Source organism: Eublepharis macularius, chromosome 6 (assembly GCF_028583425.1).
Source record: "Eublepharis macularius isolate TG4126 chromosome 6, MPM_Emac_v1.0, whole genome shotgun sequence".
Classification (NCBI taxonomy): domain Eukaryota; kingdom Metazoa; phylum Chordata; class Lepidosauria; order Squamata; family Eublepharidae; genus Eublepharis; species Eublepharis macularius.
Window position 1 is genome coordinate 8,379,037 of NC_072795.1, and position 64,392 is coordinate 8,443,428.

Genomic DNA, 64,392 nt, shown 5'->3' on the forward strand with positions numbered 1-64,392 from the left:
TGGGGGTGAAATTACCCTCTCTCCCCTCCGAGCAAAACCATTGACAGAAGAGACTGAATCCCTGCCCTTCCCACTGCAAACTTCAGCTCTCTGACCCACATGGTAAGAATCCATTTTCTTGGGGTCAGAAAGGACTGCTGGGTAGAGGGTGCTGTGGCCAAGATCCACCTGTAACTTCTGCTGATACATCAATGGATCCAACCCAATATGCAGCTACAGACAGACCTGCTCTCAAGCGCCAAGGTGTACAAAACTCTAGAAAGAGAGGGCCACATTATATAAGCAAAAAACATTCCTTACCCATTATCCTTTTCTGTCAATCACTCACATGCACCCATGGCGATTAGGATCTTGCCAGCTTTATCTGAACATCTAAGAATTCTACACGAAGACTTAGCTGCACGTGCTAAAGTATCAACAGCGTATATACGAGGAGGATTACATTCCTAGTTTTCAAATTAGGCTGAAACCATGCCAAGACACTTGATTGCTTTGCCTGCTTAATGACAACGTATCTCCAGCTGGCATCTCTGCTGCACGGAGCAGTGGAATATAAAAAGAGGGAGTCAAGGTAGAACAAAGAGATCTCTGAGAGGAAGAGGAAGTCAGCCCAGAACAAAACTGTTCACCCAACATATCGCCGGCAGACAAATTTAAAACAATGATGGGGATACCAGATTTTCTGGTTGCGCTGGTGATCTGTTTGCTAATTACGCAGTATTTGAAGTCTCTGTGGAAGAGCCGTCAATATCCCTCCGGACCTATTCTACTCCCTTTCATTGGAAGCCTGTGGAAGGTTGGTTTGAAGCTTCGTCCGGATAGTCTCTTGAAGGTATTTTTTTTCTAATTGAAGACATATTAACAATATGGGGTGTGTGTGTCTGGAAACCCCACATTGAATAACTAGCATGGTGAAGCATTTTTGTGCTTGGAGAAACATTTTCCTAAATTGTTGGAAATCTGTTCTTATATATGATTATGGCAACGAGACTATTACATGCACAAAATTGGAAGAGTTCGACACTGCCTACAATGGAGGAATGTCTGACAAAGTTGTTGGAATTTGCAAGGATGGCAAAACTTACTTCACTGGTTAGAAAAAAGTCAATAAGTTTGTTTGTTGATGAATGGAACCCCCTAACAGACTTTTTACAAGAAATAGACAATAATGATTTGTGGGTTTATGAATTAAGAAATTTGGATGTTAGAAAAAAGAGAGTTTTTATTCATACTTAGAGTAAGTGTAAATTTGCAAACGATACCAGTATTTGTTGTGGAGCAAATCGGAAGCTTTCCCCCCCTGTTTATATAGAGTGATTCCACACACGTTGGATAACGCACTTCCAATCCTCTTTATAGATCATTTGGAATGGATTTTTTGTGTGCGGAACAAAAAATCCACCTCAAACAACTGATAAAGTGCATTGAAAGTGCATTATCCAACGTGTGCAGAGTCAGCAATAGTTTGTCTTTCTCTTTTTATGCTGTTTCTTTGTATGTTTTGCTATTCTTGTGTGTTGGTTAGTCGTTTTTATTTGTTTGATTAGTTTTTGTGCGATTGTAGTTTTTAGGTTTTTGTCTTTTTTATTATATAAAACTATTTAAAAAAGAGAGAAACATTTTTCACAGTGGTTATTCCTGCTGAGGCAGCATGTCCTCCAAAGGGAGCACAGAATTGTGGGAGTGGGTGTTGAAGGGGCCAGAAACGCAGGGCTGACACTGCTTTTCTCCCCCTGCTTGCTCTTGTAGTGTGTAGCATGGTGATCCCAAAATGGCACCGGAGGGAGCCCTGGTGCCCGCTAGTGCATTGTTTGGTGCCTGCTTGCTTCCCTGCCCCCCTCCTGTTAGCCCTGACATGGGAGGGCCCAGGGCTCAGTGGAAGAGCTTCTGCTTTGCATGTGGAAGACCCCAGGTCCAATCTCCAGTGAAAAGGATGAAGTAGGAGGTGATTTGAGACCTCCACGTGAGACCCTGGAGAGCTGCTGCCAGCCAGAGTAGACAATATTGACCACGACAGACAAATGATCTGATTCAGTATAAATCAGCATGATATGTGATCATGTGCGTGAAGCGTGGTACAATACTGCTCCACCAAGGATGGCATGAGTCTGCTTCAGGGATGGAAATGGCTCTTGATGGGGGAATAGGGGCAGATAGGAGTGAATTAGAACATAATTCCAATTTGCTCCTCAGGGAGACTTACTAGCTACACTAGTAAGGGGGAGTTAAACCATCGCCCCTATGTGAACACAGATGCTGTTGCCACACTCATCACTACTGCATGTATTTGCTCTGGTAGAACCGCTGTGTGGTAGAACAGCTGTACCATTTAATGCTTTTAAATGTTTTTAAATGTAGCATTTAATGCTTTTGGATGTTTTTAATGGTATGTGACATTTGTATTTTGTTATCCACCCTGAGCCTGCGAAAGCGGGGAGGGCGGAATATAAATATAATAAATTAAATTAAATTAAATTACTCTCAGGAACCTCACTTCGCTTAATAATAATAATAATAATAACATTCGATTTATATACCGCCCTTCAGGACAACTTAATGCCCACTCAGAGTGGTTTACAAAGTGTTATTATTACCCCACAACAATCACCCTGTGAGGTGGGTGGGGCTAAGAGAGCTCCAGAGAACTATGACTCGCCCAAGGTCACCCAGCTGGCTTTGTGGAGGAGTGGGGAATCAAACCCGGCTCTCCAGATTAGAGTCCCGTGCTCTTAACCCTGTGCTTGTAGGCGGTGGGTGGGTGGCCTTCGGGGTCCCTTTTCATCCTTATCACTCCACCTGGAAGAAAAGAGAGAAAGAAGAGAGATATCAATAATACGTGTTAACAACAGTTGGGATTACTCAACTTTACTCACTTGCTCTTCATTATCACGAGTAAGAAGGGAAGGGGGGACAGTGCTTCACTGCAGTCTTCTTCCTTCTTCCACTTGGAAAAGAGTTCTTTGGACTTTTTATTGTCTCCAGTGTTTTGGCAATTTCTTAGAGATTAAGAGTTTACATTCCAATAAGCCCAGAGACTTTGCGCTCATCACACTGAGAGACTATTTGGATTTATACAGTCTAGTATTCATGACATTGTATGAATGTAAGAGGTTTCTTATATGTCTCTAGACTGACTGGTTTTGTTTATTTTTGAAGGATAAATTGATATTTTTGTATTTAAGAGACTGTATTGGTGTGATATATTCCTCAGGGAGACTTGGCTCCCTCTGCACTGTTAGATCTGGTGCCTGGTGTTTCTTTTCTTCCCCTCTCTCTCCATCTGCCTATCTGCCTTTTTCTTTGCTTAGAAATTTTAGAGCATAATTACAGAGTGTACGCTGTCTGAAGAAGGGAGCTCTGACTCTTGAAAGCTTATTCCATGAAAATCTTGTTGGTCTCTACGATGCCACTGGACTCGAATCCAGTTGTTCTATTGCAGACCAACATGGTTACCATTTAAAAGGAGGAGAAGGGGGAGGGAAGGAAGAGATGAAGGGGAGAGGTTAGAGAAAGGGGCAAGAAAGATCGGAAAGCAGGAGTATGAGATCCTTATTTTGAATCAGTACGAATTAGAGCTGTGGTTCTTATCTTTAACCTGCCAACGTGTGACAAATATGCAAGATTGCCATCAAATATCCCCCAAAGCCACAAATAATTAGGACATCAAAAGAGCACCACAGACAAGGCTCTTAATTTTATTTATATAAAGCCAGTGTGGTGTAGTGGTTAGAGCTTTAGACAATAATCTAGGGGACCCAGATTTGAGTCGCTGCTCTGCTGTGGAAGCTCACTGGATGAACGTGGGCCAGTTACACATTCTCAGCCTAACTTACTGTCCAGGGTTGTTGTGAGGATAAAATGGAGGAGAAGAGAATGATGTCAGCTACTTTGGATCTCCATTAGGGAGAAAGGCAGGGTATAAATGAAATAAATAAGTCAACAAAAAGCCTATGCAAATGACATGACAAGTTCAGGTGTACAGAAGCACCAGTTTGATGTAGTGGTGGTTAAGAGCGGCAGGACTCTAATCGGGAGAGCCAGGTTGGATTCCCCACTCCTCCGCTTGAAGCCAGCTGGGTGACCTTGGGTCAGTCAATGCTCTCTCAGCCCCACCCTCCTCAAAGGGAGATTGTCGTAAGGATAATAATAACATGATTTGTTAACCGCTCTAAGTGTGGCATTAAGTTATCCTGAAGGGTGGTATATAAATCAAATGCTGTTGTTATTGTTATCAGGGGTCATTTCATAGAAAAAGAGCTGCAGGAACTACTGGGGGAGGAAAAGGAATCACGTGGGTGGGGCCACCACCCATGTGATATCTTTTCAGAGGTTCCGCTGGAACGGTGTTCCGTCGCATTCCCCCTCAAAATGAGCCCTGATTGTTATTATTATTATTACATTTGATGTGACCCTTGTGCTGGATGACCATTAGCTGACTCCTTAATTAACTAATGTTAATGCTAATATTCTCTGAGGAAAGTGGGTCTGAAGGAGGAAAGAGAGAACTGGTGAAAATGCACCCCCCCATTCCATCAGCGGAAGTCGTCTAGGACTTATCCATTAAAAAACACACCATCTGATTTTACACATGCCACTGAAAGCACAGTTCAGCCTTTAGCCCACTGTGATTGTGCATGCTGAACGACAGCTGTGTTGAATTTCTTTTTTTTTAAAAAAAGATTTAATTTAATTTGTTTGTTTATTCATTTATTATATTAGATTTTTAGTCTGCCCTCCCCGACAGGCGGGCTCAGGGCAGAGTACAACTTTTCAATTTACGTAAATATAGTTAAAAACAGATAAAACAGTATACAAATAACATTAAAACAACTTTATATAATACAGCTTCTCTTTAGATGGCGACGATAAAATACTGCTTTTCAAGCCCTGGCTCATATGTAGGGTGGTGGATAGATCTTTAGTGTGGCCAGTGGGGGCCTAACCTAGCCTCCACCATATGCCTGGTGGAACATCTCTGTCTTACAGGGCCGGCGGAAAGATAATAAATCCCACCGGGCCCTGGTTTCCTCAGACAGAGAGTTCCACCAGGTTGGTGCCCGGACCGAAAAGGCTCTGGCTCTGGTCGAGGCCAGGTGGGCCTCCCTTAAAAAGAAAAGATATAACAATAGAAAGTGCATAAAAACTGATACAAGCGCTGCATTTAAATTTAGATTAAGCTAATAGAAAGATATATTCAGAGTATGTAACGGCATCTCTAAATTATATAATAGCTCTTGTTCCCCCTCCGTTGCTTGTATGCTGTGTTGAATTTCTGAATTCATGGATGGCCATGCAGGACGGTTGGTTTATGAGCGAATTCTGTCTGTCTCGAACATTCCAATGCTTACATTCTGACTTCATGTTTTCTTCATTAATTCCATGGGTGTTTCTGAGGCAGACAATCCCTTCTTCATTCCAAGAAATATTGTAGAAACAGTAAAGACAAGCCGAGACATTCCTACAATTCATCAGGAACACTTGATTTGTTTCCCCCAAATCTCTGGAATGTTCAGAGCAAAAATTCAGAACACAAAATAAAAAAAGGATTTACCTGGATTCTCAGCTCACCGTTAGAACCAGTTCATTCCTGCGTCTTTGAGTTGATGATGCTTCAAATTCAAATTTATTATTATTACAGTCAAATAACCAGCAAGAAAAAGATCACATACACAAACCACAGTTCCTATCTACATAAAAATAAAGGGAGAACAGATTTAGTTAAAACTATTATCATACTCTGCGGATAATAAATCCTGAAAGATAAAACTATCTTCAATCTCTCCTTTTGTTAAAAACTTCCACTTGTTTATGATCAAAAAACAATATTTTGCTACTGTCAAGGATACAGGCTTCTTAGTATCTTCCAGCAAATATTTCAGTAGCACAGTATCTGCAGATTCCAAATGATTATCCAAAGATTTAAACTTGGAGAGTAATGGATTTACTAACTGCTGCCTCTCTTCGGAATACAACTTACGAGTTGATGATGCAGCTTTCTCTGCCTGGAAGCTCCTTCCAGGCAGAGAATTTGTATTGTAGGGAAGGGGTCTCAGATGCTTCGCTAATGAGTTAGGGACCATAGACTTCATCACTATACTGCCTTACATATTATCTGCTGCTTTAAATACGTACACCTGTGTACCACCAGTGCTCCATGTTGTCTAATGTTAGTCCTAGAATTGTTTATGATCTGCTTCAGTATCTTTTTCTACTCTACTGGATTCTTGCTAATACTATGTCTTTTAAACTTGTATCTATTTACCCTATGGTATTGTTTATGAAATGTCCTTGATACTGTATTGAAATGTACTTGATACTGATTGTACTAAACTCATACTGTGTAATCTGCCTTGAGTCTCAGTGAGAATAAATACTAATGCTAAGGTACATGACGACAATGAAAATGAAAAGACCATAGCAGCAGCAATTTATTTAAAGCATTGTTATGCTGCCTTTCCACTCAGTTTAGGATCCCCCAGGCAGCAAAATATCATGTTCATTAATTACACTTTAATTCAGAAAGATTTAATTCTACGTGTCTGGCTTTATGCTAATATTCAAATTTGCAGCTACCCTACCCTATTTTAGCAAGAGCCCCGTGGCGCAGAATGGTAAGCTGCAGTACTGCAGCCCAAGCTCTGCTCACGACCTGAGTTTGATCCTGGCGGAATCTGGGTTCAGGTAGCCAGCTCAAGGTTGACTCAGCCTTCCATCCTTCCGAGGTCGGTAAAATGAGTACCCAGTTTCCAGGGGGTAAAGCGTAGATAACTGGGGAAGGCAATGGCAAATCATCCCATAACAAGAAGCCTGCCAAGAAAACATTGTGATGCGACGTCCCCCCATGGGTCAGTAATGACTCGGTGCTTGCACAGGGGACTACCTTTACCTTTGTACCTATCCTATTTTATCTGTTTTCATTGAATGTCCTAACTGTTGATTATTTAATATTTTTGCTATATGTATATCCTAGCTCTGTGAACATTATATTGTATTCGCTTGCAATGGAATCCACCTTGGATCTCAGTGAGAAAGGCAGAGTATAAATCAACAACAACAACAATAAAATAATATGAAAATGATTAAAAACAACAAACAAACTAAACATGCACACACTTAAAACACATACACTATTAAAAGGCATGCACAGGATAAATAATAAGATAAATTCCTTTCTAAGGAAGACTGGTATTAGATTACTTAGCTAGGATACTAACCCCTGAACAAAACGGAAGATATCTGGTGTTCAGGCTACCCCACCTGGATAGTTAGGTGGGTAGCTGTGTTGATCTGCAGTAGAACAGTAGGATTTGAGTCGAGTGGCACTTTAGCGCTACTCCCTTCGGGAGCTCTGACTCTTTTTTTTTTTATTTTTTTCATAGCTACAAAACACTACACAAGACTATCACAAGGAAAGGGGAGAGGGAAGGGACAAAGGGGGTGGGAAAAGAAAAGGGGGGGAATGAACTACAAACACTAAACACTACACTTCAATGTTTCCCTTCATACTGTCATAATACAAAAATAGCTCCATAGATTAATGATGGAGTGGTTAATCATACAGAGAATAAACATTTCAAATTCTGATTAAACTTTCCTCCCCCTTCTAGGTCCCGGACGCAATTCTCTCTGTGCAACTGCTGTTGCGATGCTCTCCTCCCCCCCCCCTCCGGCTCCTCCTTTTCTTCGTTCTTGGTGCAGCAGAGTTCTGGGTTTTTATTCTCAAAATCCTTTAGTTGATCTTCTGATAATATCTTATAGGCCTGATCTTTATATCTGAACCATATTCCTTCCGGGAATAACCATTTGTACTTTATTCCATGGTCCCTCAGAAGTGCTGCAAACTTTTTATATTTAAAACGCCGTTTCCGGACTAGAAATGGAACGTCCTTCAAAATCTTGACTTTCAAACCCATAAAGTCCAAATCCGCATTGTATGAGTTATATAGGATGGTGTCCCGAATCTTTTTAGATGAAAAGTCAATAATGATCTCACGAGGCAACTGTCGCTTTGTTGCATATTTTGAAGAAGCCCGACGGACCTCCAAAATGGCGCTTTTGACCTCTTCTTTAGTCGTCCTCGCGGGTGTCGCCAGTAGTTCCGAGACCAAATCCCACAGATCCTCATTTTCCTCCTCTTTAACGTTTTGGAGACGCAAAATTGTCTGCGTTCGTTCCACCTGTAGCCCGATCAGCTGGTTCTCCACCAACTTCAGCTCCTTTTTTGTAGCCTTCACAAGTGACGCACTTTCCAGAGCAGACTTTTCTGCCCCCCCCGCTGCTGCCTTAATGGTTTTCACCTCGCTTTCAATTAAGCCCACCCTTTGATCAGTTTCGTTCAGCTTGTCAACAAAGGGTTTTATAGCTTCCACCACCGCCCTGCGTACCAACTCTTCGAGCGACTCCCCCTTCTGCAAGGTAGCCGAGATTGACTTACCGAGAGCGGGACTTTGCTTCTTTGCTGCCATTTGGGGGGGGGGGGGCGCCAACAAAATTCTGGAACTCAACGAAGGGGAAGAGCGAGTCTTCTTCAGATCAACCTCTCCTTCACAAACGCTTGTAGAACAGAAGGGATTCGCTTGTTTACAGGCTTCCGCCTGTTTCTTTTACTTGCCGTTTCTCGTTGCCCGGCGGCACTCGAGGCGCCGCGCACATCTGCCGGCCTCCATAGGGACAAACGGGCAATTCCCCCCCCGCATTGATTTCGGGGAGTTCTTCCCGCCGCGTCCCGGACCCTGGCTCCCTCCCTGGGAGTCCTGGGGGCTAATCCTTGCGGATCAGCCGCCCGGTCAGGGTGCCCGGTCGTTTCCTCCCGGACCAGCCGAGAGGAGCGTCCGGCATGGCTGAGAAAACGAAACCGAATCGGGAGCTCTGACTCTTGAAAGATTACACTCTGAAAATCTTCTGGGTCTCTGAGGTGCCACTTGACTCAAATCCTGCAAACCTAGAGGAAAAAGTAGGGAACAATAGCTAAAAGCAACGACGTGCTACAGAATCTGTGAATTATATGCCCGTATGAATAAACCTGCCATCTGAGAATACTCTTCATGCATCTAGCATGCACAAAAACTTAGGTGACAACGAATTAGTTGTTTTCAAAGGACCACAATACACTTCCTTTGTTTTGTTGTCGCAGACATTATGCAGCTCACCCTTCCAGATTTTGCCAAGTTTCCACTTTCCCTCAGCACGTACAGTATTATCCGGGAAGTTCTCTTTCAGATCTCTACGGCAGATCAAGTTCCAAAGTGCTGTCCAGAACGATCCCAACTTTTCACAGATCAAAACAAGAAGAGTCCTGTTACACATTGTTATTTTGACACTTGGTATGATTTCTCAAACCTCCCACACCCACTAGTATGGGCCTGGTTAACACATGCAGAAGAATAAGAATGTATTATGTTGAAGACATAATGTGCAGTTCTGAAGGTGCAGTTGGTGTATTCCAGTTCTAAATACTTATTTGCATTAACATATCAATGCAAATACAAAACTGGCTCTGAAGGAAGAAGGGAATCATGGTTGTTGTGGGTTTTTTTTTTAACATAAGGGAACATTCCAAAGTACGATCCACCGCTTGTAGAATGACGTGGTGCAATCCATTCTATTCGTCAGCATTATAACAGCCATTCCTACCTCACTTACTTGCACACGTGAATCAAGACCCAAATGGTGTGGAGTCCTCTAGTTTGCATGCTGAATGACAAGTTAATTTACATTGCAATTACCTGTCCTGCCATGGTATAAAATTAAGAGGGCATTAAACATTAGCGGTTACCCTAGGAAAAAACAAGTTAATTGTATTAGCACCAGCACCAGCCGTAGAATCTAGAACTGCAGGCTGTGAGCATCAGACATGCCATAAACTCTGTATAAAATAGAGGTAAAATGGAACTCACCTCTCCAAAGAGTTAACTTGTGGAGATCTTCAAAAATGAAGCTGAGGTCTCAAGATTGAGAGTTTCAGCAATGTGCACTGATTTTTTTTAAAATCAGAAATCCCTGAAATTTCCACCAAAGTCAACGGTAGACAGTGACAGGTAGAGAGGCACTAGAAAATCAGCACAGTTGGGGCGTATTGTGGAGACCCTCAAGTAGAAAGCCTCAGATATAGTAATACAAAAGGTTAAACTAAATAAGTGTATGCAAAAGTGGGCAACATACAAACAGGGTCCATTCAATGCAATGTACATGCAATATTTTTGGCAACCACTGGAGTTGGACCCTCTAGAATTCAACTTTCTTTTCTCTTGTACCCTAAAATGCCCCTGAAATTTAACTCTTGGGGCTCCCTGATCCTTTTGGCTACAGCAGCAGGGGGAAGATGAGGAAGTCCCATTCTGTGGGTGGAAATCCTTCATCTGCAGAAAAACTCCAGTGGATCCAAAAAACAGCTTCCATGAGATGCATCTCCCTGGATGTAACAGCTATAGATTGAGAGATACTACAGGCAGCCGGAAATTCCCCCCCCAGCCCACTCGTCCTTTGTTTTCTCATTCTATGGTATCACAAGAACTCTTGCCACACCAGTAAAGAATAAGGAAGTTGTTTCTCTGACGGGAAGGTGAAATGGGTGGAATGAAAATTAAAGTTTACATTTAAACAAGGCATTGGAGGAATTTCCTCTGTGTTGGTTGAAGAGGTCTCTGACAGGCTCTCCACATGTTGCAAATTTCCTGGGGACGCTCAAGTGCAGGATTTTATGCGTGGTTCTCAAATCACATGTAGAATGTTCTTGTTCGATGCACATGCATGCCATTTTCACGGGAGCTCCCTTTGTGTGATTGTATCTGCGAGTGAGTCCAGAGGGCAAAGCGCCAATTCAGCTCTGTTTTCACTGAGAGAACAAGTACTGTAGGTTCTTTTGACTTGCCAATTTGCGTTAAGGGAAATTCAAGTCATGGCTTGGGATGCTGAAAGATCAACATGGAAATACATTATCTGATCAGGACAAAATAAAAGAAAGATGGAAACAATACACCAAAGAACCGTACAAAAGAGATGGAAGGAAGACAGATACCTTCGACGAAGAACTTTTTTGATGAAGAATCTTTTGATGAAGAACCAGAAACCTTAGAAAGTGAATTAAAAGCTGCACTCAAAGCAATTGGGAAAAACAAAACACCTGGATGTCGTGGGCCAGGTCAGCTCAGGCAGGATAGTCTGAGTCCAGTCCAAGGTCGGTGCACGAGTTCAAAGGCAGGTGAGAGTTTCAAGTCCAAAGTCCAGAATCCAGAAGCCAAGCCAAGAGGTCCATAGGTCAGTTACCAGTCAGAGCAAGGGCTATCCAGAAGCAGGGTCAAGGCATGGTCCGGTGGTCACACGGCAAAGCAAGGGCAGAACAAGGTTCAGCAGAGCAGTCGCAGCAGGAACAGGATTCCGACGTGTTGCTTCCATGCCTCCTGATTGTCTGCGGCAGGGTTTTATAGGTAGGCTGGGCTGCCAGCCAGCTGCTGGGGAGCCATCCTGTGCTTACTTCTTCATTGCTCTCTACAAGCAGCTGCTGTCTAGCCAGGAGGTGTGCACTTTGCCGCCTCTCCTGCAGCTCCACCTGCTGCCTCTGTCTATGGCATTCCCTGGGGGAAGCTGGAGGTTTGGGCATCCTTGGCAGCGCTTCACCAGTGGTGGTAGAACTGGAGGGTGGTGGTGCTTCTGGCTCAGCTGCTGACTGAGGGCTTTGGATAACTGCTGGCTGGGCTTCACCAGTGGTGTTTGGGCTGCAGGGTGTTGGGGCTGCTGGCTCAGCTGCTGATGGCTTTGGATAACTGCTGGCTGGGCTTCACCAGTGGTGTTTGGGCTGCAGGGTGTTGGGGCTGCTGGCTCAGCTGCTGGCCGTGGACTCTGATCTGCCAGCAGCTACTCCTCCCAACTACTGGCTTCAGCTGCATCAGGACTAGCTTGGCTGGTTACACGAGGCTCCTCTTCCTCTGAGGAGTCCTCGCCCTCACTGAGCCCCATGACCCTGGAGTAGATGGAATACCAACAGAGCTATTTCAGGCTACAGAAATGGAGTCCATCAGTATCTTAACAAGAATCAGTCAACAAATATGGAAAACAAAACGATGGCCCACAGACTGGAAATGCTCAGTCTACATTTCAATTCCAAAAAACGGGGTGCCGAAGAGTGCCGCAACTATTGGACTATCACGTTAATTTCCCATGCAAGCAAAGTGATGCTCAAAATTCTACAGCAAAGACTCTTAGCATATATGGGACAAGGAATGCCAGATGTTCAAGCTGGATTCTGGAAAGTTAGAGGCATTAGAGATCACATTGCAAATTTATGATGCCTAATGGAACATACCAGGGAATTTCAGAAGAAAATCAGCCTGTGTTTTATAGATTGCAGCAAAGCTTTTGACTGTGCGGATCATGAAAAGCTACGGAGAGTCTTAAAAGAAATGGGAGTGCCACAACATCTGATTGTTTTGATGCGCAATCTGTACTCTGGAGAAGAGGCTACTGTCAGGACAGAATATGGGGAAACAGAATGGTTTCCAATTGGTAAAGATGTCAGGCAAGGATGCATATTATCTCCCTACCTGTTCAACCTCTATGCGTAAGGAAAACTGGATTAGATCTAGAAGAAGGTGGAGTGAAAATTTGTGGAAAGAGCATTCACAGTTTGAGATATGTAGATGACACCACATTACTGGTAGAAAACAGTGAAGACTTGAAATAACTAATGATGAAGGTTAAAGGAGAAAGTTCCAAAGCAGGATTACAGCTGAACATCATGAAGACAAAAGTAAGGACTACTGAGGAACTACACAATTTTAAAGTTGACAATGAAGAAACTGAAATTGTCCAAGATTTTCTATTCCTTGGCTCAATCATCAACCAAAAGGAAGACTGCAAAGAAGAAATTAGAAGAAGATTGAGACTTGGAAGAGCAGCTGTGAGGGAGCTAGAGAAGATCCTTAAAGATAAAAATGTCTCTCTGGGAACCAAGATCCAGATAATCCAAACTATGGTATTCCCCATTACTATTTATGGATGTGAAAGTTGGACAGTGAAGAAAGCTGACAGGAAGAAAATGGATTCATATGGTGCCGGAGGAGAGTTTTGCAAATACCATGGACAGCCAAAAAGCCAAATAAGTGGGTACTAGATCAAATCAAGCCTGAATTCTCCCTAGAAACTAAAATGACAAGACTGAGGCTATCATACTTTGGTCACATCATGAGAAGATTCTCTGGAGAAGCCAATAATGCTAGGAAAAGTGGAAGGCAGTAGGAAAAGAGGAAGATCTAAAATGAGATGGCTTGACTCAATAAAAGAAGCCACGTCCTCCAGTTTGCAGGATCAGAGCAAGTCTGTTAATGATAGGACATTTTGGAGGTCTGTCCACTGTCTGTCACTCATAGGGTCGCCATAGGTCGGAGGTGACTTGACAGCATATAACACACACACACACACACAAGGTGTGAGAAAATGTTAAGATCTGGATTTCAATAGATGGATGTGGGGGAAATTGGGACACTTTTAGCAGTTGAGGAGGAATGGATATTGAACACATGAATGTAATGATGACGAACAAATAGAAGTGTTACTGTGTGAGTGAGCGCATGGGAAGTTGGAGGGGGACATATGAAATGAAGTTTGCTTCAGTGTCCCTAGGTACTTAGTAACGTGTAGAGAGACTGTGTGTTTGACAGTTCCTTGTGCACGTTACACAGTTGAGAAGAGAATCTCTACAGTACTATCCCATCACTAGTGTCAATCCGGTAATCTTGGTAATGCAGACTCAAGGGACCACAAAAGGAATGCCAGGTTTTTGTTTGTAAGGATAGCCATCTTTGTTTCTGCATGGCTTCATTAAGATGAGAGTAATGAGAGTGCTAACGAAAGAGAATAAACAAACTGATTTTCAAGTCAAAACAAGGGCATCCATTTATAGATGCCGTGGCATAGCAATTCAAGCTGTGAGCCAGTCCTATCCAAAAATGTTACCTGAGCCATAAACTCATTTTAGATATGCCACTATTCTCTTTGCCCTGTTTGTAATATTGAGGGAAATAACTCTGTCTTAAATGACCTGGCAAGGATTGCTGTGATCAAGAATGGAAGTATTTCAAATCCCTAAGAAAAGTGCCCACCGAATATTAAGTTTTGTTACACTCCAAAAGTTAAATAAATGATTCGCCACTGGAGTATAGATTTACTGTAGCTGTCACGAACGGGCTTAGATGGATGTAATATGTGATGTGAAACATTCTTTAATTCATTTTATCTGCTTTGACCCACACTTGCAGATTGCAAAAAGTCACGGAGACGTTTTCACCCTGTGGATCGCGCACATCCCGGTGGTTGTGTTGTCTGGATTTGAAGCCGTGAAAGATGCGCTGGTTGGCAATTCTGAAGCACTCTCTGGGCGACCAATGTTCCCCTTTTTTAAAGTTCTGGGAAACGAAAAGGGTAAGCTTTGATCAAGGCTTCCCTCCCCCCCGCCTTTTCAGTCTTGTGATTTTGGGTGGGGATTGTCCCAATAGCATGGAATGTTGGTGAGTTTTTAGGCTCAATTAACGTGTTTTGTAAAAGACAGTCATATGTTTCACCACGCTTTAAATAATGAATTCACACACTTTGGGTAATAAATTTTCAGTGCACTTCCAATACACTTTAATAATAGTTTGCAACTCGATTTTCTGTGAAACAGGAACGTCCAGTTGGAAAGCTTCACTAAAGTGCATTGCAAGTACATTATCCAACGGTGCAGAAAGGAGCAGTTTCTTCTAATTAGGCCAGATAACAATAACAACAATGACATTTGATTTATATATCACCCTTCTGGACAACTTAATGCCCACTCACAGAGCGGTTTACAAAGTGTGTTATTATTATCCTCACAACAATCACCCTGTGAGGTGGGAGGGGCTGAGAGAGCTCTGAGAGAGCTGTGACTGACCCAAGGTCACCCAGCTGGCTACAAGTGGAGGAATCAAACCTGGCTTTCCAGATTAGAGTCCTGCTACTCTTAACCACTACACCAAACTGCTTTGAGGACTGGATCTAGTTTTGGGCATCCCCATATCGAATATGACACAGCTGCTTTTTGATTGCTGCAGGTATTATGTTCTCCAACGGTGAAACCTGGTGGCAGCAAAGACATTTTGGGCAAGCTATTCTGCAGAAGCTGGTGTTAGAGAAGAAAGATCTGGAGCATCAGATAGGAGAGGAAGGCCGTCAGCTCGTGGAGACCTTTGCACATGAAAAAGGTATGTAAGAGATTTAAGAGATGGGCAAATTGATTTGCAGCAGCCGAGCTTTCCCTGCTGGGCGTTTCTCAATAGCTACAGGAGATAATTTTGCAGAGCACTGATTTCTGTGGCTTCCAGAAATGAAACATCTATGACCAACCTGCCCCACGCTTTTCGATTGCTCAAGAGGTATATTGTTTTTAATATCTTCACTGCTGTTGGATACGGTTTTATGCAGGGCTTTTTTTCTGGGAAAAGAGGTGGTGGAACTCAGTGGGTTGCCAACACAGGGGGCAACTCTTGGCGGGAGGTGGTGCCCCTGGTACCACATGTGCACGCGCAAAGTGCACACATACTCCCAGGGCCGATGATGTCACTTTGGGTCAGCTGGAACAAGGGGGGAGTTTTTAAAAGTTTAAATCGCCCTTGGCAAAAATGGTCACATGGCTGGTAGCTTATGAAGTTTGCCCAGAAGTGAAACCATCGCTCTCACAATGCTGGCCACTCACCGTTTCCATGCCCCAACCCTCCTGCCAGTTGCCAGACCTGGCCTGGCAACCCTAGTCCTAATCCGGCATGGGTACAACATAGAAGGAAGGAGGACACACAAGTACTATTTTTTTTTAAAAAGGTAAAGGTAGTGCAAGCACCGAGTCATTAGTGACCCATAGGGGAACGTTGCATCACGACGTTTTCTTGGCAGACTTTTGTTACGGGGTGGTTTGCCATTGCCTTCCCCAGTCCTCTGGACTTTACCCCCAAGAAACTGGGTACTCATTTTACCGACCTTGGAAGGGTGGAAGGCTGAGTCAACCTTGAGCCGGCTATTTGAACCCGGCTTCCGCCAGGATCGAACTCAGGTCGTGAGCAGAGCTTGGACTGCGGTACTGCAGCTTACCCCTCTGCGCCACGGGGCTCTTACTATATTATTGTGACTGAATTCACTGGTTGAGTCTGGGTTCTCCATTATACCCACTGAGCTCCATTTTGAGGAAACAAACCATCTATCAGAGTCACTTTCGGAATCGCAGCCGCAACTTGAAAAAGATAGTTGTGAACCTGGAAATGATTTCAGGTGTCTGTCCCTTTGTGCACAGCCACTCATTTGCACAAGAGTATCCCCATACAATCCTCGACATAAGTATAGATTGGCAGGTGAAAATAAGTGCCCTTTGCACTCATGAACTGGTCCTAAGATGACACTGCAAAATATCTGTGGATATCACTATATGCCTGGAATGAGTGAGTGAAAGAATGGTGGGTTTATGACAGATAGCTATTATGTCCACAGGGGAGCCGATAGACCCTTCGCTGCATATTTTGCATTCAGTCTCCAAAATGATTTGCGCTGCTGCTTTTGGACACCCTTTTCCCATTGAGGACAAAGCCTTGCATGAGCTGACTGAACATATTAATACTATTACAAAATCCGGGTGCTCTGCTGGAGTTATGGTGAGTAGTCATTTATTCCCCGTTCTCTTCCCACAGGTCAACAATGCTGAATTATACTGAGCCGGGCTGATGACTGGGGGCGGCTAAGATTTCCCTTTGCTTGTTGAATTCTACCTGTATCACAAAGCATTAGAATCATTTCCCCCCAACTTTTTTTCAATTTATTATTGCAAGAATTTTTCAAGTGCATGTATAATGACAACTATGGAATGCAATCTTCAGATTGTGAGGTTTGGGGATAAAATATAAATCAACGCAGAGCATTCATACAGAAACTTACAAATGTTTGAACAAAGTGTGATGGCATTCAGTGCATAATATAGGCAGTGGCCGAGTATGAAGGACTCATAGAGGGATAACTAATGAAACCAGAATAACAAGGTGATACATTTGCGACAACCCTTTCTATACCATTTATTTTTTAATCTTTATTTTTTTTTAAAAAAAAATATATTGTATCTTACATTTCTTTCTGCGCTCCCGTCCCGAGACAAGTAACAACTAGACCCTTAAAAATTCTTACATCAAACCCAACAAGTGTGCAGGGGGAGGTAGTTGTGAATTTCCTGCATTATGCAGGGGGTTGGACTAGATGACCCTGGAGATACCTTCCAACTCTATGATTCTATTATTCTAGGATTCCAGGTGATAGCAGTTGATAGTTAAAAGCATTGGGCCACAATGTGGAAATGGCATGCCTTCAGTGCTGACTCAGAATTAGAGAGCCAGTTTGGTGTAGTGGTTAAAAGCAGCAGGACTGTAATCCGGAGAACCAGGTTTGATTCCTTGCTCCTCCACTTGAAGCCAGCTGGGTGACTGTGGGTCAGTCACAGCTCTCTCAGAGCTCTCTCAGCTTCACCCACCTCACAGGGTGATTGTCATGAGGATAATAACAACACACTCTGTAAACTGCTCTGAGTAGGTGTTAAGTTGTCCTGAAGGGAGGTATATAAATCGAGTGTTGTTATCGTTATTGTTATTACTATTCGATTGCCCAAGCATCAGCAATGCTTTCTTTTGTCTTTCCTGCAGTTATATAACATGTTTCCTTCACTTATGAAATATATCCCTGGACCTCATAAGAAAGCAATCTCCTCCTGTGAATTTATACGGTCCTTTATCCGGAAGGAGGTAGAAAACCATAAGAAGAATGGGCCTCCCCATGAGCGCCAAGGCTTTGTTGATTTCTATTTGGCTCAACTGAAAAAAGTAAGTTTCTGTTTTGTAATGTGTGTATCTAGCACCTTCGAGATGTCATGGAATCCATTGGAAACGGCAGTTTAGCTGTTTTTTATGGTCATAGTAGGATGGACGTTAATTTTAAAGGAAACTCCCAGAGGCCCAAACAGCCCATCGGAGAAAGAATTGTGGGCATTGCCAATAATATGCAAGTGGAAAATAAACTGATGTGATGCCATTATGTTATTATTTTCCTGCTTCCCACCACGCAGCAGCCAGTGATACAGAGATTGTGGGGAAACATTAACATATTATCATAGCACATGATTTTCAGCTGAGAAGAGGAGCTCCCTGTAATTCGTAGGTCTGAAAACTGTAATGAGCCTTGAGATTTGATGTGAATCTGAAGAACTGAGGCCTGAACAGGACTCAGCCAAGACTCATATCGTTGAGCTGCCTGGAGATTTATATGGATCTTGAGGTCATTCATTCAGCTGACCCCACACCTGCAAGTAGGGTTGCCAACTCTGAGTCAGGAAATTCCTGGAGATTTGGGGGCAGAACCCGAGGTGGGTGGAGTTTGGGGAGGGTACGGAGGTCAACAGGGATGAAACGCCGTAGAGTCCACCCTCCAAAGCTGCCATTTTTTCCCAGGGGAACTGAACTCTGTATTCTGGAGATCAGTTGTAGTTATGAGAGAACGCCAGCCCCACCTGAAGCTTAGCAGCCTGCCAAATGCTGACCATGTAGCCAACTGTGTGGTGAATATTGTGCATTGCTTAAATGCTGCGTGGTACAAATGATAAGGAAACACAAAGGAAAGTGCACCGCGTAGTGATAAACAACTAGAAAGATAGAAACCTGCAGCGGAAGGTCTAACTGAGCTACTTAACTTAACGAACAACTCACAACTCAAAAGTTACAACAGCAAATGCCCAAAATAAATATAAAAAATATTTATATCAACACAGCTAGGTATTGACATAGCCACAATATACAAAAAATTTACAAAGGCCATATAAATCAGTGAATAAAGAAGTCCAGTAAATAAATGTGTCTGGATATTCCAAAGTTCATGCACAATAAATATGGAGACGAAGCTCTCTTCTTTGTATTTCAGCAGGTAAATCCAGAACCTCAAGGAGGCAGGAAGCCAACTCCTGGGCTGGAGATCCCTCAGCAGAAAAGCCAGAACGCAGGGGAAGGAATACCTGGTATTTGGGTCTCCCACTTGGGAATAGAGAAGTTATTGATGCTCTTGGAAATCTATCTGTCAACGCGCTTGAAAAGCTTCACTGAAACAGGAATCCACTTTTCGTCCTGTTGAGCCATTGATAGCTGTGTTCCTTTCCCTGCGTTCTGGCTTTTCCACTGAGGGATCTCCAGCCCCGGAGTTGGCTTCCTGCCTCCTTGCGGTTCTGAATTTACCTGCTGAAATACAAAGAAGAAAGCTTCATCTCCATATTTATTGTGCGTGAACTTTGGAATATCCAGACACATTTATTTACTGGACTTCTTTATTCACTGATTTATATGACCTTTGTAAAAATTTTTGTGTATTATGGATATGTCAATACCTGTGTCGATATAAATATTTTTGATATTTATCTTGAGCATTTGCTGTTGTAACTTTTGAGTTGTGTGGTGTAAGTTAAGTAGGTCAGTTAGACCTTCTGTTGTAGGTTTCTATCTTTCTGGTACAAATGATAAGCTTTGATGATGTTGGCACTGAGTTCCCCAAACTACTTGCCACAATTTCTGACCTGTGCTGAAGCACTAGCCATTTGAAGATAAGTGCGTTTGTCACACTTTTAAATGTTTATCTCCCTCAAAATATTCCTCATCTCTGGAAAGCTAGTTTGTCAAGGGAAAAATCCTAGCCTAGCTTGCACACACACACACACACACACATATAATGGAATCTTCAGTTGTATGTTTCTCTCACTTATCATGTATATTGGTGCTATGCATTTCTCAATGTACCGATTTGTTCTTGGTCCACAAATCACAGAATTCTAGCTTTTCTGGAAACCTGGAAAGCAACGCAAATGTGCCATGCAGCAAATAAATGATGCTTTTAAAGCAGGGCTCATTTTGAGGGAGAATGTGCAGGAACGCAGTTCTGGCAGTTCCCCAAAGAGGTCACATGACAGGTGGCCCCACCCACCTGACTCTTGGCAATTTGGGGCCCGTTTCAGGCTGAATTGGTTCCAAAACAGCCTAGATCAGCCCTCTGATGGGTGGTGGATCACTGTCCTGCTCAGCAGCGGCCCAGTCCTGACCATTTTGGGCCCCTTTTCAGCCATTTTTAGCCCCTTTTTGCCATTTTGGGCCCAATTTCGGCCATGAATGGCCAGGATTGGGTCCAAAACAGCCAGGATAGCTGATGTCAGAGGGTGTGACATATGCAAATCAGTTATGCCGATGACACACTTCTGGTGATGTCAAGGAGCGTGGCATATGCTAATGAGTTATGCTAATGAGTTCCTCCAGCTCTTTTTCTACAAAATGACCCCTGTTTTAAAGTAATTCTTTCAGAAGGCAAGAGACAAGTGCTGCAACAGCTCTAGTTCAGTTGGCACTGGCTCAATGATTTTGCATGGTAATATGTTTCTAACTATAACCGACAGGAGAAAACGGACTTCACTTCTACATTTGATGAAGACAACCTGGTACAAAGTGTTGCCGACTTCTTCATTGCAGGTACAGACCCAACAGCCGCCACCCTGTCCTGGGCGCTGCTTTTTATGGTGGCCCATCCTGATATCCAAGGTGAGATATGCGTGTATGAAACGTGGAGTGATTCCACATATGTTGGATAATGCACTTCCAATGCTCTTTATAGATCATTTGGAACAGATTTTTTTCTGTGCGGAACAAAAAATCCACCTTAAACGATTGATAAAGTGCATTGAAAGTGCATTATCTAACGTGTGCGGACTCAGCCATGGAGGATGTTCTTTACTGCTGTGGAGAGGAACAAAATCCTGGGGATTTTAGTTGAAGGATATCCAGGGCTTTTTTTCAGCGGGAACACGGTGGAACGGAGTTCCGGCACCTCTTAAAAATGGTCACATGGCCGGTGGCCCTGCCCCCTGATCTCCAGACAGAGGGGAGTTTAGATTGCCCTCCGCGCCGCTTGGTGGCACGGAGGGCAATCTAAACTCCCCTCTGCCTGGAGATCAGGGGTTGGGGCCACCGGCCATGTGACCATTTTCACCAAGGGCAATTTAAACTTTAAAAAACTCCCCCCTTGTTCCAGCTGACCCAAAATGATGTCATTGTGCAGTTTTGAGTTCCATCACTGAGTTCCACCACCTCTTTTCCCAGACAAAAAGCCCTGAGGATATCGAACTGTATGATTCGTAGGTGATTCATAGTTGATGGCTGCAAGAGAATTCTTTCTTTGGAATGACTTTTGTGTCTCAGAGTGACCTCACTTTCCCTTTCCCTTTCATGGAGCCTCCGTAAGAAACAGACACTTCCAGGCTTGCTAGGGCTGATTCCGGAACCTGCAGAAGTGAGGCTATGGGTGAACTGGGGTGATCATGGAGCATGGGGTATGATAATGCTCAAACCATGGGCAACACCGTGTAATAACAGGGGTGTCACTCCTTTCTGATTTTTATTTAAACAATGTGATATTTACAAATAGACTCACGTGCTAACACACACATTTATGACCTTACAAACACATACCAATACACTTTCCCCTTACCGTAAATTATTGTACGTTCATCATAAAGGTAAAGGTAGTTCCCTGTGTGAGCACTGATGAGTCATTACTCACCCATGGGGGGACTTTGCATTGCGACGTTTCTTGGCAGACTTTTTACGGGGTGGTTTGCCATTGCCTTCCCCAGTCGTCTACACTTCACCCCCAGGAAACTGGGTACTCGTTTTACCGACCTCGGAAGGATGGAAGGCTGAGTCAACCTTGAGCCTGCTGTCTGAACCCAGCTTCCGCCAGGATCGAACTCAGGTCGTGAGCAGAGCTTGGGCTGCAGTACTGCTGCTTACCACTCTGCGCCACAGGGCTCTTTTTTCATCATACTTATATTAATAAAAGAAGAGCAATTCTGTTTGTAAAGATGTAGCAAGGGCAGAGTGCAGGATGTATGTAGTGTAAACAAAACCTGTTCTTTTGGGAGCAGGGAGGGGGTGGGGGAGTGCTGCCAGCTCATGGGCTTCTTTTGCTGATGGAAGTGGATCTCTGCCTCTCCCTCTTTCTGCATTGTTGAGATGGATCTGAGTTTGAGCATACAGATATGTTGCAGTCACATCCTATTTGCCCCACAGTGGGTTTATAATTCAGAGTACGTTTGTGTGTGGGGGAGCTATTAATGGACATTGATGTAGAGAGGAACAAAATCCTGAAGTTGAGGGGTATCAAAAGGTATGATTCGTAGCTGATGGCCACAAGAGAATTCTTTCTTCGTAATGGCTGCTGTAGCATAGTGGTTAAGTGGTTGGTTTGTGAATCAGCACTCTGCTGGTTCGAATCTCATGACTGCCATGAGCTCAGCGGGTGGCCTTGGGTAAGCCACTTCTCTCATCCCCAGCTCCCCAGCTGCACTGTGGGGATAACAGCGATACTGACAACGAATGGGGCACTAATCTGTCTAGCAGATTGGTATATAAGTGGAGTTATTATTACAGAGAGCTGCTTTAGCATAGTGGTTGAGCTGTGAATCAGCACTCTGCTGGTTCATATCCCACCACTGCCATGAGCTCAGCAGGTGCCCTTGGGTATGCCGCTTCTCTCAGCCCCAGCTCCCCAGCTGTATTGTGAAGATAATAATAACACTGACCTTGTTCTCCACTCTGAGTGAGGCACTAATTTGTCAGAAGAATGGAGTATAAGCACAGTTATTATTACTGTAGAACCTGAAAGAGCAGCAACTAAGCTCTGGGAAAGGATCGTAAGCCATGTTGTCCATTTGTCCAGGAATAACCAAGAGCCACAGAAGTCTTTTTAAGATGTTAGAATTGTGTGTACCAGGAACCTACTGATCACTTATAGATCCTCCCAATACATGCAATTACCATGTTAGATGAACAGGGGCAATGTGTATATTTACGATGCACATGTAGCTCTAGTACCTGAGGACTCACTATTAGACATGGGCACGAACAGCATTACGAACGGAAAAAACCCACGAACAGCCCGTTCGTCTGTTCGTGAACAAGCCGTTCGTGAGGCTCCATTCTAAACGAACAAGTGGTCGTTGCAAGCCTCATTCGTTGCTTTGTCAGCCTTTCATCAAGCCAGACAGTCTGGGGCCTTTTCCCCTGGCAATGGCAGGGACTGAACTCTGTCTGAACTCCTTCTGGCTTTCCTTCTGGCTTTAACCCTTCAAAGTACTTCCAGCAGAGAGTCCCATTTTTGCCACTGTGAAGAGAAAATGACAACAAAGGGAAGGACCCATGGATCATGCCTTTCTCGGGGTGCAATCTCTCTGAAACTTGGGTTTTTTCCGGAGGACAGTGAGGACTATGTCCCCTGCAAATTTGGTGGGTATTGGACATTGGGAAGATCAGTTTGTATTTCCCCTTGCCACCTGCCAGCTAATAGTTTAAAGGGATCTTTAAGGGGCCACAAACAATGAACATGTTTGTGAACAGGGTCATGTTCGTTACTGTTCATTGTTCATTGTTCGTGGATGGCCTCGTTGCTGCTAGGAGGCATTTTGAGTGGGCGGAACAGCTTCCCTCCTGACCATCACAGAACCTTAAGATCACAAGAGGATAGCAGAGAAGACACATCACATCATGTGCCGGAACAGTTCTCCTGGCTATGCCAATTTCATAGTTCCTCTCTTTCCAAATAAGGAGTACTGCACCAAAGAATAGCTGCAGCTGGTTGGTTACTGAGCTCCACTATTAAGACCAGTGAATACGGTTTGTAAATCTATGAACTAATAAAATGAAATCACCCCAAGGCACAAGGGTGGGAAGGTAAAGTGTGCAGGAAAGCTTAACATTTCTGAGCAACAATGGTTTCTTTGATTTAATTATGGAATCACCTACCTGATTGCATCTACACTCCTTTTTATTAAAGCACTTGACACCTTAGTGCCAAACAATAATTGCAATTCAACCTACTTCAGGCTCTGAAGTTTGTTAAAATGCCAACCTGTCAGCTGACAGGCAGGCACTGTTTGGCATGTGAACAAACTTCAGTGACGGCTCAAATACGTGCCATGCCCAAAACAGCTCGCTGCTGTGAAGGGGGAGAAGGAGCTTCCAGTTTTCCCCCTGCCCCAGTGGTGGAGGACTTTTTGCTCCTTTTCTCTGGTTCCCTAGGACAGATGGAGCCAGAGAAAAGGGACAAAAAGCCCCCCTCCCACTGTTCCACTGTAGCAAATGGGACAGAAGGGAAATTGGAAACCCTTTCTCCCTCCTCACAGCACTCCCTTGAGGTGCTGAGCAAACATGTGCTGTTTGAGGTGAGTTTCCCCAATATTCATCTAACAACCGTCCCGTTGCATACTTGCAACCTGCCACGTGTAGGCCGTATCGTGTATTCGAGCCCTGAAATAAAAAGAGAAGCTTGAGAGAAGTGTGCTGCTCAAACGCCTCTGGTCTTCCTCCTCAATCGCAATCCTTTGTGTTTCTTTTTCTCAGCGAAAGTCCAAGACGAGCTAGACAACGGTCTTGAATCCTTCAAAGTAGTCTGCTATGATGATCGGAAGAAATTGCCTTATACAAGGGCCGTGCTTAATGAGATCCAGCGCTTCAGCAACGTCAAGTTATTCGGGCTCCCCAAACTGAGTACAGAGAGTGTCAACATCGGTGGCAATTTAATTCCTAAGGTACAGGTTGATTGACACCCCTGCCCTCTTCTTTGCCTTGCAAGAGGCAGACTGTCGTAGATCTTCAACTAGAAATGGTCAGAAGTTAGGAAGTGCTTCCGTAAGTACCATCAAGAGTCGCAACAGCATGCTGCCCTTTTGGTTGTGCATTCTGGCCCCAGAGAATACTGTATTGGCTTTCATTCTTCTGGTGGGAATTACTTCTCCAATGCTTATCATGCATTCCTGAAGCTCTTGTAACATTTACCTATGGGTGCAGCAAAACTAAACAGGAGTCCAGTAGTACCTTAAAGACTATTTATTCCAGCTTAAGTTTCTGTGAGTCAGACCTCATTTCATCAGATTCATAGAGTGTTCATCCAAAGCAACCACATTTATACTTAAGAGTTCCAGCAACTGAAAAGGGTGGATTGGTGGGGAGAAGTTCCAAGGAGAGTCCGGTGTAAACAAGAATCACGCAAAGGGTAGATAATCCATTCAAAGTGGGTGGGAAGCACTCCCAACTCTTGACAGACAGGCCGGTAGGATTAGCACAAAATCTAATTAAGGAAAACATCATGGGAACCATGTTATGTAGATGCACTAGGGCAGAGATCATATAAAGATACAGATGAATTCATTAACATCCATAAAGCGGTGGTTCATGCCGAGACATTTACAGCTATAGTGGGGGAGGAAACAACATCCTTATTCAAGCCTGGAGGGAGGAAGTTTTAACTTCTCGATGAATCCTAATTCAGCACTTTCACTTTGGGTTCTCCTTTTGAAGTTCTCTGGAAGGAGAACAGTAACTTTTAGATTAGTACAACCCGGAAGATAAAAATCTTCCCATGCTTATTTCGGAATGTTACTGTTTTTAATGTCAGATTTGTGTCCAGTTATTCTTTTGCATAGGAGGACTGTCCTGTTGTCCAATGCAGAGCTCAGAAGGGTGCTGTTGACACACGATGACATATATTACACACGAGGATAAGAAAGTGGATTGGACCATAATGGCATGGCTGATGTTATGATGTTATATCTCCTGAGTAGATTTGGGAACATAGTTTGCATCTAGATTTGTTGCAGGGCTTTGTTCCATTAAGTGATCCATAGCTGTTGGTTTTAGACTGTGGGGGGGCTGTCTGTAAGCAAGGAAAAGCCCTGCCACGTAAGGCCTATGAGAGACAAATATTATCCAGGACAGATTGTAGATCATTGATGATGTGTTAGACTTGTTCGAGTTGTGAGCTGCAGTAGCATTCTGTTGTTATCTCCTTTGGATCTGTCTTTCAGCAACTTCGTTCTGGGTACCAATCTGGCTTTGTTGATGTTTCGTTACTTTACCGCGTGGGTAGTATAATACTAAGAATGCCTGTTGTGGGCCCTTCCCATGAGAGTTCCTGCCTGAGGGTTGCCTGGCTTGTGTATTTTTTGGCAATAGATACAAAGTGCCTGGCTGTGGTTTCTGGGATGTGTCCATAGATGTATATCTGTTCCTGTATGCAGGGCTCTTTTCCAGCTGGAACGTGGTGGAATGGAGTTCCGGCACCTCTTGAGAATGGTCACATGGCCAGTGGCCCCGCCCCCTGATCTCCAGACAGAGGGGAGTTTAGATTGCCCTCCATGCTGCTGATGGCAATTTAAACTTTAAAAAACTCCCCCCTTGTTCCAGCTGACCCAAAGTGACGTCATTGTGCGGTCCTGGAAACTGAGTTCCACCACCTCTTTTCCCAGAAAAAAAGGCCCTGCCTGTATGTGTACGGGTGGTGATTTCTTTGATTATTTCTGGTATTCTTCTGGGGGATCTGATAATTGTGGTTTGTAAAGTGTGGAATGGGAGAGTTGTCTTCAGGTCTTTTGTATGTAGTTCAACTTGTCCGTACTGAGAATTGTCCCTCCTATGTCAGCTTCTTTGATTGTGATATCAGGATTGTTTCTGAGGCTGCTTATTGTATCCCTTTGAATTTAAATTTCTCTGCCAGAGCCCCTTTTATTACACGGGTCTTTTTTTTAAATATATGCTTGGGTCAGCCACTGAGTCAGAGGCATACAAAAAACCCAACTATGTTTTTAAAGGTTTTGATCTAAAGCTTTGCATTCAAAATAGAAACAAGTGCAAAGGCACAAAAAGCTACAAGCTAGTAAGTCTTCTCATGGAAAGAAAGGCATTCCAAATAGGAGGTTTTAGCCCAAAAACAAAACCAGAAGAACTCCTGCAGGTTTAAGTTTGCTAGGCAAAAGAAAAGAACAGCTGCTTTTGCATATGTTGGATAATACGTTTTCAATGCACTCTGGCAACCATTTGCTAATGATTGCAATATGCATTGGCAGTGCATTGAGAGTGCATTATCCAACGTGTGTGGAAGCAGGCAACCTTATCGCACTGGAACCGAATTTATTTGTTAATGCAGTTTGCAGGCCTCTCAGTCGTTCCCTAGAACAAGCGATATGGTCCATGCTTCCCACCATGAAGGCACACCTCCCGCTTGGGCAATCCGATCCAAAGAAAATGCATGCAGATTTGGGGAGAAGGAGGTTTCTACGAGTTCCTTACAGTCAGGGTTGGTTCCCCTTTCCCTCTAATATGAACAAGGGCTGGTCCTGAGTCCTGAACTTCCCTGCAGCTTCAGGCAGGAAGAGAAGGACTAGTCCCACTCCATCAGAGGGGAAAACCCTCCATTAAGCACCTGCATTTAAGCAAATACAAAAAAGCCCACCTGGATGTACTCGCAAGGCCACCGCAGCATAAAACCTAACAAAACAGGGACAATTATAACAAGCATGTGGCCTCTCATGACTGCTGTGCACACCGAATACAAATGGGCTCACCATTCACTTCATTATCAGATAGTTTCAGGTGGGTTTAGGGTAGGGGGACCCCCCAATCCCACCCTTTCCCCCCGCACCCACTTACTTAGCCGGTGGGGGGGCGTGCTCCCTGGGGCGCCCCCTCCCTGGGTGGTGTGATACGCCCCTGGGCAGGGGGCGAGCTCCCGTGCCACTGGAGCAGGTGGCAGCGAGAGTGAGCAGCGGTGGCGGCAAGAGCAGGCCTGCTCTTGCTGGCACCTGCACTGCCTGCTCTCACCGCTGCCACCTCCGCCTGCTTTCTCTGGTGCTGCTGCCGCCCCTTTGCTCCCAATGAGAGCGGGCCACGGCCACAGCAAGAGCAGCCTGCGCCGGTGAGGAAAGAGTGCCCTTTGACCCAGGAGCACCCTTTGCCCCCCACGTGATGACATCACTCCCAGAAGTGATGTCATCGTGAGAGCCAGGAGCCTGTGAGGGTAAGTGGATTGTAATCCCCTGCTGGGAGAGTCTCTACAAGGGAATCCAGGTCCCTGGCAACCCTATTTAGGGTTGCCATGCCTCCTAACCCTCCTAGTGGGAGGGGGGAACCTGGCACTTATCTGTTGGATGCCCTCGTGCATGCGTGCTCCTGGCATGGCTTGATGATATCACTTCTGGAAGTGACATCATCATGCAGACCCTAGGAGTGCTCCTGGGCTTCATATGGGGCCCATATGGATGGAATCGGTTCGGAGTGAAGCCTGGGGCCTGAGCGATGACGTCACTCTTGGGAGTGTTATTGTTGCACTGTGTCCAGAGGACCATGCCCTGGGAGGCCCGTTACCGTACCTTTTCCCCCTACAGCTAGGTGAGTGGTGGCGGGGGAGAAGGCTAGGAACAGGGAATCCCCCACCAGGGGACTGGCAACCTAGGTGACTCGCTGTGTTAGTCTGCAGTAGAACAGCAAGATATTAGACGGAGGGAGCATGACTCTAAAAAGCCTAAGCCCTGGAAATTTTTTTCTCTTTAAGGTGCTACTGGTCTCGAATCTTGCTGTTCATTGTCAGGGAATACTCTCCTGTCCAATCCTATTTCCTGAGTTTTTTATTTTATCCATTTATTTTGAATTTTTTACTGTGCCTTTTTACCTAGAACGGAGCACACCAGTTGTGTGGAAGTGAAAGCATTTATGAGGAGCCTTGTGAGCACACTGGAGTCTCCCTGTTCATCACCAGAGCTATAAGTCACACACCTTGGGACAAAATCATAGCTGTGTTGTTTTTACAACCATAGGAGCATCTGCTGCTCCCTCTAATACCTGCCTGAGCCTCTTTTTCTCTTCTTTGCAGGAAACCCTGGTGGTCACAGATCTATGTTCGGTCCTTCTAGATCCCGCTAAATGGGAGACGCCGCAGAAATTCAACCCTAACCACTTCTTGGATAAGGATGGAAAATTTATCATCAGAGATGAGTTCTTGCCATTCGGGGCAGGTAAACGCACCGACATCTTGAAAACGTGCCCTGATTTTGCCAGCCAGTTTGACCAATATTCAACGGGTTGCTAAGGATAGAATGAGAAATTTCCCCAAACCAGTGGCAAGCTTTTTATTTAATTATTTATTTTATTTAAAATGTTTCTAGGCAATTTTCTCACCCAAATAGGGTCCCCTTAGCTGGCAAACAGCATTTAAATAAAGTATATTTAAAATAAACAATTCAGTAAGAACATATAAGCATACAAGCACATATAACAACAGAACCAGGGAGAAGGTTCGATAAGAGTTACTGAGTGGACAGAAGATAACAATAGAGGGAAACAAACTAATCCCCCTGATGAGGGAGTTCCAAAGTTTTGGTGCCATCACTGAGAAGGCCCTTTCTCAGGTTGCCAGTCCACCCATCTAGCCTCAGATTGTGGAACCACCTGAAGTAGGGGTTCAGATAATTTATTTTTTATTTTACTTCATTTATATTTTATTTATTTTTATTTTATTTATTTCAAATTTCTATTCCACCTTCCCCGCGAGCGGGCTCAGGGTGGATAACCACATATTAAAATACAATAAAAATTCATCTACATTAAAACATCATTAAAACAGCGCCGTATTTCTATTAATACGCATTTAAAACAGGATGGTGTACAGCCTTCACAGGGAGGGTTAAGACTTTATAACCCCTTTTTTCAGGCTGGTGGAGGCCCAGCCTCAGCCATATGCCTGGCGGAACAACTCTGTCTTGCAGGCCCGGCGGAAGGATAGTAGGTCCTGCTGGGCCCTGATTTCATCAGACAGAGCGTTCCACCAGGTGGGAGCCAGGACCGAAAAGGCCCTGGCTCTAGTCGCGGCTAGGCAGGCCTCCTTGGGGTCAGGGACCACCAACAGCTGTTTGTTCCCTGATCAGAGTGTCCTCTGGGGAATATATGAGGAGAGATGGTCTCATAGATACTCTGGTCCCAGTCCGCACAGGGCCTTATATTTTGCTTTTCTCCTCAGGGGGGATGTAAAGCAGCTTACATAGTTCTTCTCTCCTCCAATTAATCTTCATAGCAACCTTGTGAAGTAGGTTAGGTTGAGAGGGCGCTGGCCCAAGGTCACCCAACAAGCTTCCATGGCAGAACGACGATTTGAACCTGGGTCTCCAAGATCCTAGTCCAACACTCTAACCACTACACCACACTTCCTCCCTGTGAGACATTTTAGAATGTTACACTAGAAGATGAGCAGAGTGGCTGGATAGTTTCATATGTGAGAAGGTGGTCCTTCAGGTATGCTGGCCACAAGTTATATAGGTTATATAGGGTTTTAAAGGTCAATAAATGTGCTTGGAAGCTAATTGGCAGCCAATATAACAAGACTATTGTCCCTATAACCCACTCCAGTCAACAATCTGGCCACAGCATTTTGTATCAAATGTAGCTTCCAGGCAATCTTCAAGGGCAGCCCCAGGCAGAGCACATTGCAGTAATCTAATCTAGATGTTACCAGGGCATGCACCACAGTGGCAAGTCTTTTGAAAAGACTCCTTTACTGCCTACCTACTAAATTGCTTGTAGCAACTATGTAGTAAATGTTTATGAAGGGAAAACGCCACTGTTCACTAAAATTTTAGCATAATGAAGTAATCTCAAATTATCTGGTATACTGAGGCCATTTCCATATGGTTTACCTTGTTCTGGAAAACAGCTAAATCTCGCAAGAAATTGCGTGAGAAGACGCTGTTATCGCATTAAATCGTGTGAGAAGATGCTGTTATCACGTGAGAAGATGCTGTTATTGCACTAGAAGACGCGATAACAGTGTCTTCTCGCATGATTTCGCACAAGATTTTGCTGTTTTCCAGAACAAAGTAAGCTGTGTGGAAACCGCCTGAGACTAGTTTTTACCATGTTCAGCTCAGTTCCAGAAGATAGGACAAAGAGTCTTGTGGCTCCTCAAAGACCCCCAAATATCTTTTGCAACGGTATTGTACCATAAAACACTTCTGCCAAAAGCAGCAACTACAGTAAATAAGTAATGAAATGGTATTGTTGAAAATTACATGCAAGTTAGGGCTGCTTTGTGTGCTACAGATTAAGAGTATCCATCACGTGCAGTGTACATGATCACATTTGAAGTGACTTCATTACACTTCTGTTTCACAGTGCATACATGTGCCAAGTCTGACATTCCTGTGGCATGTACATGTGGATTTAATAGGGGTGTCTAGGCAAGTTTGGTGTAGTGGTTAAGAGCAACAGGACTCTAATCAAACCAGGTTTGATTCCCCACTCCTCCACTTGAAGCCAGCTGGGTGACCTTGGGTCAGTCACAGCTTCTCGGAGCTCTCTCAGCCCCACCCACCTCACAGGGTGATTGTTGTAAAGATAATAATAGCACACTTTGTAAACTGCTCTGAGTGGGTATTAAGTTGTCCTGAAGGGTGGTATATAAATTAAATGTTATTATTATTAATATTAATTCAGATGTAACTGTGCACCATATGTATCATGCAGTGTGCAGTCTTAATTGCAACATTTACAGTGGCCTCCAGGGGATTCGGGCTATGGGATACCTATTGCCTTTCTCTTTATTCTGTCTGCAGGGGAACGTGCATGTTTGGGGAAGCAATTCGCACGGACTCAGCTCTTCATTTTCTTCGCATGCCTCCTGAAAGTATTTACGTTCCGCTTGCCCGAGGGAGTGAAAGATGTGAACACAGAACCTGCAACAGGGTGTTTGGTACATCCCCATCCGTATAAGATCTGCGCAATACCGCGTTAGGCTGAAGCACATCAAAATCCACAGAAGACATGCTCGGAGGAGTTTATTTTGTCGCTGTGACCTTTCCCACTACCTCATTTTGTCTGCTTTTCCTTGCTTCACACCATGTATCATTCCTTCTATGGCATAGTTGTTCTAACAGGTGCTATAAAGATACCACACTCACAGACCTTGGAATCGGCATTGTTTTGGAGATGTGGGGAGAGACATCGCTATCATTCTGTGTCAGAGGGGGAGGCATGGCGGTGGGAGAGGGGTATTTATTTATTCACTTCAAAAATGTGTATCCCACTTTCCAAAAGTGCCATATGGAAAGCTGGCTTGTACAAGTAACAAAACGGCATCAGCAGTTCACAAAAGGTTTTTTGCGACACGATGGACTACTGTAACTCGGTCTATGTAGGGCTGCCCTTGGGCTCGATCCGGAGACTTCAACGGGTCCAGAACGCTGCTGCATGTGTCCTAACTGGAGCTTCGTGTAGGACACACATTACGCCTATCTTGCAGCAGATTCACTGGCTCCCAGATCTTAGTCCGACACGCTAACCACTACACCATACTGACAGACCCTACTTTGATCACAACCAGATTAGACTCAGCAACAATGCATGGGGCTACCCTTGAGAACTGTTCTGAAGCTTCAGCTGGGGCAAAATGTAGTCAGAAATGGCTGGCTGATGTACATTAAAGCATTCATTTCTTACCCGGTGTAAAAAAATATATCTAGGCTGCCAGTTTGCTTCTGGGCACAATTCAAAGGGATGGTTATTACCCCAAAGGGACTGGGATCTTGAAGGGCCACTTGCCTTGTATGGACCTGTATTAAGATCATATTCAAAGGATCAGTTATGTGTTGCCTGGAGCATGGCGAGTGTTTACCAGCCACAAGGCCCTGTCTTTTACGGAACCCCCTCCCTGCTGCAATTCCACTGGTTCTCCAATCAAGCCACCTGGCACATCACAGGGGCTTGGCTCAAACCGGGCCATTGTGGCAGAAGGAAAAAGTAATGAGTGATAAATAGTGCAATCCTATGCAGAGTTATTCCAGTCTGTGTCAACTGATTTCAACGGGTTTAGATTGGAGTGGCTCCGTTTAGGATTGAAAATAGCCTTGCAAACGAAGCGGAGCCTGAAGTTCTCCGAGCCAGATTAAGGCTTGTGTTTGTTGACCCTGGCTTTTGTTAAGTGATGTTGATCCTTGTTTTTGAAGGTTTTATTTTATCATATTTATATCCCGCCCTCCCTGTGGACAGGCTCAGGGCAGCTCACAACAATATAAGTCACAAAAATCCATAGCTAAAGACGTCAAACATGCCAATACAAATACGGTTTATCCTTATCTTTGCTGTGGGACATTGCTGGCTGAACAATCCAGCATTTATTGTTTCTGTTTGTATACATCTTAACATTTTGTTCATGTTATCGTTGTTGCTGCCTTATATGTACAGCTGTTTTAATAATCTGTTTGTTGCTGTTGCTTTAATGAATTGGTAACAAATATTGTTGCTGCTGCTACTTCAGCAGGAGATTGTGTGTGACCCTTTTCGCACTTACGGTTTAAACCGCCATTTATGAGCATTCACCCCGATCGCAGTGGCTTCGGCATTGCACCTGTTCATTTCACACTGTCCACTGCAATTTCGATTTGGTGCCTGTGCTTCATTTCAAAACCTCGGTGCAATTTTGGGCTTTCGGGGCCTTGCAATTCACGTCACACTTTTTTTAAAAAAATTCAGCATGCGTAGTAACGTTGCAATGTTGGAACCCTTCCCCCCTTTTTGCTGATTGGGCTGTCCCCTGCCCACCGGAGAGGCAATTGGTGGCAGAGTTCTGGGGGAAAACATGTACCACTCTCATTTTTTTTTAATCAAGCCAGGAAAGGGTTAAAATGCTGCCGATTAATCTCCTCCCAGGAAGCAGAGGCTTGTTTCCAAAGGGCTGTGCAAAATGCTTGGGTTTTTTCCCCCTCTTTGGCAAAGTCTGAAACATGCCTGGGAGGGAGGGAAAAGCAGCCATTTATTCCTTTCCTGGCTTTTATAGCCAGGGAGAAAGTGCAGGAACATTACAACGTTGCAACCCATTCTTGTCTTTAAAAAAAAAAAGAATGTGTGTGCATACCCTAAGGGAGGAAGGAGAAAGCAGCTATTTAACACTTTCCTTGATTTTAAAGCTAGCAGGGAATTAGCAGCAAGCTTAGGAATCGTTCCTGGCTTTTGAAAAAAAATAAAACAGCATGCATACCAGGAGGAAGGAAACCAATGAAGAAGCAGCCTTATGACCCTCACCTCGCTTTTCTAAAAAAAATGGTGGACAAGGAGTTCAGAGAGCTGAGGAGGGTGGGAGTGGTTAATTCTGCACAAACCAATCAGCTCCCTGGGAAAAGGAGAGGGGGGAGAAGAGAAGCAAAAAGGAGGCAAAAGTGTTCACATTAGCAAAATGCGGGCCAGCTGCCAGTCGGCAGCGAACTTAAAAAAACATCGGGGTATGTCCGCAGGGGGGAAAATCGGGGATACAGCGGACAAAAAGCGGGACTGCATCCCATGACTGCTTTTAAGTGTGAAAACCTTGCAAACATGGGATGTGGAACAGGTACAAACGCACTCTAAAAACCGAGTGCGAAATGTACCTGTGTGCTACTGTAGCTGGTATGGTTGTAATTTGCTTCCAGCTATTTGTTTTAAGCTGCCAAGAAAGCTAAGAACAGTCATGGCATGCAGTTAAATAACACCACCTGCTGCAGTGGAAAAGAGCAAGAGTCCAGCAGCACCTATAAGACTAACACAATTAATGGTAGGGCATGAGCTTTCGTGAGTCACAGCTCACTTCTTCAGATCTGAAGGACTGAGCTGTGACTCACGAAAGCTCATGCCCTACCACAAATTGTGTTAGTCTTATAGGTTCTACTGGGCTCTTGCTCTTTTCTAATGCTACAGATAGACTAACATGGCTACCCGTTTTGGTGCGTCACTTCATATTAAGCCTCTCATAGAGGAATAGGACATTTTGTCTTGAGCCTGTTGGCAACTCTATTTGGAGCCCCCGGCTCAGCTAATGGGGCAATGGACTTGTGTCCATTGCAGTGCCTCTGCCAGAGTGCCTACTGCTCTCACGCTTGGACTCAGATTCGCTTCAGAGGGTGGAAACACATAAAGAGGAGAGCAAGATCTCGATCCAATAACATCACATTCAGACACACTCCTGAGGAGAGTTAACGCTGGAGTGTGTCAGACTGTGGCTTATTAAAAGTTGCAATCCAGACTATCTCTTGCAATTAGACATGAGTCCATTGGTTTCAAAAGACTTTACTGAATATAAACAACCATTATAGTCCACTGGCCAAGATTCAATATCTTGGCTGGTACACGGATGTTGTTACGAATGAAGGTAAAGGTTAGGATACAGAATAGCATAGCCCAGCAAAGCCCATCCTCCCCCCACAGTTCTCAAAACAAACGGCTTGAAGCTGAGAGAATGAAACTTTCCCAAGGCTGGGAGGGCTGTAGTCAAAACATTCCTCTTCTTTGAGATAAGTGTTGCTGGACTGCTTGTCACCTGCAAAAGAAGAGCTTGAAACACTGACAGGATTAAAATGGAGTCTCTCTGGTTAGAACACATAAGAAACATATGTCAGACCTGACAGAGTGTAGCACAGTGGTTAAGTGGTTCGGCTGCAAATCAGCACTCTACTAGTTCGAATCCCACTACTGCCATGAGCTCAGTAGGTGGCCTTGGGGAAGCCCCTCCTCTCAGCCCCAGCTCCCCAACTGCATTGTGGGGATAATAATAATAATACTAACTTGTTCACTGCCCTGGGTGAAGCACTAATTTGTCTAGAAGAGTGGTATATAAGTGCTATCATCATCATCATCATCATCTTTCCCATTGAGCCTCAGCCCCCTTGCTTTCCCTCAGAACTCCCACGAAGTCCTCCATACCTCATAGGGTTGTTATGAGGAAAAGATGGAGGAGAACAATATAAACTGCTTTGGCCAGTTTGGTGTAGTGGTTAAGAGCACGGGACTCTAATCTGGAGAGCCGGGTTTGATTCCCCACTCCTCCACGAAGCCAGCTGGGTGACCTTGGGCGAGTCACAGTTCTCTGGAGCTCTCTCAGCCCAACCCCACCTCACAGGGTTATTGTTGTGGGGTAATAATAACACTTTGTAAACCGCTCTGAGTGGGCATTAAGTTGTCCTGAAGGGCGGTATATAAATCGAATGTTGTTGTTGTTGTTATTATTATTATTATTAAATGAAGTAAGTAAACGAATTGCAGGAAGCTATGGTAATCAGTGGAAATAAAATGCTACAGCTGTAGTAAGGGTTCCTAACAGCAGGTGGCAGCACACTGCCTTTGCCACTGCAGGAATCCTGCCAGGATAAACCTCAGTAAAGTGCCTGTAATGGCACAGAGGATGTATCCTTATCCCTTTGAGGATCTGTGCTGCCCCCTGCTGCTGAGGATCAAGATCACATGACAAAGGGAGCTTTGACTCTTGAAAACTCATACCTTGGGAATCTAGAGACTCTCTACATGAGACATCTGATACATGAAGAACACATCAGGAGTTGCAGTGTTTGCTGGGAAGGGTAGTTTAAAAAGACAGAGCTGGCAGCAGAGCAAAGGCTTTGCTGAAATTTTGTTTTACAAAAGATATATTGATGATTTATTTTTCATTATTGCAAACGAAACGGTAGTCCAGGATTTCTGTGGATGGATGAACAGTGTTAACAATAACACCCGATTCACGTGGACTTACAACAGTTCTTTTATTAATTATTTAGATGTAACAGTTTTCCGTACAGCAGAGGGCAGTGTGGGTGTATGTCTGTTTCATAAACCTACAGACAGGAATGCTTTTTGGCATTTCCAATCCTTTCACTCCCCCACATCTACGATGTAACTTACCTTTCAGTCAATTTCTTTGTTTCAGACAGAATCCCTCCTTGGTTAGGGATTTTTACACCAGTAGTGAACGTCTAATGAAGGAATTTTCCCTCAGGGGATACCCCGAACATATTGTTAACAACTGTAGAGGCTGAGGCCTCTGATGAAATAGACAGGATTTATTAAGGGCTTAGGTCAAACCTCAGGAGGAGAAACTTACTTTCGCATTAGATTACACCCTCTTAGTGAAATCTATCAGGCGTGTAATACTTAAATACTGGCCCTTGGTACGAGATCTCCTGGCTGTAAAAATCCCCCAGAATGGCTTTGCGTAGAACTAGGAGCTTTAGGGATTGCCTGATACACTCTGACCTGTGGGTAATAAGACAGAGTAGGGATTTCCTGAAGGGTCATTTTAAATGCGGCCATTGTTCCACGTGTGATTTGGTCATGCCTGTGCAGCAGACTACTGAACTGGGTTTACGTTGTGAGGCTTTCTCGAATTGTAATACTCAAAATGCGGTTTATGTTATTGTATGCCCATGTAAAAAAACTATATGTTGGTTACACAAGTAGAGCAATCAAGGTTCGTGTGCAAGAACATCGTTCAAGAATCCGACGTCCAGTGGAGGATGTTCCATTGCTGTCCCGTTTTCTGGAGTCAGGACATAAGGACGGACATTTTTTATATGCTGTATTACATGTCAGCAAGTTTAAAGAGGAAGCCTTCATACCGAGAGACCTATACAGAAAAGAAGCATGGTGGATTCATAAGCTGAAATCTGAAAGCCCCAATGGACTTAAAGTTAATGGTGATTTGTCAGCGTTTTTGTGAGGACTATTTCCGGGGTTGTACTGGCCCTTTAAGGACATTTGTTCAATTACTATATATTGGGTGTTGAGCTATGTTGGGTACACGCCTATGAGCGAATGGCCATTGTGCATTGAGACTGAGATGTGAAGATTTCTAATTCATTGTTTGTAAGTATAATTCTGGGCTATTTATGGATTTTAAACATTAATTAATATTCTGACATACTATTTATTATCTATTTCAGCTTCATAACTGCCATGAAGAAGGGGTAACAGAAACGGGATATTTCTCGCTTAGCAAACCCGTTGCAGTTACTAATGATATGTAAATTGTATGTACATGATTGTTCATGAATTATTGATTGTATGCTGATGAATTTTCATTCTGGATTATACTGTATTGAGGATTGATTGTTGTTTTGACTATCGTTTGGCAAGGAGGCACTGTCCCTTTAAGCTAGCACTTGCACTTTGAAAAGGTTTACTGGTACAATTGCACTTTAGAACCTATGGAATGTATGATGCTACTAGGTGGCTGCTGTGGACATTTTTTTGCCTTCTGTTGTTGATTGACTGTTCTTCATCGTACAAAGAAATTTTGTGTTGGTACAATCTGCTGTCATTGTGTCTTTAAGAATTGTAGTAGTAAGTTAGTCATGGCATTTTTTGTATTGATTGCTATACACTGGAGCTGTGTGAAGGGGCTGTGAAATGCCAGAAGGGAAACTTCAGCCCATTATGACCTCTCGAGGTCCAAGCCCAGCTCTAGAAGGCAGCTCCAGCCCATTTTCATTCCTCGCTGCCCTCTGGTTGCAATCCCGCACAGTTTTAGACTGGAGAGGTGAAATTGACAGAGCCTTTGGGGAGGCAAAGATGAAATTGACAAACCCTCTGAGGAGCGATCGCCATCTCTTTCTTTTAAAACTATGTTTCCCAACTAAAATTACATCTCCCTACACTTGATGAACACGTGCCAAGGTATCTTGTATAGAGAGATTCCTAGTTGGTTTTTAAGGTACTATTGGATCCTGATCTTGCTCTTTGACTGCTGATCAACATGACCACCCACCTGAAAATATCTTCATTGTTGAACCTCATTCCATTCCCAGTGATCTCTATGCATAATCCGTTCAGAGCCGTTTTACATATCACAGGTGAGGGGGAGGGATTTTTTTTAACACTGTCACGAGGAGGAAAAATAAAGCTCCCTGTTCTGAATGCAGGAAGATTATGTGGGAGAGCAAGTTTCAAGTCCAGGTCCACCTTAAAGCCCAACAAGATTCAGTCCCTTAAAGACAAAGGGAGCTTTGACTCTCGAAAGCTCATACTTTGAAAATCTTGTTGCTCTTTAAGGCGCTTGTGGATTCAAATCCTGCCACGACCATATTAGGGTACAGCCCAATGAAATGTAGAAGGACACGGAGGAAGGAATTAGGGGATAACAGTGTCTATCATGATGATTTCCTGGCAACACCCCTACTGAGAAGTTATTGGACCCAGAGGGAAACAAAAGCAGAGGAGTTGAAGATAAGGCTGTGCTTTGCCTGTCTCACAACAACCTGTGAGGTGGGTGGGCCTGAGAGAGCTCTGAAAGAGCTATGACTAGCCCAAGGGGGCTTCAAGCGAAGGAGTGGGGAATCAATCCTGGTATATTAGAGTCCTGCTGCTCTTAACCACTACACCAAACTGGTATAGGTTGCACACAGCGTACAACGGCTGCAGTCAATGGTTCTCAGTGGAACTTATGACAAAAAACTTTATTTTCCTGATTTTCTCCCCGCTGGATATGCAAAGTGGCTTACATCATCATACTGATCTCACCTATTTTATCTTCAACAACAATCCTATGAGGTAGGCTAGGCTGAGAGATAATGGCTGGCCTGTCACCCAGGGAGCTTCCAAGGCAAAGTAGGGATCTGAACCCAGGTCTCCCAAATCCTAATGTGATACACCAGTACACCTTGCTGGCTGTCATTGTAAGGGCAACAGTAAGTTAGAGAGAGAAGTACATAACACAACCTCTGGTAGTGTTGCCAACTGCCTGGAAAAAAGCCCTGTCCCTTTAATAGAGGTTTTAATGGGATATTATTTACCTCCATGCCATGAAAAGCTCCACCTTCCTATTTCCATACATCAGGCCTCTATTAAAGGGACAGAGACTTTTTCTCCAGGCCTCTTGGCAACTCAGAGCTTGAATCTGTTTTTTTGTTCCACTTTGTTGGCAACAGAGAAATTCCACCTTCCGGCCTGCGTTGTTTCTACTTAAGGCCACCCATTGGTGTTGTTTAGGGGTGGAAACCTTTTACATATTAGGCCTGGGGAGGAACTAGTAGGTTGCTTGGCAATTCACTGTGACTAATTTACGAAGCGCTTCAGAGATAAAATCAAGCGTATGGAATCCATCTTGGAGTGTACATTCATCACAGATGTAATCATTGTTATCAAGGCTTTTGTTTTTCATGTTCATATGGATACCTCTCTGTTTGTGCAACCTGAAGTCAAAATATCTGGAGACATTATTCATTCATGCCCATTCTGGCTAGGGAGATACACCAGAAAGGAAACCAGCCTGGGACAGGAAACTGGAAACTGAGATAAGTGTTACTCTAGTGTTTCTGTCTCTATCTTGGCTCCACATTTGAGATCTGAACCCTTCCCCAAACCACAAAACCATTTCTCATTGGTGGTAGCCAGTCAGTAGGCGTAGACACGGGCATCTTCTCATTTCAATTGTTTTTGAGACACAGAGTTGCTATGTCATGGGAAATTCCAGGAGATTTTTGGACAGTGCTCGGGGAGGGTGGCGTTTGGGCAGAGAACTCATCACAGATGTTAAATGTTAAATTTAAGTTTCCAATTTTCCCAGCCGCCTTATATCATTTATAGGCGTCTGTATGCATGGGTTCTGTATGCCATACTAGCCTTTTGGTCCTAAATATTTGTGCTGGTATAACTGGCTACTGTCCAAATATGTTCCACTCTGCCTTTAAAAACATTCTCTCAAAATCATCTTCAGATTTTTCTCGGTGGTAAGGAGAAAAATCACTCTGATAACCTGTAGGAGGACGCCTCTCTCCAACTGACCTCTTTTCTTTAATGTCTTTACAGGTTAACACCATTTTTTCCTAGTTTGTATGTTACATCATAGGAGTAATGGAAGTCCTAGAGCATCCACCCTCTGTAGCCAGTCTAGGATGTCTGATTTTCCTAGCTTTTATGGTATACCATAGAGAGCACCCTCTGAACTGCCATTTCCTCAAAGATAATTGATCACTGTAGTCTAGTGATCAGTACTCATGGGATAACAACAACAACAACATTAACATTATTATAATTTTTAACAATAATAACAACGGTAAATATCAAAACTGATTTATGATGACCCCAGGCAGGGGCTTTCAAGGCAAGTGAGAAGCTGGGATGGTTCGCCACTGTCTTCTTCTGTAACCACCATGTTTCTTGGCGGTATCCCATCCAAGTACTGACTTCAGCCAACCCTGCATAGCTTCCCAAATCTGACATGGTCAGGTTACACCATTCCACCTTCCCATTCCTAACAACTGCAACAACAACAACAACAAAAATAAGTTCACAACACATACTTAATTCTAAGTAATATAAGTGAAAGACAGTATTTTCTTACAATGAATTCTACTAATTTTAATATAAATTGGAGTGTCTCTGCAGTCCTTCTCAGGAGAAAGCTGAAGTCCCGAAGGGAAACTTTTTGCTCTTTGGATGTGGCCTTCAGTGGTCTGAATTCCAGTATAGCAGCTGACTATCAACAGCGAAATTGGGAATGAAATACAAATGGTTTGTCTCATGTGCTGTGGTTTATACAGCCGTATTTGAGTTGATCTGGAAGTTTTCTTTCACAGCCCGTTTTACATTCAAGTCGTTCCTATACACAACAGATTTACTGGGCGTTCTACTTGTGTGTGTTGATATTAACACAATTCTGATATTGACACAAGGAAAGGCACTTTGCACTTGCTCAGAGGTCAGTCATCTTTATTCTCAGTCATCAAGGTTGGAAGCAGATTCTGGGGCAATACATAAGGGGGATGTTAACGGCTCCATTGAACCCCCCTCCCCATCAAGATTTGGAAGACACAACTCACTCCTATCTAGATGTGCGTATTTGTGAAAAGGAAGTGCTGCGTTGATGTTGGAAGAGATGAAGAGAGAGGAACAGAGGTGGCCAAAGCACCTGAATGAATGTACAGCATCAATGGCCCTCTTCACATTGCTTCCCTTCACTTGCAACGATGCGGAACGTCACGCAAAAAACGCGGAAGATTGCGTTTTCTCACGCGAGATTTGCACAACATTGCAAACATGAAGAAACGTGATCTTCCGTGTTTTTTGCATGATGTTCCGAGTCATTGCGAGTGAAGGGAAGATATGTGAAAAGGGCCCTTCTCTCTCTGAGACTGGGATATGGAGCAGTATCTGCCTGATCATGGTGTTTCTTTGCTTCGGTCTTTGTTCTAGTTTTATATTTGTAAATAAAGCAAATATTTTTAAAGGTTATTCTCCGGTAGTCTCTTCTTGAAAATAAGGACCATAGACTTCACCACTATGTTGCCTTACGTACTACCTGTTGTCTTAAATACGTGCTCCTATGAGCTCCTTGTGCTTCATGTAGTCTAATGTCAGCCCTAGAATTGCTTATGTTCTGTTTCAGCATTTTTTCAACGCTGTATTGGATTCTTATCAATGCTATGTCTTTGGCCATTTTCACATGTCTGCAACCCTCCGGAAAATCATGCAAAACTCACGGCTCGGTGGCGTCTTCTTCACAGTCAAATTACAGCATTTTATACCTGGGAAAATGGGATGAGATGGGGAAGGGATGTCACACAGGCAAGATGGAATCATAGCCTCTGAGCCCTTTGCTATCATTTTTTTAAATGTCATCAAGTTGCAGCCAACTTACAGCAACTTCAAGGGAAGAGACGTTCCAAGGTGGTTTGCCGCTGCCAGCCTCCATGTAGTGACCCTGGACTTTCTTGGTGGTTTCTCAGCCAAGGACTAATCAGGGCAGACCCTGCTTAGCTTCCGAGAGCTGATGTGATTGGACCATCCAGGGGGTACTATGGCACTAAGTAATTAAAAACCTTCCAGCAAACGATGGCAAGTTTTAGAAAGAGCTGCTGTAGGGAATGCCTCTGGCAACTATTCAGCAGTGAGAATGTGGCCCGAAATCTTATTTTGGAGCCCAAAGATTATAACTAGGGCTGTCTCATCACAGCGAAAGGCAAATGTGGGTGGTAGCTGCTTGGCAAAAATTATGTGCAATGTTGGCCAGACTGAATGTTCTACAACCAGGTGGCTTACCTGAATGTGAAGATAATAATGACTCTAATCTGAGAGACTACAAGAAACTGTATAACTGGTCCAGGGAAAAGAACAAGAAACTGAAATTTAGGAAAACGGACACATAGCCTTGTTTTGCCAACCATTCGCACCATCTTCTTCCAATTTTCCTCTCAAGTAGCAACTGCATATTGTTTCAGCTGAAACAAACTAATTTTATCTTCATTCCCCCCCCCAATTCCTTTATTGATGTTCTTAAAAAATTCATAATACAGAGATTGCAATAGATAATTCAAATTACAAGAATATCAATGCAATATAATAATTGAACATAACAATGTGCTAGAAGAAACTAACACTGGAAATAAAATACCTTACGAAAAGATCAGGAGAGTTTAGCTTACCAGTCATATGTAAGATTCCAACATACTTTAGAAGCATTTCTGAGGAAACTATGCAAATACATGGTAGGTAATGTCTTGCTACATTAATTACTTACCTCTATAAGTCTGAGAGTGTCTCTGCACAAGACATCTTACACGGGGATGCTCAAGTGACTAAGAGCTAAGCTACAAGTGACGCCTGACACAGGTTGGACACTTGTCAGCTTCCCTCAAGTTTTGATGGGAAATGTAGGCATCCTGGTCTTGCAGCTGTCTTGCAGCTGTAATGGAGAGCCAAGCTGTAAAAACATTTCCCATCAAAACTTGAGGGAAGCTGACACGTGTCCAACCTGTGTAAGGCATCACTTGTAGCTTGGCTCTTACTTTCTGTGTGGTCTTATAGTCAAGTGTACTCTGTCTCCCTAGTAGTGCATGTGTATCCACAATAGAAGAACAAGCGTAAGATCTTTCATTTGATCCTACTCTTGTAAGATGTCTTGTGTAGAGAGACTCTAAGGCCAAACTACGTGAGATGCCAGACACATGGTCTTCATATGTCGGGTCTTGCAAGCCTATCCGTGAGGAGTAGTCAGCTGCTCAATGCGATTTTCAGCTGGGCAGAATCACATCTGGAGGGACTCTATCTCTCTCTCTTTCAAAAATCCTCTGGAAGCTTGGGATGGGGAGGGGAATGATGTAACAGGAGGCAGGGAAAGAGCCAAGTCCCCCCCCCCCCAAGTGGATTTTCATATAAAGAACAGCCGCTCGACTGGAAAGATTCTCACTTTCAAAAATCCACTCGGCTTGGTTTTCCTTCAGGAGCTTGGAGATAGCCGGGGGTGGGGGTGGGGGGGGGGTGGGATATAACAGAAGGCAGCAAGAAAAAAGCCACGCAAGAGAGAAAATCAGTGGCGCGATTGCCTACTGTGAGAAAAACAATGGGAGGGACTGGGATTCTCTCTCCATGCAAAAAACCCTCGGCTTTTTTCCTGCTTCCTGTTATGTCATCCCACCTCATCCCTTCTAGAGCTCCTGGAGGTTTTTTGAGAGAGAGAGCGAGAGGCCATTTCCACACTACTTACCTTCGTCTGGAACACCGCAGAACATCACAAAAATAATGTGGAAGATAGCGTCTTCTCGCGCAAGTTTTGCGTGACATTGCGCAAAACTTGCGTGAGAAGACGCTATCTTCCATGTTTTTTTCGCGACGTTCCGCAGCATTCCAGATGAAGATAAGTAGTATGGAAATGGCCAGAGAGAGAGAGAGAGAGAGAGAGAGAGAGAGAGAGAGAGAGAGAGACCATTTCCACACTACTTACCTTTATCCGGTACGCTGCAGAATGTCACGAAAAAAATGCGGAAGATAGCATCTTCTCACACGGATTTTGCACGACATCACGTAAAACTCGCGCAAGAAGACGCTGTCTTCCGCGGGTTTTTTGTGACATTCTGCAGCGATCCGGATGAAGGTAAGTAGTATGGAAATGGCCAGAGACAGAGTCCCTCCAGTTGTGATTCTGCCCAGCTGAGAATCGCACTGAGCAGCTGAGGGTTTTTTAAAACTACACTTCTTAGAAAACCTTGCAGGATCCAACATGTGCCCCTGCATCTAGGGTAGTTCCACGCTAAGAGTCGAGCTGTTGTGCTAGACTTTACATTAAGAATAACCATGTCCAGGGCTTTTTTTCAGCTGGAACACGGTGGAATGGAGTTCCAGAACCTCTTGAAAATGGTCACATGACTGGAGGCCCCGCCCCCTGATCTCCAGACAGAGGGGAGTTTAGATTGCCCTCTGTCTGGAGATCAGGGGGTGGGGCCACCAGCCATGTGACCATTTTCTCCAAGGGCAACCCACTGAGTTCCGCCACCTCTTTTCCCAGAAAAAAATCCCTGACCATGTCCCTTACAAACTGGCAACTGTGTGGTATTGGCTTTACTCCTCCTTCCCCTCAATTGCTTATCAGATCTTTTAGCTCTTCAAGCACTTCTTAAGGCTCAGCTCAGATCCACCCTAGCTGAGCTTCAACTATCTTCAAAGTTTTGTTTGTATTCCATAGCATATGCCGTTTATTACCCACTTAGGGAGAAAGGCAAGCCATATAAAAGTTTTACAGTTATTATTCTTGGAGATGATGTTGGATGTTGTTAGACACAATTTGCTAACCTCTTGTTAAAGATTTATGAGCATGATTAATGTAATAGTATTAAATGCAGAATGATTGCCTAATCTCATCAAAAGAAGAGAAGTTGCTACTGCAATAAAGAACAATAAACCTGATATACTTTTATACAAGAGTCACAAAGATCCCTGGTTTGGAACACAATATATAGAACAGGCTCCTCAAAGTCTAGAGGAGTTGCCACTCCACAACAAAATTATTTGATTGCGACTGCAAAGAAGTACTCACAGATTCCAGAGGTAGATATCGCTGCAAGTTTTAAAATTTTTTATGAGCCACTTAAATGAGCAGATAGGCTTTCTCAAAGTAAGTCAAATGCCCTTCTTTGCTAAAACTATAGTCTTCCTTAACTTCAAGAAATGCGAAATCATCATCAAGGAGAAGCCATGGCTCAGGAGAGCTTCTGCTTGGTGGCCAAATGTCCCAGGTTCAATTCCCAGTATCGCCAGTTCAAAAGATCTCTACCCAAGACCCTGGGCAGCCACTGACAGTCTGAGTAGACAGAACTGAATATGGTGGACTAATGGTCTGATTTAGTATAGGGTAAGTTCATATATTCATCTCATAGAAGGAAACCTGGATTCGTGCCATGGTACCATCAAGACTAGACTACTGTAATGCACTCTACATAGGTCTCCCCTCAAAGTCAACTCAGAGAATCCAGATGGTGCAGAATGCTGCAGCTTGATTGTTATTCATTGGTAGCTGGTGCGTGCATATTAGTTCCGTTCTGCAGTCACTCCATTGACTATCCATCAGTGACTGAGCTCAATTCAAGGCTTTGACTATCACTTACAAAGCCCTTCATGGCCTTGTCCCCCGATATCTACAATACTGCTTCTCTTCCGATGCTCCACCATGGCAGCTTTGCTCATCTGAACAGGGCCTTTTGGAGATACCACGTTGCAAATGGGCAAAATCAACAGCTCCCATACACGTGCTGTTAGAAGATTTAATTCTATCCCTTTCCTCAGGTTTCAGAAGGGGACGAACCAGAAAGTTTGAAAGATAGAGAGGTCAGGGCATCTGTTTACTCCTTACTGCCCTGAACTATCCTTTGATGTGTAGATTGCTTATCTCAGGACGTCCTCGTCGTGACATCCTTCTGTTCCTTTGTCACATAACTATCTCTTCTCTCTGTCTTGCACCACAGATGCAGGACTTGTCCTGCCATCCACACCCATCCTTAGATTAGATAGGTAGACAGGAATTTATCTCTCTTCTTTCCTATCAGAGTATGGAGATCCTCTAATAAAGAACTCTTATTTCTTTTCTAAACCTAAGGTAAGTGTAAGTTTGTTATTTTCTCTCTGACACACCAGCCAGCAAGCTCCAAAACACCCATCACGTTTTCTCTGCAATTGATGCTACTCTGCTACCCTCCTACTACTAGTTTACGGTGGCCCAGTTTTATACCTTTTAATACGTGCATTATCTGTTGTGACCCTCACCTTATGGAATGGTCTGCCTGAAGAGTCAGGAAAGCCCCCACTCTCTTCGTTTTCTGCAAACAGAAAAACTGAATTATTCAAGAGGGATTTTTCACTCAGGTAATAGTGCTGTGCTTTAAGAAATGGCGCAGAGATGCTTTGGTAAAGGGACAGGGATTATAGACTATACTACTGGCTACTATCTGTTGATATAGATATACTCCTACTGGGTAATTACAGTGTCATTTAATATGTCATCTCAAATTACTTACATTTTGTTTGAGAAATATTTCTTTTCTTGGAATTATGCTTGTTTTTAAATTTCTGCAATCCATGTATTGATTTACATGGTATAATCTGCTTTAAGTCTCTGTGAGAAAGACAGACTATAAATAACATATAAATAAAATATTTTTAAAAAAATATCACGGATCTCCTATAGCTATTCTGAAGCTAGAACAGTCAGTAAAAATAATACTCTGAGTATACAAAACTAAAACTTTTTCTAGAAATATAATTTAGTAGACATCTGGAGGAAAAGTAATCCTTGAACTAAAGATGTCACGTACCACTTGGCCAGATATGACAAGTATTGAAACCAACAATAAAAGTTATATCAAAGTCATTTTTGTATTGTGTGAATTATTTAAGGTGATATATATCAATTCCATATCACAAAGAATACTCCCTTCTATAGAGTTATTGCCTTCAGATAAGTGTGATTAAAATGATCTGAACACACAATTAAGTGTATTTAAAATTATTGTTGAAGGAGGCAGTGGTGTGGCCCTTATTAAAGATCACTAGATCCTGCTGATCCAGCCAATTGCTGCCAAATTTCAAATCTTCCATTCGTGGGTTAGGTAATTGAGAGGGCGGTGGCAGAACAGCTGCAGGTATACCTGGATGACGCCTCTATCCTGGACCCATTCCAGTCCGGCTTCAGACCCGGCCATGGTATGGAGATGGCTCTGGTAGCTCTCACGGATGATCTACAGTGACAGCTGGAGCGGGGCGGGTCGGCACTGCTGATACTTTTAGATCTTACAGTGGCGTTTGACATGGTCGATTACGATCTCCTGACCCACTGCTTCACTGACGTGGGGATCTGTGGGACAGCCTTGCAATGGCTGAGCTCCTTTTTCTGTGGTCGGGGAAAGAGAGTGGCACTCGGGGAACAAATGTCCACTCGCCATCCTCTGGTATGCGGCATCCCTCAGGGGATGATTGTTTCCTTAATGCTATTTAACATCTATATGTGCCCCCTTGCCTGGTTAGCCCACAGCTTTGGGCTGGGTTGTCACCAGTACGCGGATGACACCCAGCTCTACCTGTTGATGGATGGCTAGTCTGATCTTGCTCTGGAATCCTTGGGCAGGGGTCTTGAGGCCATGACAGCATGGTGACGTCAGAGTCGCATGAAACTGAATCCCCTGAAGACGGAGGTTCTGTGTCTGGGTCGTGGGGCAATAGAGTTGGGGACCTGGCTCCCAGCCCTCAACGGGGTACAACTGAAACCTTCGTTGATGGTGAGGAGCCTGGGTGTGATTCTGGATGTTAAGCTTTCAATGGAGGCCCAGAGCTCGGTTATTGCCAGGTCGGCCTTCTTCTGTCTTCGTCAGGCCAGGTGACTGGCACCCTATCTCTCACCCCAAGACCTAGCCACAGTAATCCATGCAACTACTGCAACTGAGGGCCAAGCTACAAGTGATGAATGACACTTGAACGGCAAGTGTATTCCACCCTGTTCACTTGCCCTCCACTCAATCCACTTGCCGTTCAAGTGTCATTTGTCACATGTAGCTTGGCCCTCACTCTACGCTGGGCTGCCCTTTGGCCTGACATGGAAGTTACAACTGGTCCAGAATGTAGTGGCACGCGTTCTCACTGGAACGCCAATCCGAGCGCACATCCATCCTGTGCTGTGCCAGCTGCACTGACTCCCAGTGGAGTTCTGGATCCAGTTCAAGATATTAACCTTGGTGTTTAAAGCCCTTCATGGGCTGGAGCCAGCACACCTGTGAGACCGCCTCTCCCATTATGTCCCCTGCAGGGTCTTGCGCTCTGCAGACAAACAGCTCCTCATGGTCTCTGGCCCGAAAGACGTCCGTCTGACGTCGATCAGAGGCCCTGGCCTCGGCCTGGTGGAATGCTCTCCCACTGGAGACTTGGGCCCTGTGGGGCCTGTTACAGTTCCACAGGGTCTTTAAAATGGAGATTTTCCACCAGGCCTTTGGCTGAGGACTAGCAGGTGTCCTTTCACCCTTCCCCCTAAGACCACTGTCTTTTCCATGACTGCCCTCGGCCATGTCTATGCCCATATGCTATGGCCCGTATCCAGCTGTCAATTGTTTATTTAAGTGGCCTATACATAGACAGCGCCTGAACTATTTTAATGATTGTTTTTAAATTACTTCTGATTTTATAGTTTTTATAATTAACTTATTGTACTGTATGCATGCTGTGAGCCGCCCTGAGCCCATTTGTGGGGAGGGTGGGGTATAAATAAAATAAATAGTAAATTTTCATGTCCTTATTGCGCTGGATAACCTTGTTAACTGTTGTTCTTGTGACAGATATGATAAGTATACGAGAACAGACAACGGCTTGTTTTCTACCACCCTTTTTTAGAAAAGCACGAAGTGTTCCTGCAGTTTTAGAAGGCTTCCTCTAACAGAGGTTACTTTTACTCTGGAAGTAGAGCCACTTTCATTGGAAGAAGGCTTCAGACTTCATGGAGTGCAATGGTAGGATAAACCCCCCTATATATAAAGAATCTGGCTCCTATTCAGGTTTCTAAAACTATGACATTTTATGCATTTTATCCTTTGTAAGCAAAATAATTCCCTTATTTCTCTTCGAATGCTCTCATTGGTCTTCTGTTTAAATAGGCAAAATAGTTTTGCCATTGCTGTGTATTCTGCCATCTTATCTCTCTAGATTTCCCTAGCTGGGCATTCATCATCCTTCCATCTGGTTGCAAATACCACCCTTGCTGCCGTTAATAAATATCTAAATAGTTTGTGTAATCTTCTGTCTACATTTTCTGGTAGTATTCCCAACAGCATAGTTTGTGGATTCATGGCGAAATCAAATTTTAAAATCCTTTGCATCTCAGCATGTATTTCTTTCCTGAATAGGATGGTATACTGATGTATTGTTATAGATTGGATATAAGGTTAGGATCTGATAAGATGAAATGGGTTAAATATTAGTGTTGAGGTAGAATGCATGATATGGACTTTGGCAAAATAGTTAAGTTAAATAGAAATAATCTGTATAGAAGCATTAGACCATATTAAGATATAGCAGTAAGAATGTACATGGAGACTGCTTGTTTTGACCTTTAGTTGATCTAAAATTGAATACTGTGTAGGAAAAAGATCGTATTTACTTGAGAAGATACATAGGAGTTGGAATAGGAGATGTAATATTGATGAACTCTGATTAAGGGATGCTTTGTGCACTCTGTATTTTATTATAACAACTCTTGTAGTGCAAAATCTGATTGTTCCTCTGACCCTATTATCCCCCCTTCTTTTTTTGTACCCTAGACAGTTATTCATTCAAGGCCTTGCTTATTAACTGTCTCAGACCACATCCCAATGTGAGCCACCTAATCAATAGATGGCCTGGTAGTCCTCCTCACAGTAACGACAACTTTACCCAGCCCCACACATTACAACGAAAGAAAACCGTTCCAGAGAAGCTGAAATTCAGCCATCCTTTAAAATTCATGCCACACCAGAGACGCTGCAAAATGTGCTTGAGGAGACCATGAAGATAAGGATCAAAATAACAACAATAACAACACCAACATTTGATTTATATACTGCCCTTCAGAACAACTTAATGCCCACTCAGAGCGGTTTACAAAGTACGTTATTATCATCACGACAATCACCCTATGAGGTGGGTGGGGCTGAGAGAGCTCTGAGAGAGCCATGACTAGCCCAAGGTCACCCAGCTGGCTTCAAGTGGAGGAGTGGGGAATCAAACCCTGCTCTCCAGATTAGAGTCCCGCGCTCTTAACCACTGCACCAAATTGGCTCTCTAAATGTTCATGAACTAGATATTCATTTCTTGATGAGCTGGGTCAGGATTCGTTTGCCCCAGTTTTCACTCTCTCCTTTTATTAGATTTTTATTAAGTTTTGAATTCATTTTTCAAACATTAGATTAAGAAAACCTTTAGAAAAGAGAGTAGTAATGGTAGTAGTTTTCTACTGCTTTAGTATTCCTAAAGTTCTAGGAAAGGTCTCCATGGACACTGGAGGTTTTTTCCCATTGCTCATTGGGCCAATGTTGCCTTTTTCTTTTTTCAACAAGGTCCAAAGGAATTCCTATTCACTTCTGTATACTAACAGATCAATCCTAAGGAAAGTTACTCCAGTCTAAGCCCATTGAAGTAACTGATTTCCAAGACTAAAGTATAAGTCTTTTAGCATCCAGAGTATTCATGATGAGCACAATCTCCAAGAAATAGAAAAGAATAATAAGATGAGGGTTAAAGAAGGGAAATTGTACAGTCTAAGACAAAATGAACCACTAGACAAGAAGACCATAGCATTTGAAGATGTGTACCAGTAAACACTTTACGTTTCCAACAAGTATTATATTCAGAAATACCTAATTTCTTGTTTATTCATTTCCTTCATTTATACCCACCATTCCCCCCAATGTGGCTTCATTTGCCTCTCCTCCACGTTGCTAGGCCTACCCTCACATTAGTAGAAGGCCAATACATGCAGCTGACGGAGCTGATATGTGTCTTCATGGAGCATAGGTTAGCTCCATGGAGAACTCATAAAAGAAGTAATGTGTAGAGCAACCCTCTGTCTGTTGGCTTACTTCCCCCAGTTTGTACTTAATATTTCTTTGTTAGTTGGCTTGGGTTTTTCTTTTGAAAAAGGAAAGTGATATAGAAATATAATCAATCATATTAATATAGTTTAACCAATGACTTCACTCTGGAACACGTCGGAGTGAATAATTTAGGGTTGCAAACTCTGGCTTAGGCAATTCCTGGAGATTTGGGAGTGGATCCTGGAATGGTCGGGGTTTAGGGAAGGGAGAGACACCAGCGGGGTATGATGTCATACAGCCCACCCTACAAAGTAGCCATTTTGTCCAAGGGAATGGATCTCTGTCGTTTGAAGATCACTTGTAATTCTAGGAGTACTTCAGGCTCCACCTGGGGGTTGGCAAGACGATAAGGTTGATCTGTTTATCACTTGGTCAAGTTTTGTAATACATGGTGTAAACATAGAGTGAAGGGTGACTGAGTTGGGCAAGCCTGCATTAAAATGGGAAGGGCTGAATTACAGAATTTGCTAAGCAGGAGAATGAGTTAAAGTCTCTGGGAGACCAAGGAGAGAAATTCAAGTGTGAATTTAGCAAACTCCAAGTCAACCACATCTTTGTTCTCTCGCAGGAGCTCAAGTGATCTTTAATCACCTTTTAATCATCACTATTCAATCACCTGATTCAAGCTTCTCTAAGTGGTTCGCTGGACTGAATTACCTTTAGACTGGCATATGCATAATTCTCCCTACCTGAGAGGAGGAAGTGGAGTGCCACACCCTCATTCCTTGACGGTTGTTGATGTTGGCAGGTCTAAAATGAGTGCAAAAGAACTCTGGTGCTTCCCCCGTCTCCCACCCACAAGGACAAGTTTCCATTTCCTGCTGTGGAAAACGCTACAATCAGCCTAGTGCAACTATCACATGCTTCTTTCAGGCTCGCTAGTGCCAGGAGGAGCACGCTGGAGTTTATTTATGTATTTATTTACTTTATTTCTGTCTTTCTCCTCAGTAGGGACCCAAAATGGCTTACATCAACCTTGCCTCCACTTTTCTAGAAAATTTGTGGTTCTTGGGAAGTACTCCATCTGGAGGATTTTATCATGTAATTTCTCTGAGATGAAGTGATCCCAGATTTTCATATACCAACTGTTGATCATAGGGTTGGCATTTGACTTCCAGACTATTTTTGAAGCTACTTAGGCTACCTTCTGACACTTGGGAGCTCTTCATATCCTTGGCCGAATCCACACTTCCTTTTTGTTTCCACGCCTTTTTCGCAAGCGGTGCGGTGTTCATGCAGACACTCACACGCTTTCCCATTCCGCGTGTTCCCCGCCATCACCATGCCACAATTGCGCCTTCCTTCCAAACCACGTGATAGTAGCAGAAATCCATTTTCTCCCCGCATTTTTTTTTTTTTTTGCACAGTGCAGAAAGGTTGGTATACCGGTAAACCAACTGTAGTGAGCAGCGGTTTGCACGGGAAAAGAAACGGTTACCAGAGCATGCACATGTCACACGGGGACCATTTCCCTACTATGTCCCGCCATTTTTAAGAGCGTGAGGAGCCAAGCCGAGGAATCCTGTATTTCCCACAACGATCGTCTCCAGCAAACGGCAGGTGCGGAAAACAAATATATTCCTGAAAGCTTAGAACACAGGTGGGAGATTCTACCATGTGCGAAAGACAGAATGCATCATCTCGTGGTGTTGCATGGCTGTGCTGCGAAGCATGCCAACCACAATCTGAACCATCATCACAAATATCACAGTCTGAGCATCCATGTTGTTAACTACTAAAAGCAGAAAACCACTCTGAGCAGAAGAATTTCTGGACAATGCCTTTAATGTGACAATCTAATTTCAAATTTGCCCGCCATACCAACCAGCCAATTGTTAGAAAGTGGTCTGTGACAAGCAAAAAATGAGCCAATCAAAGATGAGGGGGAGGGTACGTTGCCATTTCTTAAAAGTCGGAATATCGTTATACCAGAAAAAGTGACATGCGCCGTCAATTCTGACGGTGGAGGATGGAACCGCCCACTGTAACGCTTTACTCAGTGGCGTGTGGAGAAATGATTGCGCCATGAAGACGCACTGGGAGGGTGAATGTGATGATGCACAGCATGGTAGCGGAATGAACCCGATTGCCACGACTGCGCAAGATAAGTGGACGGTGAGTGAATATGGATTCGGCCCTTGATGCATCCTGCCCGTCTAGGGAAAAGGACACAAATCCTTCTCTCTGCGTCCTTGTTTTCTAGAACAAAGTTCAGTACCTGCTGTTTCTGTTTCTTGAAGGTAAACTATCTCTGACTGTCCTATTTGCAGCTGGTCCTTTGTCCTCTTTTCTCAATTCTTATTCTACAGCTATGTATGGCATAGTACGTAGTGGTTACAGGTGCATCTTACTACCAGTAAGCTAGGCCAGTATACATAAGTGGGTAGCCTTTCACCAAACTTCAAATCACAGGCACCTCACAGTGACTGGCATTTGCACATGTCATCTGCCTGGGCACTTTACCCCAGTGTCCACTCTTTGCACAGTAAAAATACAGTTCAATTGCATGAAAATAGGAAAGGTACATGAAAATATTCTAGTCCATTAAATTCGCTTCCATCACTTTTAGACCAGATCCGGCAGTTTTCATCGTTGTCTTTCGATGCAGAACCCCTGCTGTGCTCCACCGGTGCTTGTTTGGGTTGAGTTTGTGGGGACTTTCCCCCACACCCCTTTTTTCTTCCTTGTTGTTGCTCCACAGGTGTTGGCCATCTTTCCTTTGTGCTCCACCATGCCCCACTTGCCTGCAGCTAATTGCCTCTTTAATTGCAGCAAGCGTGTGCCTGGGACCACAACCCCGTTAGGCAGAGTAGGTAAATAAAGCGCAGTGGAGTCACGCTGTGCTGATTAAAGAGGTTAAAAAGTTTATTTAGGAACTACATTCTTGAGAGTAAAGGAAATGACCCCCAGGAAACGAGAGAGATGCTGCCCTCACCGCTGCTAGCGGTTAAGACACTCTCAGATGACCTATAGAGTATATAGCATATAACTTTGGCAAACAGTAATGATCAGTATAAAATGCAGAATACAATAATGACATGTATGTTGGCATACATGACAGGGAGAGAGAGAAATAGGTCCTCACTATCTGGCTACTCCTTAGAGAAGAGGAGGTAGTGGAGGGTATAGGAACCTGGCAACCCTAACTGTAGGCCAAGTAGGAAAAGCGGGATATAAGTGTTTAAAAAAATAAGAAGAAAAGCACTGCAGCTATTTTATTTGTGTCATATTGGAAACGACAAACAATACCGCAGAAAGAGGAATTAACAGTGAAGATCATGGAAACTGCAGGAATGGACAAATTAACTTCTTTAATGAAAGGACAAATGGAAAAAGACTTCGCTACACCTTGGAACCCCTTCTACAAATGGATAAAGAACAAATATAGAGACTAAAATCTAATAATAAGGCAATACTGTATGAAATATTAGAATTCACAGTTAAAGTTGTATTAGGATAAAATATAAATCTGGAGAACTAGAATGTGGATACAAGCAAGCTTAATGAACTTTGCAAAATTGCTTTGTTTCTTTTTCTACGCTTTTACCTACCTCTTTTCTCTTTCCTACTTTCTAAAAATAATAAAATATATTTTTTAAAAATAAAATAAAAAGAAAAACAAAGGATTAATTTACAAACTGTCGTTCAGAGAGTTGGATTGGAGTTAGTTGGTTAGAGACCTGAAGGGAAGGAATGTGTTGCCTGAATGTGTTAAAATAGGATAGATTTTTCAGTGTTTTCTATGTTTTTGTTTTGAAGAAGTAAGCACAGTTTAAATGACCACTGGATCACCCGTATGGCTTGACATATATGGTCAGCAGTAAAGCAGGAGCTAAATAAACTCCGCAACAAATCCCAGTGTCAGCTTCTTCCCCATATCTACTAGAATGATGCTTCAGGAAGGATCAGCAGCAGCGTGCCCTAAGGGCTTGCTCTCTTGTGCGTCCTCTACTGTAATGTATGTTATCATGTGTCAGCAGTGCTTTCCTGCCATTTACATTGCTCAACCTGGGCTACCTCTATCCAAGAGACAAAAGAGATGTGATTAAAAAATTACAAACAAAACAATAGGAGAGCATTTCAAGCTTCCCGGACATTTAGCAACAGAATTAAAAACTGCCATGCCTCAGCGAAGGAAGGAAGGAAGGCGGGAATGTTTGAGAGGGGGATTCCAATGTAGAACTACCGAGGGCTCAAAGAGACAAGATGAAGTTCACATGTCTTGTTTCATCCCTAACTAAAATTAATCCTTCAGCCTCTACTGTATTTGGTGGTTTAAATCCGCTTCCTGCTCTCATATTAACATTTTGAAGGACAAAAGCTCATTTTAAAATACCGTTTTTCTCTCTCTTTACAATGCAAATAGAAGAGCCGAGAGACCGATTTCCAGCAGTGCAACCAGGTGGAGAAGGTTAAATTGTCTTTCCTGTCCCTGCACAGCCCTGAGCAAGTTGAGGCTTCATGAATTTTCAATTTGTATTTTATGGACAGATCTAGACGCTGCGTGGTATTCAACTCATCTGTTTGAGGCCTGTCCGAGTTGCAGATCTGATCCTGTCAGGCAAGGTTTGACTCAGCACAAACAGGGAGAGGTGAGCTCACTACAGGTAGCAATCGCCCCCCTGTAGAGGCTGGCCTGACATGCATCTTGTTTGCCAATTCATCACCTGTTGGGAGTGGTGCACTTCCACTTCAACTGGATCATTTCTTCTTTCGACTGGTTCTTGTTTCCATTTCATTTCCATTTCATTTATGTGATGAAACATGTCCATTTTGGGGATTCCTCGGCCATCTGGCCTTGACTTGCAATAATTTCTACTTCCCCGTATCTTTTTCTAACTCAAATATAGGCATTATTGCCAACGGAGAGTTCAGGCATCACATAAAGTTGGCTCTGGCTCCACACATTCTTATGCCACCATAAATTTGTTACTTTAACGGTACCACAAGACCGTTTTAAGAAAAGAAGGTTTAAAACTTAGCAGGCAAACTTTCACATTGTAATGCAAATAACTATTCGGGAAGGCCCAGTCTCCTCTCTGTTGTATTAATAGGTAAACTTTGACCTACAGTCTGACAACTGGTAGGAGATTTAATTAAAGGGGAAGCTTCTGGTGACACAGTGACATCAGCAGCAACATGCTGATGTCACTCCCCATTCACCCAGAAGTGACATCAGCATGTTACTGGGATCACTCTAGCATTTGGGTAAAACTCTATGGTTTAATCATACAGTTTTGCTCAAATGCTATAGCTGGGGTCTTCAACATGGTGCCTGGCACAATTGTGACTGCCAACACATTTTCAGGTGCCTGCCAAGTGTTTTTACAAAGTGGGTGGGGCCAGGTGGGGTTTTCAGTCCTGGCTCCAACCTGATGGAACTCTCTGCACTCAGGTCCGACAAGATCTTTTATCCTTTTGGTGGACCTGTAAGACAGAAATGTTCCTCCAGGAATGTGGTTGAGACCAGTCTTGAATCCATCTAGTGATCCTCCCTACTGGTCTCCTGTCAGTGGGGAGGGGCTTTATAGTCATCTCAGCCCCTTCCATGAATCATAGTGTGTTCAAGATGGCTGCTCCTCCCTCTTCCCTTCCCCCTGTGCTTCATTGGCAGGGGAGGATGGTATGGGCCGCTATCTCAAGAACTGTGGGGAACGTGGGCTAGAAATAGAGTTGCCAGGTTCCCTGACCCCTCCAGTGGGAGATTTGGGGCCCAGCTCCTACCTTCTTCATTTCCCCTTTGCTCCTGGCTTGCACGATGATGTCACTTCTGGGAAGTGATGTCATCAGGCAGGTCACAGGCTGCCCTGGGAGTGCTCCCAAATCGGGCTGAATTGGGCTGCTGCAGAGCATGGCAGCACTCCTGTGCTATGCAGTGGCCTAATTCGGCCCGATTCAGGCCCGTTTCAGGCTGTATCTGGGCCAATTCAGGCTGAATCGGACCCAAATCGGCTTGGATCCAGCTGCTGTGGAGGGGGAGATGTGTTCCCCCTACTGGCCAGGTAAGCAGGAGTGGAGGTGGAGGGTGGAAGCAGGAGATCCCCTGCCCTGTGCAGGGGACTGGCATCTCTAGGTAGAAATTGAATGAATGAATGAATAAATAAATTGCAAAGCAAAGCCTCTGATCAGCCGCTAGAATATTGATGGGCTGTGCAGATTTTTTAAAACCTCTATACATTGTTTTGCAACTTCAGTTCTGACCTTTTTTTGGATGTTGCACACCACAGGGTGCTCTAGTGGGAAGGTAGGAAGGCTGGGGAATACATTGCCTGCCTCTGAGCATCTGCAGAGGGAAATTCTGAAATTTTGTAGACATCTCTTCCTGCCCTTCCTCTCTTTGAATTTCCCTTTCGATCAAAACAAAATTAATTCAGAACAGATTCCAAATTCCCTTTTCCATATTGACTTCCAACAGCACTCCAACCCCCCATTATTATTATCACATTATTTCTATACTTATCTCGTTATTGGTAAAGATCTTAACTAAATCTTATCTTACTTAATATCTTTAAAACCCTTCAAAAGACCATAATTGTCCCTTAACATCCCATCTCTTTTCCATATTTTTTTTTATTTTTTCCAATCTTCCAAAAACATATTCGGATCTTGATCTTCCAAATTTCTTGTTAACTTGTCCATTTCAGCCATGTACAACAATTTCCTTGTCCATTCTTCAATTTCAGGTATTTCTTCTTTCTTCCAGTACTGAGCATATAACATTCATGTTGCTGCTATCATATAATATAACAATGTCTTATCATTTCTATTAACATCTTCTAAATGCAAAGATAATAACGTTTCTGGATTTTTAACAACATTATACTGAAGTATCAAAGACATCTCAACACAAATTTTAGACCAAAAGTCTCTAGCCTTACGGCAAGTCCACCACATATGAAATAGAGAGCCTTCATGCTCCTTACATTTCCAACACTTATTAGATAGCTGTTTATTGGCTATGGCTAATTTTTTCAGTGTTAAATACCATCTATATATCATTTTATAGCCATTCTCTCTTATACTGGTACATATTGATATTTTTAACGTATTTTTCCACAATTGTTCCCACGCTTCCATTGTTATTTCATTATTACAATTTATTGTCCACTTTACCATCTGTACCTTGACTGTTTCATCTTCTGTGAACCACTTCAATAACAATGTATACATTTTTGAAATCGTTTTAGTATTATCTCCCAACAAGAGTTCTTCAAATTCTGAGTTTTTAATTCTAAAACCTGTTTCCCTTTGGTCTGAGTCAAATAAATCTTTTATCTGTCTGTATTGTAACCAACCATACTTAAAAGGCAACTCCTCATTTGGTTTGAGCTTCAGCTCTTTATCTGCTACTTCTGTTAAGTCCTTGAGGGTAAGCCAATCTTTTCCCTTATACTCTAAGTTTGGGTTGATCACCTCAGCTGGTATAATCGACAGTGGTTTCTTCTGGTCAATATATTTTTTGTACTTTAGCCAAGTCAACAATAGATTCCTTCTCAAATAGTGGTGCTGGAACATTGCATCCATCTTATACTTATCGTACCACATATATGCATGCCATCCAAAAAGCTTATTGTAGCCTTCCAAGGTTAACAAATTATGATTGGTTAAAGACACCCATTCTTTTAACCAGACTAAGCATATCGCTTCGTGGTAAAGACGAAGATCAGGTAACTGCATTCCACCTCTTTCCTTTGCATCACAAAGTACTTTCATCTTTACTCTGGGTTTCTTTCCTGCCCAACAAGTGGTTGAATTTCAGGGAGAAACGGGATAAAGAGGAATTAAACATTCCTCTGAACAAGGCTAGCTCTCAGACAGGTTGGAAGCCATCTCTAGTTCTTAATTATTTGGTAGAGTTTTTTTTTAATTTTCTGTATCAAATTTGGCATTTTGGATTTTTTCATTTTTCTCAGACCTTGGGTTACCTGGTTAATTTTGGGTTGGGTCTTTTCTCCTTCATTTTTCTCTTGTAGACCATTCAGTGCCCCATATAGTCTGACAACCAATCCAACAGCTTTGGAGAAGAAACTGCACTCATGTAAGCATACTCTGATTCATTTATCGACTACTGTTCACTCCTAGTTTTCATAAGCAGGAAATTTAGGGGCAAATGGGAAATGAAATGGAATCCCCATGGCCATCTTCCAAAATAATGATTCCCAACCCTATCCTCTGGGATTATTTCAAACTTCTTTCTTGATCTAAGTAGAGCAATAAAATTCCCTATGATGTGCGGCAATGTGGCAGTAATATGAGCGTACATATTATCATGAATTATGTGCATATGTACGCATTATAGCATGTAATTTGTTTATTTTATTATAGCACTCATGTAGAACTAATGCCCCATCATTAATTACAAACAACTTTCATAACTTTCCAGAGACAGGTGTGGTTCACTGGCCAGGCAGTGTTTTGTGCTTATGGCACATGAGGAAGGGGCTTAAGATATTTTATAGTCATAAACTGCCCTTTCTTTCAGGGCTTCAGGAAGCATGAGAAGAATCTACTTCGACTACCGGGAGCCCCTATTCAGGGCAACCACACGAGGTAGAATTTTTCACTCTCAAAATTCTTATCCTTACTTGCTGTAAAACTGTCAGGTTCCCCAAATATGAGTAAATTCATAGACAGTTGATCTCCTTTTCTTATTTACATACATATAACAATGAAAACTTTTATTTTTATGTGTATACTATAGCTTGGCTGTGACTTGATGGCACTTTCACCACCCCAACTTTTACTAAGTTCACATCGTTGTAAAAAAACCAACCCACTCATACAATAAAGCACTGTTGATATATTGCTTGTCATTGTTTTTGCTCTTGAAAATCACTTACTCCTAAGGCTGAGATCAGAGATTAAAGTTATTAATAAATGTGCTTCCTCTAAGAGAAGTGTAATTGTTCACCCCAGGCCTTCATGTTCATCATCAACATCTTTTTTTTTTTTTTTGCAATTCCACACCTTCCAAAAAATGAATACCACAGCTTTCTGAATTTGGGTCACACCAGATAGATTAGAAAGCTTGACTACGTATATATTTCCAATCCTTCAGTTCCCTGCAAAGACAAACGAGATACAAAAAAAGTTACAGCTAAAGATCTGTTTAAAATGTATTCCACTCAAAGAAAGCAATCTAGCTAAAATAGGGCTCTTCGTTTGGGAACAAAGGCAATAGAATGCAGATGTGAAAACGAGTATTATTTATTTATTTATTTATTCAAATTTGTGCCCCACTTTCCCTGAAAGCAGTCTCAGAGCAGATAAAAACACTAAGCAAAACAAATAAAGATAAAAACAACAATATTAAACAAAACCATCAATATTTTAGATTCAGATTTTAGATTCAGATTCAGAGGCAGACCCTGTGTCCTGGTCTATCAGATCATTCAACCAGTGTATGGAATGGAGACCAGGAGGGTGAGCATGTGGTTTTTGTTTTTTTTGCTTTGCTTTCCATCACAATGCCACAATTTTTTTAGAAACTCTCCAAGAATTGATATAAAGCAGTAGAAGAGGAAGCCGACACTTGTTTTTCAGGGAGAGGAAGATATGAGCCATTTCACATGTCTTACTGGGTGCGCAAAATTGTGCAAAACTTCCGGAATGACGGTGTCTTGCTGGCGCGATTTCCCATCATGACTCCGGTTTGTGGCGCGATTTGCGATCCGCGTCCGGTAAGACGTGTGAAAACGGCCACTGGCATATGGAGAGGGGGGCCGGGACACACATGACCTTGACCAGTGTTGAAAATGTTTTTAATTAGTGTAAACACAGAGAATCACTCACATTTAAAATGTTATTAACCAGACATTGGTGGTGGAGTTTCTCTGCACGGGAACAGAGAGCCAAAGTGGAAGACAGTTGTGTGGGTATGTGAATTTCAACACTGAAATACAGTCAATATTGGAAGAACTTCATTGGTCCAGGTGGATTTCCAATGTAGAAATGGAGCCCAAAGTGGAATCATTTCTATAAGCAGTCAATGGAGGGAAGGAACTTTCCACTGCAGAAAATGAGCTCCAAAATGGGAAGAATTCCATATTGCAGAGATGCACAACAGTATGTGTGGAAGGGGAAGCTTTCATATGCTGAAATGGAGCCCCAAGTTAGGAAGGAATTCATAAACCAGGAACGTGTGTGTGTGTGTGTGTGTGTGTGAGTGTGAGAGAGAGAGACAGAGAGAGAGAGAGAGCTTTCCACTGCTTTCACACAGCAGTTATGCACAGCACCGGGAACTCTAAAGTCAAGATGAAAGGCATGGAATTGGCTTGTATGTAGCCATTTCCAGCTCTCATGTTTGGTTCACGTGACAGACTGCCAGCCCTCAACAAGGAGGCAACTTTTTGAAAACTTTCTATTGGCAACAGGTGTGGATGAAAATGAGATGAAATTGACTGGCCCCTTCTATTTAGATAGACAAGAGCAGTCAATCACAATGAAGTGGGATGGCAGGGGACAGGAAAGGGGGAAAGAGGGTGGAACACCCACAAATGGAATAAAGAACATGCATGGGGAAACAATGGCCCACAAAGTGGATTTTTTAAAAAAACAACTCATGGTATAAGCACTGCCAGAAAAGCCGCGGAAAAGCTGCATAGTGGCCAGAGTGACTGCTCATGGCAACAAATCTGGTGCAGACAGGCAGGGGGGGTTAATGCTGCAGTATGGGAACTGAACTGTTGAAATTGACCCATGCAGATTCAGCTGTAGTTCTGTACTACAGTTTTTGGAAGCAAAATTGACCCATGCAGATTCAGCTGTAGTTCTGTACTACAGTTTCTGAAAGCAAAGTTGACCCATGCAGATTCAGCTGTAGTTCTGTACTACAGTTTTTGGAAGTGAAATTGACCCATGCAGATTAGGCTGTAGTTCTGTACTACAGTTTTTGGAAGTGAAATTGACCCATGCAGATTCAGCTGTAGTTCCGTACTACAGTTTTTGGAAGTGAAATTGACCCGTGCAGATTCAGCTGTAGTTCCGTACTACAGTTTTTGGAAGTGAAATTGACCCGTGCAGATTCAGCTGTAGTTCCGTACTACAGTTTTTGGAAGTGAAATTGACCCGTGCAGATTCAGCTGTAGTTCCGTACTACAGTTTTTGGAAGTGAAATTGACCCGTGCAGATTCGGCTGTAGTTCCGTACTACAGTTTTTGGAAGCATTTTACTAATTAAACCTCAGTGCTCTGTAATTACATCTCCAAGAAGGCATTTGTAATTACTGCTTATGCAATGTCAATGTAAAACCTGCCTTGGAGTTCTGGCAGTTAAGTTTGATTATAAAAGCATTCACATTTCCAAAGGTAGTAAGCCTCCAATCTTGCTGTTTATTACAGCATTTAAACTACATTAGAGCTATGATTTCTTCCTCATGCTGTTCCTCTGAGTACCTCCAGAGAAGTAAAGAGATATGTTAGGATTGCTTAAACAGGTTTATTAAAAGACTTCTGCAGAAGTATTCCAAATCTGATCTTATATTTATTTTTTTCTATGTCATCAGCGATTATACTGCTAGGTTCTTCCGACACTAAACTTACTTCCTCCTCTAAAGCCTCTCCTACAATTCCTTCAGCGTTCGTTACCAGAACTGATCTCCTTGCAATAAAATGATTTGTGGGGGAATTAGCTAGCAAGGAGAATGGCTATGCAAGAGGCCGGTAACCGCAAGGATCTGTCACCAGTTTCTACCGGGTCCCTTCCCAAGATAGCAAACGAGACTGGTTCTTAAGGTTCAACAATAACTTTTATTAAGAACAAAATGACATGCACTTACACTCAGAATTACGGGGTAAAAATACTCACACACACACACAGAGTCCTAGGAAGCTTAGTCAGAAATTGGGAATAGAGAAAGAGGGAGCAAATATATCTACCTATCCTGAAGAGGGGTCCAGTCCGTGGGAAAAGAGAGTAGCGTTGAACGGCCAGCATCCTCGGCCAAGAGAGCAAGAGGCTTGGGTAAACCTCAAGGGAACAGTGCTTATAGATCCAGAAGCGTGTAGGATGAGAGAGAGGCTTAGGGAAGTGACCCTAAGGGTGCAGCGCTTGGAATCAGGAAGATTGCACAATTTGAATGAGGCCAGGGCTCTACCTTTATAGGTAAAATGTGCCCTGAGGTGGAAGAGCCCACTCGCCATCAGAACAAAGGCTCCAATGGTCGGTTCCTGGGTTTGACAAAAGGTTTGAGTACCTTGATTGGTAGCTGCCGGGGTGTGTGAAAGCAAATGCAAAACATGTTCTAGCATTGTACAAAAGGGATAGTTTGTTAGTGAATTCCACCGGAGCTAAGTTGATGGATTTTAGGTGGGGACTGTACTTTCCCAGGAACTGCTGTATATACTTATGAATGTCATTTGATTAGCTCCTCAATCGAGGACAGGAGATCTCATCATGGAAGAAGGGAAAGGAATATGTTAAGTGGGGATGACTCTGCAAGACCTTTGTTGCACTGGGCACCTTTGGGGCTGGAAGGATAGTAAATCCAATCGCCTCTCAATCACTCCACATTCCTGTGCAGCATTCTATGCATGCCAGGTTATCCTGGGTGGGACTCAGGGGTCTTCTGGTGGCAATACCGCAGCCATTTTAACTCCAGAGGCCTGAACATCTTTAATATCACAAGCAGCCATATCCAGAACTGCTTATTAAAATGACGGAGGCCGGGCGGACCGCTTACAAGTTCTCTTCCTCCACTAGCAGTTCTTCTAGAACAACAGATCTTTCATCATGATCTTCAACCATCTCAACCAAATCCTCACCATATTCTTCCTGTTCTTCCAGCTCCTCTAAGAAGACTTCTTTGGATCCTTCATTAGAGTTCTCTGGAAGGCATCTGAAGTCTCTGA

The 64,392-nt window shown here is 43.4% G+C and overlaps 1 protein-coding gene across 1 annotated transcript; it reads left to right on the forward strand.

The window, feature by feature from the left end:
* The first annotated feature begins 623 nt into the window (after window positions 1-623).
* Window positions 624-33,136, forward strand: LOC129332462 (cytochrome P450 2J5-like). The gene is made up of 9 exons (XM_054983603.1): window positions 624-832; window positions 14,253-14,415; window positions 15,066-15,215; window positions 16,489-16,649; window positions 17,682-17,858; window positions 20,459-20,600; window positions 24,456-24,643; window positions 28,759-28,900; window positions 31,490-33,136. Exons 1-9 carry the CDS (start codon window positions 662-664, stop codon window positions 31,666-31,668), a joined length of 1,473 nt encoding a protein of 490 aa, XP_054839578.1. The 5' UTR covers window positions 624-661; the 3' UTR covers window positions 31,669-33,136.
* Window positions 33,137-64,392: the final 31,256 nt, after the last annotated feature.

Coding starts and splice junctions, on each gene's coding strand:
- LOC129332462 (XM_054983603.1), top strand. CDS start 662: ATGATGGGGATACCAGATTTTCTGGTTGCGCTGGTGATCTGTTTGCTA. Junction 17,859..20,458: donor ATTTGGCTCAACTGAAAAAA/GTAAGTTTCTGT, acceptor TATAACCGACAG/GAGAAAACGGACTTCACTTC. Junction 20,601..24,455: donor GGCCCATCCTGATATCCAAG/GTGAGATATGCG, acceptor TCTTTTTCTCAG/CGAAAGTCCAAGACGAGCTA.